The 66,854-nt window shown below is 37.6% G+C and overlaps 1 protein-coding gene across 1 annotated transcript; it reads left to right on the top strand.

Annotated features, from left to right (window-relative positions):
* Nucleotides 14,030–45,189, top strand: C14H8orf88 (chromosome 14 C8orf88 homolog). Its single transcript, XM_005689250.3, has 6 exons — nucleotides 14,030–14,156; nucleotides 21,572–21,670; nucleotides 24,505–24,578; nucleotides 30,283–30,355; nucleotides 34,465–34,571; nucleotides 44,415–45,189. The coding sequence occupies exons 2-6, from the start codon at nucleotides 21,592–21,594 to the stop codon at nucleotides 44,436–44,438; spliced, it is 357 nt and encodes a 118-aa protein (XP_005689307.1). The 5' UTR covers nucleotides 14,030–14,156; nucleotides 21,572–21,591; the 3' UTR covers nucleotides 44,439–45,189.

The following is a 66,854-nucleotide window of genomic DNA, read 5'->3' as shown; positions in this document are numbered from 1 at the left end:
GACTCTCAAGAGTCTTCTCCAACACCACAGTTCAAAAGCATCAATTCTTCAGCGCTCAGCCTTCTTCACAGTCCAACTCTCACATCCATACATGACCACTGGAAAAACCATAGCCTTGACTAGACGGACCTTTGTTGACAAAGTAATGTCTCTGCTTTTTAATATATATGACAAGCCTACAGCAATATCATAGTCAACAGTGAAAAGCCGAAAGCCTTTCCTCAAAGATCAGGAAAAGGACAAGGTGTCCACTCTTGCCACTTTCATTCAACATAGAATTGGGAGTCCTAGCTATGGCAATCGGGGCTTCTGCCACCAGGTGGCGCTAGTGGTAAAGAATCCGCCTGCCAATGCAGGACGTGCAAGAGAGGTGGATATGATCCCAGGGCAGGAAGATCACCTGGAGTAGGGAATGGCAACCTGCTCCAGTATTCTTGCCTGGAACATCCCATGGACAGAAGACCCTGGCAGGCTACAGTCCATGGAGTTGCAGTGAGTCGGACTGAGTGCGCACACACACACCCACGCACACACAGCTACAGCAATCAGATAAGGAAAAGCAATAAAAGGAATCCAAACTGGCAAGGAAGAAGTAAAACTGTCACTGTTTACCAATTATATGATACTATATACATAAATACAGAAAATGTTAAAGACACCACCGAAAAACTACTAAAACTAATAAATGAATTCAGCACCTTGTAGGACAGAAGATTAATATATAGAAATCTGTTGACTTGTATACACTATCAGAAAGAAAACCCCATTTTTGTAATGGATAATTTGTAAATGATCCATTTGCAATTGTATCAAAAAGAATAAAATACCCAGGATTAAATCTAATCAATCTTTTACAAGAGGTGAAAGACTTATTAAACTATGACATTAATGAAAGAAATTGAAGACCACACAAACAAATGAAAAGATATGCCATCCTCATGTATTGGAAGAATTAATGCTGCTAAAATAAGATTCATTGTAATCCCTATCAAAGCACCAATGGCATTTTTCACAGAACTAAGACAAATAATTCTAAAATTTTACAGAAACACAAAAGACCTTGAATAGCCAAAATAATTGTGATAAAAATGAACAAAACTGGATATATTATGCTCCCTAATTTCAAACTATACTACAAAGCTGCTGTAATCAAGACAGTATGATGCTGGCAAGAAAACAAACATTAATGGAATCAAGAATCAAGAGCCGGAAATAAATCCACACATATGTGGTCAGTTAATCTGGAAGGAAGGCAAGAACATATGATGGGTAAAGACAACGTCTTCAATAAATGGTGAACAGTTAGATGCAAGAGAATCAAACTGGACTACTTTCTCATATCACATACAAAAATAAACTCGAGTTAAAGACTTAAATGTAAGACCTGAAACCATAAAACTCCTAGAAGAAACATAGGCAGTATGTTCTTTGAGTTGAGTCTTACCAATATTTTTATGGGTATGTCTCATCAGGCAAGGGAAACAAAGTCAAAAATGAACATGCGACCACATCAAGCTCAAGCTTTTTCTCAGCAAAGGAAACTATCAACAAAATGAAAGGCAACCTATTGAATGGGAGATCTTTGCAAACAGTACATCTGATACTAGGTTAATATCCAAAATATACAAAAAAAAAAAAAACCCTCATACTACTCAACATAAAAAAAAAATTTAAAAATGGGCTGAAGACCTGAATAGACATTTTTCAAAGAATACATATAGATGGTCCACAGACACATGAGGAGATGCTCAGTATCACTTATATCAGGGAAATGCAAACCAGAGCTGCAAAAAATCAACTTACAGAATATTTATTATAAAAAAGATAACAAATAACAAGTATTGGTGAGGATGTGAATCAGAGGGAGTTACTGATCACTGTTGGTGTGAATGCAAATAGGTACAGATACATGGAACATAGTATTTAGGTTCCTCAAAAAACTAAAAATAGAACTACCATGGGATGCTGCAATTTCACTTCTGCGTGTTTTTGTGAAGGAAAGGAAAGCATTAGGCATATGTACCCCTATTTTCAGTGTAGCATTATTTATGATAGCCAGGACATGGGTGGAGCCTAACTGTCTATTAAAGGATGAATGGATAAAGACGATGTGGCATGCATAGTAAATGGAATGCTACTCAGTTGTGAAAGAAGAATGAAATCTTGCCATTTGTGACAACATGCATAGACCTAAAGAGTATTACGCTAAGTGAAATAAGTCAGAAAAAACACAAATACCATGTGATTTCACTTATATGTGAAGTCTAAAAAAACAAAGCAAACAAAACAGAAACAGATTCATTAATACAGAAAGCAAATAGGTAGGGTCTGAAGGAGATAAGTGAAATAGATGAGAGAGATTAAGAGGTACATACAGACTTTCAATTACAAAATAAATAAGTCACAGGGATGCAATGTATAACATAGGGAATATAATAAAACATGATCAATAACAATATAGGGCATATAGTAAATAATATTTAATAACAGTACAGTGATAGGTGGTAACTAGATATTTTATGGTGATCATTTTGTGGTGTATTAAAATATCAAATCATTATGTTGCATCCCTGAAATATATTGTAAGTCATTATAATACTTCAGTTTTTAAAAATTAATAGAAAGGATTAATAGCTTGTATGATTAAAAGAAAAAATCGTAAGCAAATACAAAAGACAAACTGGAGAAGATCTTTTAAAAATAGTATAAAGAATTAATCTTTTTGATATGAGAAGGAACTAAAGGCATGATTCACTTCAGTTCAGTCACTCAGTCATGTCCAGCTCTCTGTGACCCCATGAACGGCAGCATACCAGGCCTTGTTGTCCATCACCAAAGATGCTCATTGGAGCATTATTGAGTCGGTGATGCCATCCAACCATCTCATCCTCTGTCATCTCCTTCTCCTCCCACCTTCAATCCTTCCCAGCATCAGGTCTTTACAAATGAGTCAGCTCTTTGCATCAGGTGGCCAAAGTATTGAAGTTTCAGCCTCAACATCAGTCCTCCCCGTGAATACCCAGGACTGATCTCCTTTAGGATGGACTGGTTGGATCTCCTTGCAGTCCAAGGGACTCTCAAGAGTCTTCTCCAATACCACGGTTCAAAAGCATCAGTTCTTCGGTGCTCAGCTTTCTTTATAATCCAACTCTCACATCCATACATGACCACTGGAAAAACTATAGCCTTGACTAGATGGACCTTTTTGGCAAAGTAATGTCTCTACATTTTAATATGCTAAAGCCATTCAAAAAAGAAGAAATACAGTAGTTAATAAACATCATCTTTTAAAAATTTGCTAACAAAGACTATAAAAAACTATATGAAAAAAATTTAACCTACCACAACAAAAGTGAAATAGAGCAGAAGTATTGGAGTATTCCTGCAGTTTTGAAGATATGGGAAAATACACACATTCTTGCACCTGGTAATTTGTCTCTTAAGAATTTATCCTAAAGGTATTATGAATAAAATACTAAATATGTATGTACAACATTGTTGTTTATCACATTTTTATTTAAAATGGGGGTTAAAAGAAGAAAATGTCTAAAAATTCAATCATGTGGACTAAGTGAAATAAATTAGGGTTTCCTAGGTGGCTCAGTGGTAAAGAATCTGCCTGCCAATGCAGGAGATCCTAGTTCAGTCTCTGGGGCAGGAAGATTCCCTGGAGGAGGAAATGACAACCCATTGCAGTATTCTTGGTTGGGAAATCCCATGGACAGCGGAGGCTAGTGAGCTACAGTCCATGGGATTGCAAAGAGATGGACATGACTTAGTAACTGAGCATGCACAGGTGAAATAATTTATGGTATATCTATACTGTAAAACAACAGGCAGTAATTAAAATTTTCATCTCTTTAATTGGAATGGTTTACAAATATTGTGAGACAAAATCAGGTTAGAATATGTAGCGTATAATTCATTTCTTAAAAATAATTTTACATATTATGTGTTGAAGAAACTAAAGATAATTAAACACTAAATGTAAGAATTCATTTTCTGTGCATGATGAAAGATAACTGATTTTTACTTTATTTCTGTACTAGATTAATAGTTGAAAAGTCCTAAGTTTCCTATTGGTAAACAGATAAGAATGCTAAGTCATCAATATTTGTTACATTGTCATTTAGATTCTTTAAGAGTTAAAATAAATTTATTAAAATCCAAGTCAATGAATTTAATTCCTAAAACCGTATGTCGAAACCAATACAGTATTGTAAAGTAAAGTAAAAATAAAAAAATTAAAAATTAAAAAAATAAATAAAATTAGGATATTATATATTCAAGCTTAGTCTTATATGAATTATCATATATTTTAAATTAACTACACCCAAATTCATGACACCTTATACTAGTGTTATTTAAAATAGAACATGTCTTCCAGTGACTAGTACAGAAGTGGAACACAAAGTGCTAGGAAAATATTATTGGAAAGAATATAATATAGCCACTAGTCAGAAAAGGATTTATTTGTCCCCTGTGCACCAATGTAGCAAAAAAAAAAAGGGGGGGGGGCCTTAGTTCTTACTAAAGAGAGAAAAGATGGAACCATGATCAAGTGTTTTTGAGCAAGTCATTTGTGAGTATACATATGTCAATTTGGAAGAAAAGACAGAATTCTAGTGATACATGCCAAGCACGGTGCTAGCTTCACAACATGTGCTGTTTAATATTCACAGGAATCCTAAGAAGCAAGTATTCTTGTTTCTCCTTTGCCAGGGGAAATTGACGTGCCATTCCCAAAGATCTGAAAAAGATTTTGTGTAGAACAGGCAACTGCAGACAACAAGCACTCCCTGTTAATTCTGATGCTGGTTTTTCCTGGATCATACTCTGTACTACGCCATGCTGAAAATGCACACAACACATATTCAGGCACTTTCCCTGACATTCACGTTTTCATAAATAGAAAAAACCTTGATTGGATGTGAGTAGCAACTCATACACAACTCATTTCTTTTGCTTAGCTTTGATTTTTGAGCTAGCTATACTTGTGTTTCTGTTCTATCATGAAACTATAGCCATTTCCATGTTCATGGTTTGGAAAAATGACTATAAAATCTAAATTTGCATTTGTTCAGTGTGGTTTAAGTGTACATGCACATATTTATATAGTAAGCACTGAAGAAGAAAACCCTGTTTATTGAGCTGTCTTACATATATTGGTTTAATCTCCATGTTATAGTTATCATGATTCCAAGAAGTCAAGAGAGGTTAAGTAATTAAAGGTCACTCAGCTTATATGTGGGCATCCCCAGTGGTTTGTGGTGAAGAGTCTCCTCTCAATGCAGGAGACACAAGTTCCATCCCTGGGTCTGGAAGACCCCCTGGAGGAGGAAATGGCAATGCACTCCAGTATTCTTGCCTGAAAAATCCCATGGACAGAGGTGCCTGGCAGGCTACAGTCCAAATGGTCACAAAAAGTCAGAAATGGCTAAGAGACTGGGCACAACACACACAACTTACACGTGATGGAGCAAGGTGAAATCAAACAGTCTGTCTGCCTCCAAAATTCATCTGCTTTCCACTACAACATGAGATTTCATTGTGCATTGCTATGTAGAGAATAACTTCTCAATTTTGTGTCCCCTGCTGTTCCTGTGTGTAACTCATCCCTGGAAAGAAAAGAAAATACTTGTCCTACATATTTACTTCACAAACAATAGAATACTATAGCTTAAAAATATTTTTTACTTTATTATATCAAACTTTATTAATTTTACTTCATTTTATCTTAACAGTACGTGTTGCTATTGTTCAGTCGCTAGTTTGTATCTGACCTTTTGAGACCTGATGAACTGCAGCATGCCAGGCTTCACTGTCCTTCACTATTGCCCAGAGTTTGCTCAAATTCATGTCCATTGAGTAGGTGATACTATCTAACCATCTCATCCTCCATCACCTCCTTCTCATTTTGCCTTCAATCTTTTCCAGCGTTAGGGTCTTTTCCAATGAGTTGACTTCACATCAGGTGGCTAACATGTTGGAGCTTCAACTTCAACATCTGTCCTTCCAATGAAATAGTCAGGGTTGATTGCCTTTAGGACTGACTTGTTTGATTTCCTTGCAGTTCAAGGGACTCTCAAGATTCTTCTCTAGCACCATAATTCGAAAGCACTCAGTCTTCTTTATGGTCCAACTCTCAGGTCTGTTCATAACTACTGAAAAAACATAGTTTTGACTACATGGACCTATGTTGGTGAAGTGATATACGCTGTCTTGGTTTGTCAGAGCTTTCCTTCCAAAGAGCAGCATCTTTAAATTTCATGGTTGCAGTCACCGTCTGCAGGGATTTTGGAGCCCAAGAAAATAAAGTCTGTCACTGCTTCCATTGTTTCCCCATCTATTTGCCAAGGTGTGATGGGACCAGATGCCATGATCTTAGTTTTTTAAATGTTGAGTTTTAAGCCAGCTTTTTAACTCTCCTCTTTCACCCTCATCAAGAGATTCTTTAGCTCCTCTTCACTTTCTGCCATTAGGGTGTATCATCTGCATATCTGAGACTGTTAATATTTCTCCTGGTAATCTTAATTCCAGCTTGTGATTCATCCAGGCTGGCATTTCACATGGTGTACTATGCATGTAAGTTAAATAAGCAAGATGACAACATACAGTGTTGTTGTATTCTTTCTTGGTGTTGAACCAGTCAATTGTTCCATATCCAATTCTAACTGTTGCTTCTTGACCAGCATACAGGTCTCTTAGGAGACAGGTAAAGTGGTCTGGTACTTCCATTTCCTTAAGAATTTTCCACAGTTGTTTTGGTCCACACAAAGGCTTTAGCATAGTCAATGAAGCAGAAGTAATTGTTTTTCTGGAATTTGCTTTCTCCATGATCCAATTTTCTGCAGTTTGCTTTCTTCATGATCCAATAATGTTGGCAATTTGATCTCTGATTCCTCTGCCTCTTCAACACCCAGCTTGCACACCTGAAGTTCTTGGTTCATGTACTGCTGAAGTCTAAGTTGAAGGATTTTAAGCATAATCTTGCTAGCATGTGAAATAAGTGCAGTTATATGGTAGTTTGAACTTTCTTCAGCTTGTCCTTCTTTGGGATTGGAATGAAAACACCTTTTCCAGTCCTGTAGCCACTGCTGAGTTTTCCATATTTGCTGACATATTGAGTGCAGCACTTTAACAGCATCATCTTTTAAGATTTGACATAGCTCAGCTGAAATTCCATCAACCTCCCCTAGTTTTTTTCATAGTAATTCTTCCTAAAGCCCATTTGACTTCACAGTCCAGGATGTCTGGCTCTAGGTGAGTTATCACACCATCGTGATAATCCTGGTCATTAAGACCTTTTTTGTATAGTACTTCAGTATGTTCTTGCCACCTTTTCTTGATCTCGTCTACTTCTGTTAGGTCCTTACCATTTCTATCCCATATCATGCCCATCCTTGTAGGAAATGTTCCCTTAATAGCTCCAATTTTCTTGAGATCTCTAGTCTTTACTATTTGATTGTTTTCCTCTATTTCTTTCCATTTTTCATTTAAGAAAATCTTATCTCTCCTTGCTGTTCTCTAGAGCCCTGCATTCAATTTCATACCTACTTCTCTTTCTCCATTGCCTTTCTTTCTCAGCTTTCCTCAGCTATTTGTAAAGCCTCCTCAGACAACCACTTTACCTTCTCGCACTTCTTTTTCTTAGGGATGGTTTTAGTCACTGCCTCCTGTAAAATGTTACAAACCTCTGTCCACAGTTCTTCAGGTACTCTGTTTATCAGATCTAATTCTTTGAATGTATTCATCACCTCCAGTGTATAATCATAAGAAATTTGATTTGGATTGTACCTAAATGGCCTAGTGGTTTTTCCTACTTTCTTCAATTTAAACCTGAATATTGCAATAAGCAGTTGGTGATCTGAGCTGCAGTCAGCTCCAAGTCTTGTTTTTGCTGACTATATGGAGCTTCTCCATCTTTGGTTGCAAAGAGCCTAATCAGTCTGTTTTCGGAACTGACCATCTGGTGATGTCCATGTGTAGTTTTCTCCTGGGTTGTTGGAGAAAGGTGTTTGTTATGACCAGTGTATTCTTTTAACAAAACTCTGTTAGCCTTTGCCCTGCTTCATTTTGTACTCCAAAGCCAAACTTGTGAGCTACTCCAGGTTTCTCATGACTTCCTACTTTTGCATTCCCATCTCCTATGATGAAAAAGACATCTTTTTTTAGTGTTAGTTCTAGAAGGTGTGGTAGGTCTTCATAGAACTAGTCAACTTCACCTTCTTCAACCTTAGAGGTTGGGGCATAGATTTGGAATACTGTGATATTGAATAGTTTGCCTTGGAAACAAAGATCATTCTGTCATTTTTGAGGTTGCAGCCAAGAATTGCATTTTTTTGAACTCTTGTTGACTATGAGCCTACCCCATTTCTTCTAAGGAATTCTTGCCCACAGTAGTAGACGTAGTGGTCATCTGAATTAAATTCACCCATTCCCATCCAGTTTAGTTCACTGATTCCTAAGATGTTGATATTCAGTCTTGCCATCTCCTGCTTGACCATGTCCAATTTACCTTAGTTCATGAACCTAACATTCCAGGTTGTTATGCAATATTGTTCTTTATAGCATAATCCTACTAATTTTTCTGTGATTTTGTTAATTATAAAAAATAAAATAAATACATATACTAAAAACCAATATTACAGGAATATCACATATTAAATATATGGAAATTGACATACAATGAGTTTTTATAGTTGTTTTATTCTTTAAAAAATATTTATTTGGCTCTGTTAAGTCTTAGTTGCAGCACTTGGGATATTTAGTTGCATGCAGTCTGCTAACTTAGTTGTGGTATACAAATACTTAGTTGTGGCATGTGGGAATCCAGTTCCCTGACCAGGAATCGAACCCAGGCCCCTTGCATTGGGAAATTGGGATGTTAGCCACTGGACCACCAGGGAAGTCCCTGCAATGATTTTTTATTAAAATAACTTCTCTTTCTTGTAATGGCAGTTCATTTAAATGATTGTTAAATAGTGCCAAATGCTAAAAAGAAAAGTTAATTTTTATATTTATTTTACATGCTGTTTCAAATTTAAATAAATACTAAGATTCTTTATGTTTGATAAATGTATCTACATTTGACCTTAAGTTGGAATACCATGTGAAAAACAGAAAAAAAAAAAAAAAGGCTATTAAGTTTTCAGGTAAGGCTAAAGATCTGAGTACAGTTTGTAATTTAACAAGTAGGAGTCTTTGATCTATCACAGAGACAGTCTTCAGTTTTTTAAGTGTAACTAAATCTCATTGTAGGCGTCTGCCTGCAATGCGGGAGACCTGGGTTTGGTCCCTGGGTCGGGAAGATCCTCTGGAGAAGGAAACGGCAACCCACTCTGGTATTCTCGCCTGGAAAATCCCATGGATGGAGGAGCCTGGTGGGCTACAGTCTGTAGGGTCGCAAAGAGTCGGACACGACTAGTGACTTCACTTTAAATCTCATTTAAGGTAGTTTACAAAATAGGAAGTGATCACAGATTTTACTCTGTCTTTTTAAATGTCTTATGCTTATGTGTAATGTCTAGATATAGAACTACTATAAATTCCGAGTATTCAAATAATTTCTGAAAAACCTTGCTACAGTGTCTGATATTCTGCACCAAATATACCATTGGCTTCAAGTATTTGGTATTTAAATAATCTTGAAGAAAATGCATTATATTTTTATTAGCAATTAAGCCTTTATCAAGAGTAAGCTCAGGAGATTTGTAGAGAATTCCTCAGGCTATGCAATGGCTAATTGTTTTCTGGCCTCTTCTACACATCTATATGATTCCTTTCTTTAAAAGTTTCTCTCTGCCTACTGTCTGCAATCCACAGGTCTTCTTTTACTCCCACATAATGCAGACTTCAGTACCAATGTGAATGGCTTCTCTAGTACTCTGGTCTAGACTTGGTTCTTTGATTCCCTCAAGTTCAATGACCTTTATCTCCATTACATGTCTGCTATTTACCACTGTAGCTGCACCATGGGTGCCCATAATTAGAACTACTCCATCTCCAAACTAATACCCAGATAGGCTCTGTCTGATCATGTGTGTCCTCTGTCCTTACAAAACTTTCTCTTTGTACTGCCATTCCTAAATATCACCTTTAACACTTCCAATTTCTTGATTATTCCAGTCTGTCATCTCTATTTATCAGTGAATCCCATAACCACAAAGATAAATGCCACTACATATTTTTAATCTTTACCTTCAATTACTCTCCAACATTGCTTACCTGTCTTCAGTTCTCTCTGCAAATTTCCCACATTTACCATTTGAAAACTTTAGTCCTAAGGCCCCTTACCACACTTTGCACAGCAGACCCCCTTCCTCTTACAATGGTTGTTCATCTAATCTTCCCTTTGTTCCTTCCCTCCACCTACCCTCTAGATTCATCCCATTCCTCCTCAGGGGACTCACAATATTTTTTCATTATTTCTGAGATCTGTCTGGCTGCCTAAATCATTTTCATTTAGGATCATTTTCATTTAGCATCACCATTTTCATTTTTCTTTCTCACACCCTCTACAATCCATTAGCTCTCCCTGTTCTCTAAAGTGTGTGCACTTTCCTTCATGGCTTCTCCCCTATCTTAATTGTGGCTCTCATCAACATGGCATGTAAAATTCTATTTGCACTGGTCACTCTGGCTCTGTTTTTGCCTTGTCTGCTGCCTGTACCTCTCCTCACTCCATTTTCCACATTAGTCACTTAGGTGATCATTTTCCATATACACATAAGATCTTATCATACCCTACCTAAAGGCCTTCAGCATCTCTCCACATCCTTAGAGATAAAAGGCTCTTCCCTTCCTCTGCCTAATATTGAACCACTTCCCTAGCATTGTCTTGTATTTTGTGTTTCTGCAGTACTGAATTACTGATATTTTTTGGTATTTCAATTCTCTATGCTTCTGGACATGTCCTGCCTGCAAGGAATATCCCTAACTTGGTAAACTCCTTTTTACCCCAGAAAATCCTGCTAAGGCATTACCTCCCCTGTAAACCCTTCCATGATACTTTCCTTCCACCCACAAGCAGAATTCTTTCGTCATACTACTTGTATTCCATGTAAATACTTCTGCTACATATACTACCTATATTTTACTTATTGATTTATATTCTTAGACTATTGTTCTCTTCTTACTGCTAAACTTTGTTTCTCTCTCACCTCAGGACATTAATACCTACACTTCCTTTTCCCTAAATACCTTTTTCCTGTCCTACATCAGCATCCATTTCTAGCTTAGATGATTCCTTTTCAAAGAGGCATTCCATCTTCAGTGTACCATTCTAGTCAAGTTTTTTTTGCTTGCCTTTACACAGTCTCCTTTGGAGGTTACTGGCCTTTTGAGTTCCCTTTCTACTTCCTTCTGGAATGGATATGTTTCTTAATCAGCATCCTTTCTTAATGTTCTAATTTATCTATAACATGTATGTGTATGTTATTTACATATGGGTATATATTTTCTGTGTGTGTACATAAAAAAGCTCAACTTATCCTTTTATAATCTCGTGTTTACAAGTTCCAATCTGAATTCATCATTTCCCTCCCCAAAACTGTTCTACCTCTTGAGTTCCCTATCTTATGTCATGTTGTTATCTTATTCACTTGTTCACCCAACTCGGAAACCCCTATAGGTTCTCTTCTTCACTCAATCCTTCTGTCCAATCTGTCACAAAACTGTTGATTTCACTTCAACAGTTCTATCCCTCAGATCTATCCCTTATACTTCATTACTTATCTCAGACATCATTCTTTCTTTTGGAGTTGAGAAATGGAGTATTTCCTGCCATAACAGTAAACAAAGATTGAGCCATGAGGGAAGTCCAACGAAGTCACAGTCATCAGCAATTCTGGCCTTCCACGTGTAAATTCCTGACCCCTAATGGTACACAAGAAGACTAATACCTGTGATCTGGCAGCCATCAGGTATAGCCACTCCCTACGGTGAGCTCAGAGGAAATCAGGATGTGAAACACACAGGATACTGGCTCCAGATAGCTGAGATGCATATGAAAGGAATGATTTCAGTGATCCCAGACTCTTGCATCTTACCATACATAGAAAAGCACTAAATTCCTTAACTTGGGATATCTGATTTTCTTTAATTCACAAAAATACTTCTGATATTCAGACCACCTGCTCTTCGTTGCAAAGTACTATATAACGACTCCTCCCTGACCCCAGCTTTGCAGAGCAGTTCTCTCAGGGCAACTTGAGATGCTGTCTCCTGGGCTTAAGTCCTAAAAAGTCCCACCAAATAAAACCTCTCAACTTTTAGATTGTGAATAGTTTTGAAGCTGACAGAGTTATTGCAAATACTCCCGAGGAAGACCTCTGTTGTCTAATATGTCAACCACAAGTTGGCACTTGTCACGGGTGCTTGCCATTTACTTCTACAAGGATTAAGTCATGTGCCATTGCAGCTGCTGACCTTCAACACCTTCTGAAGAAATTCAGGGTGGAAAGCAGAAATGAGGCACTCTATGCTCCAGAAACACGACTGAGCAACTGAACTGAACTGAACTGAACTGATGCTCCAGAAAACTGGCAGGACAGATCTTTAGACAGATATTCTCAGGAGCTGACCTTATGAGCCCAATATATTTCCCCACATTTAGAAAAGCACTAAAATCCTTCATGGTGACGATTGTTTCTCGTGACTAGCAGAAGTTTCATGAGACCAGCAGGAACTTTCTGTAAAAAAATATATGCTTGATTGCATGCACTCCCCCTTTACCAATATCACATATAGACTATCTTTTCTCCTTCCCTCTTTAGATCAGTTTCTCAGAGCTATCTGAGGTGCTGACTCTTGGACTGTAGTTCTCATATTGCCCCAAATAAAACTTCACTCGCAACTCTCGTGTTTTGCATTTTTTTCTCAGCAAATATTGCTATACCTTACACTCCCTCCTCCCAAATCTTCCCTTAATTGTGCTGTGAGAATGACCTTTCCCGAGTATTCAAAAAGGAAAGCTATGAAAGATTCAAAGAGAAAACTTGTTTTCTTTCCCCACTGCTGTTTACCCCAACTCCAACTACTGCTTACTAGGCAAGGTTTCTCTTCCCTTTGAACCATCTCTTCTCGCCTTCCTCCCCCAGCCAGCCGCAACAATCCAAGCATAAGCTGCTTAGAAAACAGCTGACATTCCAAGCCTAAGAGTCAATTCAGGCATTCTTTGCACTATGCTCCCAACTTTAATCTATTCCAACACGTGGCACACATGGCCCATGGCCCGCCAGATTGTGAGCTGGGTAATGACAGGAATTTTCCTATTCACCCGTGTTCTGCCTCCACGTCCCCTAGTAGAGTGAAAGGACCACAAAGGGGACTCTCAAAAACAACGGTGAAAAATATGAGTGAAGAGAATAAAGGTGACGATTAAAAACAGAGGATTCGGATTCAGATTACGTCGCTTCAACCAGTTTTGTTCCTTTCAAGATGGCGGTCTGTGTGTGCTGTGCACGCCTGTCTAAAGTTAACTGTGTCCCTTACTCCCTGACCGCCCTAATCTCAGCACTGCTTAGACTCAGGGCAGGGGCAGCGCGGGCAGCGCCCACGGGGCCTACGGGCCGCTCTGACGCGGAAGGGGCGCAGTCGTCAGCGCGCCCGAGGCCTGGCTCACAGAGGCGGCCTGGCTCACAGAAGCGGCCTGGAGCCCCCGCCTGGCCCCCCGAGCCGGCAGCTTGCCTCGCCCCTTCCCCGTCTCAGGCAGGTCGGACCGCGGGCTGGGGTCCTGAAGGCTGTTCATGCGGGCACGCCCCGTCCAGGGAGAGCCCGTCAGCACCTCAGCGAGGCCTCCCGCAGCCTCCTCGTCGCCAGGCGCAACCTCCAAACGGGGCGGCGTCGGCTCCTCGCGCCCCGTACGTCCAGGAAAACGCGCGCCGCCAGTTTAACGGTTCGGTTCCCGCCCGACTGCGGCAGCGCGGTAGGTCGGGCGCCCGAGGCTCCGCCCCGCGCGCGCCACGCGCCCGCCCAGCGCCCGCCCCGCGCCTCGGGGGGCCGCCGTCTGCCCCACCCCCGCGGCTGCCAATCGCGGCCTCGAGCTAGCCGCCGGAGCCGTTCCCGGACGGGCACCCCCGGCGCTCGGCGGTCGTGTCTGGACTGAGCGCCGCGACGCGGCTGCCGGCCCCGAAATCCTCCAGGATCTTCAGGCGGTAGGTTGCCGGGGAGGACGGGCTGCGAGGCGAGCAGAAATCAGGACCCCGGAGAATGAGGCGGCGAGTGGGCGCCGTCTCCGGGGACGGACATGGGGCAAGTTGGGGTGACGAGGAGAGGACTGGCTGGGGTCTGGGACGAGTCGGGCAAGGCCTCCACAGGGTCCCCAAGTTGGGACTCTTAGGGCGCAAAGTGGGCGGGCAGGTCGGCAGGAAAGGCGCGGGGGCTGGGGCGGGGGAAACCGGGCGAGAGGCAAGTGGCCCGGGGAGTTACACTCTGAAGGAATGTTGATAAAACAAACAAAATGCCCCCAGAAGTAAGTGTGTATGGACACCTGCCCCACGACCTGGTGGTAGGTAAGTGGGATGGTTTGAAGACTGTTTCCCGTGTCCTGGCATCGTCCGTGCTAAACGTGACCAACTTTTGTTTTCTGAAATTACTTTAGTTGTTTTTATTAATAATAAAGAGCAAACGAATAATTAATTACACGAAATTATATTCTGTAAGAAAAGAAAACCCAGTAAGAATAAAGAAACCAAAGACATATGTGGTCACTTCACAGAAGAAAATCAAACGGCTAATGAACCGTTTTTGAAGATGTTCTGTGCAACTTGTATGTAAGGATACGCGTTTTTACGAAAGTTGACACAACGTTTTGTTAGTTTCAGATGTACAACATAATATTTTATCAAAAATGTATAGTTGCTGATATTTTCGCAAAACTGTAAAAATAAAACTATGAAAAAGGACAGTTACCTCAGTTATGACAACTACCAACACGCATTACCTGGACAATTTATCCCACCTAAATGTTAAATTGTATTTGTGTTAAAAGATACTTTATAGGAAAAAAAAATTTTTTTTTTGTCGGAAAGCATGAAACAGAAAACAGAACACTCTTGGCTTATAACTTTTTGATATTTCAGTTTAAATATTTGATATTTAATTTTTCCTAAATAATGACAACCTAGTTTGTGGAATATAAAATGTCTTTCAAGTCACAATTAGTTTATCCTCTAGTCCTCTGTATTTTCCTCTATCAGTTTATGCTGCTTAATTACATCAGGATTTGGCTTTAAGAAATCGTAACTTTGTAAAAGAGGTATTTTGAAGTTGAAAACTGAGGTTAAATCTTATCTGATACAATCCTATATGGGAAATATACATGAGATAAACGAAAGCATGTTCTTTTCACTTCTCTCAGCATATTTCTATAATTGTATATGCTCTTATTTCATACTTGTAGCAGAACCATCAGCAGTTTCTAAAGAAATCTAGCCTTTAAGTTGTTTATTTTAAGTATAATACTGTTTCTAAGTATAGTACATAGTAAGTATAGTATCTAATGGATTAGAATGGCAGTGTACCATGTCTGCAGAATGAGGAAAGCATATTAATTCCATAATATATTTAGTAGTCTAAGAAAAATTGAAAATTGAGGAAATGAAAATTATTAGCACACATCAACTTATTCAGAAGGTTTTCTACATGTAAATGTTCCTTCTCATAATTTTTTTCCATATAAGTACTATCCATCCACATGGAGTAGTGGACAGTCAGGTGTGTTTTACTTGCCAAACACACAAATTTAGAGACGATGGCATGAACTTTACAGTCAGAACCTCATTTCTACCAGTTACTAACTGTGTGAACTTGTGCATTTCTCTTATTTTTCTTAGCTTCAGGTTTCTCATCTGTAAAGTAACTAATAATGAGTTTCTGCAACAGTTAATGTATGGCTCAAAATTAAATGAGGTAGTATATGTAAAGCATTTAATATGTAGTAAGATCTCATAGAAATGAAGTTTTAATTAAAAAAAGAAAAGCATATATTGGGTAATGAAATTGTGCCCCATCTGATTAGTATATATGCTTATTATGGTACTATATTCTAGAAAATTTTAGGTTAATTTATAATTTCAGAGTTGGTGGGCCCTTAGGATTCATATTTAGTTCAACATATTTTTTTAAAAAGAAATAATCTAAGATATAGTTAGTATTCTAGATGTAGAATAGCAGTGATACAGATTTCCTGACTTGCAAACCAGTGTTCTATTCATATCACTTGGCCTTAATCAGTGTGATACACCATTTTAACAAATTGAAAGATAAAAACCATATGATTATCTCAATAGATGCAGAAAAAGCCTTTGACAAAACTCAGCTCCCATTTATGATTAAAATTCTTTTAAAAATGGGCATAGAAGGAACCTACCTCAACATATCACTTGGCCTTTTAAGATGGCTTGTTAAATATGTGTGAACTTGAAAAAAAACTTTAATAACCATTTCTCAGCATGTGTTAGTTAATATGAATTTTTGAGATTGGATCAAAATGTTCTTTAAGAAATATTTATACCACGAAACTATATATTTACATTTCAAAGACAGCTATATGACAGACCCACAACGCTACCCAGTAGTGTAGGTAAGATTATGTTTTTTTACAGCTATTCTTTGTAACATTTGATATCATAAATGCCTATACTAGGTAGGACCAGTAGCTTCAAAGGAAACTTTTGGAATTCTACAATAGAGTGTGCTAAAGACTGAAGTTATTTTACAAACTGATTTTTTAGTTCAGCTGTCTTTATTTTTAACACAATTAAAATTCAGAGAATTAAGAATTTTTAAGAGAATTAATTAATTCTTAAGAATTAAATTAAAAGAATTAAGCTTTGGTTTGTGGAGCCCTGTCCTTCTTTATGATGCTTAATCAGTTTTACAATAATAATTGCTTATTTATTATATAAGGTAAGTACTTACCTTTCCATTAATAACACTGTTTAAGATATGATGCTGTTACATAGTATGCATCCCAAACTTATTTCCTATAATATCACAGTCTCTATGCAGGCATAGTTTATTTAAAAAAATCATATTGAATAGAATATTATATGAGATGTGAATTTATATATCTGGAGCCTTTGCTATAGTTCCCTACTACAAATTGAAAGAGTGCATGCTTGCTAAATTGCTTCAGTGGTGTCCAACTCTTTGCGATGCTATGGACTGTAGTCCGCCAGGCCTCTCAATTTATAGTAGTTTTCCTACTACAGATTGAAAGGGGAAAGGGTAGGTGGGTACAGAAATATCTTTGGTGAGTTTTTTTTTGTTGTTTATTTATTGTATTGCAAACTCATATAATAGTTCTGTAACTCCTAAACTCTTGAAAATCCCTAGTTTGAATACTGTGGATTTGCTTTGCTCAGCAACTGGAATACACTTTACAACCTACCAACTCAATTTCAGCTGAGCAATGAAAAAAAAGTGTGTGCCAAAGTAGTCTATTGTATTCTTTTCATGGGGAATAGGATGGAAAGTTACTACTACTAGTATTGACATTAGGCTCCTAATTTAAATGGTTAGGATGCATATTAAATAATGAAATATTAGATTGCTTTTAGGTCGATGTTAAAATATCTCTTTCACATAGAAAATATTCAATCAATAAAGTGATTTTTTTCTTCATATACTTTTTTTGTTTCCTATTATATCAAAGTTGTAATGTCAACAAATACATACAGCATTAGTTTTGTTTAGAAGGTTGTTAATCACCATGCTGAAATACAAATCTAGATGGGTGCTAACTTGGGTTGTTGTTGTTCAGTTGCTCAGTCATGTCTGACTGTTTGCAACCCCATGGGCTGCAGCACGCCAGGCTTCCCTGTCCTCTGTCTCCCAGAGTCTGCTTGAACTCATGTCCATTGAGTTAATGATGCCATCGAACCATCTCATCTACTGTCGTCCCTTTCTCCTGCCTTCAGTCTTTCCCAGTATCAGGGTCTTTTCCAATGAATCGGCTCTTTGTGTCAGATTTGCTTGTCTCCAAACTTCAAGAAAAAGGAACTATTTTGTGCTTAGTTATTATTGCTAACTTTTAGAGGTTGTTTATAAATTTATGACATTAACACTTGAATTATGTCCAAAGGAATTAGATGAAAGCATTTCTTTCATGTGTAAAGTGATTAACCCCATTTTATACTTAGGGAAACAGTCACTTAGACCAACTTCTGCTCAAGATCATATGGTTCCAATCAGTTTCTGGAAAATTAAGTGAAAATCTGGTGGAGTTTTACTTTTGACTTCATCTTGATAGGCATCAAAATTTGGAAAACTTTTGATCCATTCAAACATCAGAAAATTTTCATTAAATAGGAGGCATTTAAATTTATAGATGTATTTAGTAAAACTGTGTTGTAGCTACTAAGATACACAAAGTCAGTTTTTTTTTTACTTCAATTGTCTAATCAATTAGGCTTGTAATAGATTTTTTGTATGATATATTTTAGAAAAATTTATAGTCAAATTACAATATGGGCCACTGGAGAAAGAAAGAAAATCATTATTATTGTTACTATTCTTGTTATTTTACTACCAACCATTTGTTAGGAGCTAGAGAACTTGATGTGAGCTTCATCTGAGCTTCCCTGGTAGCTCAGCTGGTAAAGAATCTGACTACAATGTGTGATGCCCCAGTTGGATTCCTGGGTCAGGAAGTTCGCCTGGAGAAGGTATAGGCTACCTACTCCAGTATTTTGGGGCTTCCCTCATGGTTCAGATGGTAAAGAAACCACCTGCAATGTGAGAGACCTGGGTTCAATCCCTGGGTTGGGAACATCCCCTGGAGGAGGGCATGGCAACCCACTCTAGCATTCTTGCCTGGAGAATCCCATGGACAGTGGAGCCTGGTGGCTACAGTCCATGGAGTTGCAAAGAGTCAGACAGGACTGAGCGAGTAAGCCCACACAGAGAACTTCACATGAACTATTTTATTTAATGTTAGTATTGAAAGAAGAAGAGCAGCCGAAAGAGTGAGGGAACACCAGAAAACCTGAGTTTATAGACAAATGGTGAAACATAATAACATTTATGAATTCAACAATTTATTGAACATGTAGTGTATATTAGACACTGTGGCAGCTCTTAGAGAGATGCTGTGTATTAGTTGCTGTGCTAGCTCTTAGAGAGAGTGATGGAGCTATGATTTTATAGTCAGCTAATGTAATAAGTACCACACGGGAAGAGGGTACAAGGGTGCTTTGTGAACACATAAGAAGGGTACTTAATGAAACCTGGACAGTTCTGCCTGTGTCAGGGGTGGAAAGAGAGGAAGGAGGTAGCTTGACTGAAGGGTGTTCACTCTGTATGTATGGGGATGAGCATATATGCCACTTTCTAGACTCATGTCCTGGGGCAAGTTACCTAATTTCTCTAAGCATTATCTGAAAAATGAGGTTTAAAAAATTATAAAACTAACATTTACTGAACTCTTACGATGTAGCGGGCACTGTGCTAATGATTTATACAGATTTTCTTGTGTAGTCCTCAAACCTAGGAGGTAGGGGTTATTGTTTTCCATAATTATATAACTAGGTGGTAGAGCTATGATAAGAACCCAGGTAGGCTGACCCAAGACCTGAGCTCTATTAATAGTGCCTGATTTATAAAGTTGTTCTGAATATTAAATAATGTGGCATAGTTAATTGTTTACTGTGCATGAAACGTGGATGTTGGCTCATGTTTCTATTATTAATAATTCAGCAGGTCATGAGGAACTAAAGTTTTTGAAGCAGATATGTGTGTAAAGGGATCATAATTTAGAGAGAGAAGAAGCTGTATTCTCCCATTTGTTCAGCGAATGCTTGATTTGCACCTATTTTAGATCCAGTCCAAGTACTGAGTTAGTTGCAAGGGACACAGGAGGAATGAAAATACTGTTCCTCACTTTGAGAAGAATCTGTCCCTCGCTTTTGCTAGTATGGAAGACAAATCAGCCATCATAGTTTAGTATATAGTATAGTACAGTGTTCTCTAAGTGCCATGATGTGGCCATATTAATTTTGTCCCAGGTACAGAGGTACATAGGGAAAGGCAGTATTTAATTAAATCTGACTAGGTGTTCAGGGAGATACAGTAGGAACTACTGGGGGACTAAAAGAGTAGTAGTAGGAGTAAAGAAAATAGATCTGAGTGATATTTTGGTAGTAGAATGGAATTAGAGATTGATTATGGTAAGGGGCTCTAATTTAGATAAATTTAAGGAATACAACAGGAGGGACGTCTTTGGAGTCAAAGTAATGAATTTAATTTTGGATATGTTGAATTTAAGGTACTACTATAAGATATAAATGGGAATATCTTTTGGCAATTAGAAAGATAGTTAATGTAATAATAATATACTTCAGGAGGTGATCACACCTCCTGAATTATTAATGATAGAAACGGAAGCCAACATCCCTGTGTCACGCACAGGAAACCATTTACCCATGTCACGTTATTTGAACGAGAGGGAGACGCAGATGGGTAAATAGCGGCATACTTATTATGTAGTTAGGTAGTTGCAGTCATGAAAATAGATGAAAATAACTAGGAGAATCAAAGCCAAATTTGGACTAATCCCTAAATTTAACTGGAGAAAAATAGCCATCATCCAAGGAAGTTAAGAGAGACAGTCAAGAAATAGGAAATAAAACCTATAGAAAAGAGGGAAGTTAAGAGAGGGAAATGTTTTAAAGAGGGAATATTCAATTGTGACAGATGCTGAAATGGGTCTCTGGTTGTTGCAGGTTATTTTAAATTCTTGTTTTGTGTTTGTGTTTTCCACTTTATAAAATAGTTATCTTCAAATGAATGTCATGATTTTTTTATTGTAAGTTCTGTTTTTTTTGTCCTTTTTTCTTTAATTTTTTTATTGAAGGATAATTGCATTACAGAATTGTGTTGTTTTCTGTCAAACGTCAACATAAATCAAACATAGGTACACATATATCCTCTCCCTTTTGAACCTCCCTCCCATCTCCCTCCCCACCCCACCCCTCTAGGTTGATCCAGAGCCCCTGTTTGAGTTTCCTGAACTTTACAGCAAATTCCCATTGGCTGTCTATTTTTACATACGGTAATGTAAGTTTCCCTGTTACTCTCTCCATACATCTCACCCTCTCCTCCCCTCTCCCCATGTCCATGAATCTATTCTCTATGTCTGTTTCTCCACTGCTGCCCTGTAAATAAATTCTTCAATACAATTTTTCTAGATTCCATATATATATATATGTTAGAATATGATATTTATCTTTCTTTTTCTGACTCACTTCACTCTGTAAAATAGGTTCTAGGTTCATCCACCTCATCAGAACTGACTCAAATGCATTCCTTTTTATGGCTGAGTAATATTCCATTGTGTATATGTACCACAACTTCTTTATCCATTTATCTGTCGACGGACATCTAGGTTGCTTCCATGTTCTAGCTATTGTAAATAGTGCTGCAGTGAACAGTGGGATACATGTGCCTTTTTCAATTTTGGTTTCCTCAGGGTACATGCCTAGGAGTGGGATTGCTGGGTCATATGGTGGTAATGTCATTGTTTTGTTTGTGTATGTGTTAAAGCAATTTGTATTTTTCCCTCCTAAAGTATGGAACCTCAAGATCTTTATGATAATGGAAACCAAAAAGTTGATTGGTAAACCACTTCAACCAGCAAGACCTGTTCGTCATCTGAGTTCTCCCCCTGGTGAGTCTGGTATCCACATTTAAAAAATTAATTGGCTAATAGCTAATTAGTGTTTGAAAGACCAAATAATAAATAAATAATATATGTATAAAATACATAAATAGTTTATGGTGGATATTTAAAGATAAGGAAAACCAGTGATCTCTGAAGAATTTAGAAGTATAACCAATGAGAAGGGATTTTTTTTTATTGATGTATATAATTGATTTATAATACTGTGTTGGTTTTAGGTATACAGCAATGATTCAGATTCAGTTTTATATATATATATATATATATATGTATGGGCTTCCCTGATAGCTCAGTTGGTAAAGAATCTGCCTGCAATGCAGGAGACCTGGGTTCGATTCCTGGGTCAGAAAGATCCCCTGGAGAAGGGAAAGACTACCCACTTCAGTATTCTGACCTGGAGAATTCCGTGGACTGTATAGTCCATGGGGTCGCAAAGAGTCAGACATGACTGAGTGACTTTCACACACATATATATGTATATACACCTATACATATATGTATTTTCAGATTATTTTCCATTATAGGTTATTATAAGATATTGAACATAATTGTGCTATATAGCAAATCCTTATTGCTTTTCTGTTTTATGTATAATAGTTTGTTAATCCCATACTCCTAATTTATCCCTTTGCTCCTCCCTTTCCACTTTGATAACCATAAGATTGTTTTCTGTGTCTGTGAGTCTATTTCTGTTTTGCCTGTAGATTTATTTGTATTATTTTTTAGATTCCACATAAAAATGGTATATAATATTTGTCTTTATCTGACTGACTTCACTAAGCATACTATTCTCTAGGTCCATTCATACTGCTGTAAATGGCAATGTTTCATGCTTTTTATGGCTGAGTATTATTCTGTGTATATATACCACATCTTCTTAGGCCAGTCATTTGTTAATGGGCACTTGGGTTATTTCCGTGTCTTGGCTATTATAAATAGTGCTGCTGTGAACATTGGGATGCATGTATCTTTTCAAAGTAAAGAGTTTTTGTCTTTTCTGGATACATAATCAGGAGAGGGATTACTGGATCATAAGATGGCTCTAGTTTTTTAAGGAACCTCCATACTGTTTTGCATTGGAGAAAGAAATGGCGACCCACTCCAGTATTCTTGCCTAGAGAATCCTGTGGATGGAGGAGCCTGGTGGGCTGTTGTGCATAGGGTCACACAGAGTCGGACATGACTGAAGCGAGTTAGCAGCACCAGGAGCATACTGTTTTGCATAGTGGCTGCATCCATTTACATTTCCACCAACAGTGATTGGAATTGCTCTCACCAGCAATTATAATTTATAGATTTTTTTCATGATGGCCATTCTGACCTGTGAAGTGGTACCTCATTATGGTTTTGACTTGCATTAAGAAATGGATTCTTAATGGTCTATTAGTCCATAGTCTACCAGACCAGCAAAGATGGGAAGAATAGTTTTTTGCTTAAGAACAACTCATGGATTTTTTTTTTTTTTTGGTCTCATTTTCATGGTTAACAACTGCTTATGCTCAGAATGATACTCTCAGTGCAAATCAAGTCCTATGATTTTGATCACTGCCAAGCAGTCATGCTGGAGAGATCATTAGCCTTTTAAAAATATACCTAATTGAAAAAATTAGTCCAAAGCAACACTTACAGATTAGGGCTGTACTTTAGCTGAACAGAAAGTCTTAATTTTTCAGGAAATCTAAAATTAAATTTTCTAAAATTAAAATATTTTCTCTTGCCCATAATACCAAACTTTTGGACAAATTCATGAAATTCCAAATTAGAATAATAACTTTTTATTCTTTTTCATTACTAGTTATGTATACTTATTTTTACATATATGTGTATAAAAATTACTCTGCTTAGTGTTCAACTGAGTAACTGGCTGCTTAGAAAAGGGAAAACATAGCACTTGTATTGATTACAAAGATGAAGCGGAAAAGATAGAAATAACACAGTTCCTCAGTCCACTTGCTCTTCCATCTTTGGCTCCTACAGAGAAGATTGTCTACACTTTGTTCATGTTTCCTCTGCAGATAGCTGTGACTTAGGACAGACAAAATGAAATAAAGAGATCTTCTGGACCATAGTTTAGCGATGCTGATGTGATTCAGCATTCTTCTGGTACACTGAAGAAGCAGTTGTAAAGGGCCAAGTCTCATTTTGTCCTAAAGCAAAGGAAATAAAACCATTGTCAGCTACTTGTTTGTGTGACTAGCCTTTATACAGTATCCCTCCCTCCCTCATTTGTACAGATTCCATTTTTCACAGATTCTTTCCCTTGAAGGCTGTTTTAGCGGTAGGTAGAAGTGGGCTGGTAGCCCTGATCTCTCATTTCGTTATGTCCTCTTAAGATGTGGACGGGAGTAGGGGTTTATTGAGCAGAAAAGTTAGGTAAATCAGAAATTAATTTTAGCATTAAAGCATACTTCTGTACTCTCTGGGCAACTCACATCCCCAAAGAAATCTACTTTTTCTTCAAGACCCAGACTGAATTATTTCCTTTTGTTAAGCCTTAGTTGATATGCCCAATGCCCAATCTTCTCTCCCCTGGTATCTTCTCTGTACCTGTCACATAACTTATTGTTATTATAATCATTATTTATGAGCTTGTTTTAAAAAATAGGCTATGAAGTCTTTTATCTCTGAACTTTTTTCATGTTTATAAACCCATCTCCTAACATAGTAGCTGACATTCCATTGTGTTGAGTAAATGAACTCTCAGAAAACATTTCAGAACAGTGCCTAGCATATCTTAGATACTTAAGGTTTTTTAGGTGGTATTATACCATTTATTGAAGTAATAAGTATTTAAAACAGTTTTTTTTCCTCTCTCCTAACAGGAGCAGTATTCCCTTTCAACTTTCAGAATGAATATCCATGCAACACCCAGTACTTACAAAGTGGAGTTAGCAGAGTAAGTCTTAGAAGTTATAAAAAAATGAAGCATTGCAGACTGGAAAGTAAAGTTTGTTAGATAGCTCGTGTGTGTCAGGTACTATATTAAATGCATCATATACTTTAATAAGTTATGATATATTTCAGGCATACACTTAAGAGAATAAAATACTCATTATGCCCATTGCTCACCATTTTCAAATCTCAATATTTTGTTTTATTCTAGAAAATTAAAATAAATCTTACATATATAGTTAAAAACACTTGTATATCCCTGAACCTTCCCATTTGCTTCCTGTACTTCCCCAGGATAAGTATCCTCAATTTGTCATTGTTTCCATGAATGTATTAGTACTTTTACTATAACAAATAGACTTGTTTGTATGTAAAGCTACCACATTTCTTGTTCCATTTTTTTGTTGACAGATATGACCCTTGTTTATATTCTATAATAGAAATATTTTATAATAAATGCTATTATATAATAAACATCCATCTGTATGTTATGTTTTATACATGTTTGAAAGGTCTTCTGGAATATAAACCTGGAGTAGATTTGCTATATACTGTCAGATTACCCTCCAGAATGATTTGTACAAGCAATGCACTAAGCACTCTGATTTTTCTACAACCTTACCTTGTTACTGTCAAAGTTTTACTTTTTTCATGTTTAATTTGTAAGAAATGTGTCTCTCTTGGTTTTAATTTTTAATTCTCTATTACTTTGAAATGCAGCATCTTTTTTTTTTAATGTTTAATTTGGCCATTTGGATTTTCTCTTTTGTGATTTATCACTGCATATTGTTTGCCCATTTTTCTTGGTCTGTGAAAGAATTGTTTATTTTTGTGTGTTTCTTTTTTCAAATTTTAAAATCTGTATGTAGTCATGGTATCAATTTTTTTTATGATTTCCCTTTTTGTGTCATTGTTTATGAAGTCTTCCCTGCCCTAAGCTAAAAGACATTTTTCCTACATATTCTAAAAAATTTAAAGTTTTGCTTTAATATTTAGGTATATAATCTACCTGAAATTAATTTTTATGTGATATAAATAAAATCAATTTTTTTCATATAGTCAGTTGTAAAGTCCAATTCATTGAATATTCATTCCATATAGATTTATGCCATCTTTACTGTATAAATCTTTATATAAATAGGGATTGTTTCTGGACTTTGCTTTTCCATTGATCTGTTTGTGTAGCTCTGTGTCAGTACCTTGATATCTTAATTATTCTTGCTTTATATAAATTTTTAAGCCATTGTAATGTTTTGTTTAATCTATCCCAGCAGTGAAAATTTACCTACTTAATACAGTAAGAATATTGTATAGTAACTTTCTTTGGAACCCTTGACCTTTTGAAAGCTTTATAAGTAAAAAGGAGTATGTTAATATTGCAAGACCTTATATGGAATAAATTAGATTTACTTCTAAGCTTAAAATTTTGTCTGCTGCTTCAAGTGTAATGCAAAAGCTACCAGAACCTATGTCAGAGATATCACATGATTTTTAATGAAGGACACTTTTTACCAACTCTTTGTATTTTTTAAACCAACTTTGTTAAGGCATAATTTACATATGGTAAAATGAATCCATTGGTTCAATGGGTTTTGACAAATGATCAATATATACCTCATGTATCCAACCCCACAATGAAACTGTAGAACATTTTCAGCTTCCCCAGAAGTGCTCTTTTATTCCTTTTCAGTCATTTACTATTTCCACTTCCATTAATCCTAGTGCTCCCTCCTGCTCCAGGCATTTGCTCGTCTGCTTTCTTTAGCTATAAATTAGTTTTGGCTGCTCTAAAATTTCATATAGATGAGATCACACAATATAATTCTTTGGTGTTAGGTGGTTTTTTTTTTTTTTTTTTTTTTGGCTCAGCATAATGTTTTTGAGATTCTTCCATGTTGTAGGTATTGGTAGTAATTTTCTTTTAAATTTGTAATAGTATTCTGCTGTATGAATATATAGGGTAGTTTATTTATTATGATAAATAATATGAATAATGCTCTGTGGATAGTTGTGTTCAAGCCTTTGTGTATACATACACAGAATAACCAGGAGTGGAATTGATGAATCATGTTAAATTGGTTTAGAAACTGCTAAAATGTTTTCCAGAGTGGTTGTACCACCAGTAGTGTATGAGTGTCCCAGTTATTTCACATTCTTGTTGACACTTAGTATAGTCAGTCTTAATTTTTAGCCATTTTAGTGTGTGAGTAGTTGTATCTCATTGTACTTTATATTTGCATTCCCCTAATGATTAATGAGATTGAGCATTTTATCATTAGTTTATTTACCATCTGTCTTTTTCTTTTCTTTTTTTCTTTCTGGTGAATTATCTGATCAAATCTTTTGCATGTTTTTACTGTTTGGGTGTATACCTTTCTTTCACTGAATCATGAGAGTTTATTGACATCAGTATATCATACATGTGAGTTTATTGCTAAACTTCATTATGTTCTACTGATTTATAATGTGTTTACTCCAGCTTTATTGATACATAATTGACATATAACATTGTGTAAGTTTAGGGTATAGAATGTGATGATTTGATTGATACCTGCTTATGTTGCAAAATGTTTACCACAATGAGTTTAGTTAACATAGTCTTCATTTTACATTATCACTGTTTTGTTGTTGTTTTTGTTGTAGTGAGAACATTAAGATTTATTCTTTTAGCAGCTTTCAAGTATTCAATGAAGTATTGTCAACTATAGCCATCTTGCTTTACACTAGATTACCTAGATTACGTATCTTTAAGTCCACATCAAACTTTACAGACTTGTAGCCAAGTCAGATAATGAAAATTCACTAACTTTATAGTTTTTCAGATTTATCTCCCTCATTCTGGGTCCTCAGCATTTCCACAGAAATTTTAAGTGAACCTGTAAATTTCTACCAAAAAGGCTTATTGGAATTCTGGTTGTTTGAAAGTTAGTTTGAAAAGAATTACCATCTTAATATTGTCTTCTGATCCATAAGCAAGACATTTCTCTCTGTGCTTTGTATTTTTCAGTATAGGGATCTTGAACTCTTGTCAAACTTATAAGAATTTTTTATTTTTTTATACTATTGTAAATAAGTGGTACTTTTTTTTTTATAAATTTCAAATTCCACATTTTGGATGCTAGAATACAGAAATACTATTGATTTTTGTACATTGACCTTGTTAAACTCACTTCTTAGGTCTCATAACCTTTTTGTAGCATATTCCCTCCCATTTTTCTCTACTGTCAGAATTTTACTTTAGCTTGTACTATAAATGCACAGTACATTGTTACTAACTTTTTCTTTTGTATACTATCTTTTAAAATAATTTTTTAAAATATAAGAATGAATTTTATTTTAACCTTCATTTATTCCTTTTCCAGCACTCTGAATTTCTTTATGTAAATCCATGTTTATGTCTGGCATTACCTTCCTTCTGCCTGAACAACTTCTTTTAGTCTGTTTTTTTTGTTGTTGTTGTTATTACCTCACAAAAATTACTTGAAAACATTGACTTAACAACTCATTATTATCTTTCATGGATCTGTGGCCTTAGTGGGTTTCGATGGCCATTTCTCAATAATGTGATTGCAGTCAGATAGCGTCTAGGCCTGGAGTGCTTTAAAGTCTTGATGGGATTGGATGGCCCGATGGCTCACTCACGTGGCTGGTAGTTGATACTGGATCTTGGTTTAGAGTTTAGCTGCCCCCGTAGACTGGAGGTAGCCCCTACAAATGGCCTCTCCAAAGGGCTTGGGCTCTTTACAGCACAATGTCTAGGCTTCAAGACTAAGGCCTGGAGACCAGCCTGTCATTTTTAGATTATCGTTTTTAGCCTGTCATTTTTAGATTGGTCTTGAGCAGTCACGGATCTTGCTCAGATTCAATGGAGAGATGAGAAAATGTCAAGAATTTGTGGCCATTTTTGATCTGTTCAAGAGTAATATGAATTTCCTTTCATCTGTATTCACCAATTCAAGGCCTTTGCCCATTCTTTTTTTATAGACTCCATTGTTTTCTGGGAGCTCTTTCATACTACAGAAATTAGCTCTTTAAGAGTATTTTTCCTGTTTAGATTTTGTATTTTGATTTTATTTGTAAATCTTCCTCTTTAAATTTTCACCCTGAAATGGATGTTGATATGAATTTGTCTCTTCCTGTTCTCCTTCCTTTATCTCAGTGGTGTGCATTTGTGTAAGATGAATGAGAGGGGCTGGAAACATTTTTGCTAGAAAAGTGGAGGCTCAGTAGAATACCTGGGCATGCAGATGAGGTATTTTACTGCAAATTGCAAAATGCCTTGCCTTGGGGGAAAAAGCCTGGTGTTTATTTTGCTTTACTCAAGCCTATTCAACTTTTTTCATCCCCTAAGCTAGCCGTTTAGCACAATGCTTTCCAGCTCAAGGCTGCTTTTCTTCCATAAACATACATTTTTTCAGTCATCATCCAGTTCTAACTCCTATTAACCCTATAAGTATTGTTTATGCATCATTTCCTATGTAAAGCCTTTCCTTAAATTTCTAAGTCAGATTTAATACCCCTTCCTCCCATTACACTTTCTGCATATCTTTATTTAAAGAACTTCTCAAGTTTTATTGCAATTTAGTATTTTATTTTTCTGCCTACCTTTTAGTTTGTGAGTCCTCCAAAAATGAATCCTGGGATGCCATGTTCATCTTTGTATTCCCAGTACAAAGCACAGTGTCAGTCATGTAATAAGCACTCTGTTTTTGACAAATGAGTGGGTTTTCAAAGTCTACTGCTACCCACTTGGAGCCTTTACAAGAATTAGAAGAGGAACAGAAAATTATACAAAAATGCAGATTTTGTTAAGATACTTCGCTGCCATCTGGAAGGAAATCTGCCATCTCCATGCTGTGAGTGGTGCCCCTTTAGATGCACATCCTTAATAACTATGTGCAGTAGCCATCAGTTTCAGAAGCTATCTCAACTACCTCTTACCTGTATACTTTGGGATTTGTTACTAAACACTTTTTGCCTTGATTTCCCTTTCCTGTAGTATGGTGATCATAATGCTTGCCTTATTTCCTTGTAAGACTATGACAATTAAATGAGATAAGACACTTTAGAAAATTTAGTAGGTGTATTTTCTTAAATACTATGAAGGATTTGAAATTATCTCCATTTTCAGTGATTAATATGTGTAGGCAAGATAGAGTAAATTTACTGTTTTTCAACGTTATTCAGATATGTTGACAAATACAAATTGAATACACTTAAAGGTATCCAACCTGATTATTTAATATACATTGTGATATGATTACCACAATCACGTTAACTAACACACACAATTTGTATAGAAACACAAAAGACCCAAATAGCCAAAGCAATCTTGAGAAAGAAAAATGGAGTTGGAGGAATTAAGCACCCTGACTTCAGACTATACTACAAAGCTGTAGTCATCAAAACAGTATTGTGCTGTCACAGAAACAGAATACAAATCAGTGGGCCAGGGTAGAAAGCCCAGAGATAAGCCCAGGCACCTGTAGTCACCGAATCTGTGACAGAGGAGGCAAGACTATGCAGTGGAGAAGAGACAGCCTTCAATAAATGGTGCTGGGAAAGCTGGACAGCTGCACGTAAAAGAATGAAATTATAATACTCCTAACAACATGTGCAAAAATAAACTCAAAATGGATTAAAAACAAAGTGTTATATAAAATTTTAAAACCTTAGATAAAAAGTGTATTTTTTTCTTCTATCAATAGTGTAAGACGAATGGAATGCAAGCCTTTTCTCAAGGTCTTAATGAACAACAACATCATTCTCCAGTTAAAAAAGGTAAATTTTTACCATAACTACCAACTTTCATAAGAGATTCTTAGCATTCATATAAAGTTAATATTTGCTTACCTGAAAACCTTACGTACATTAGAAATTTTATTATATTCTTTTGGTTGATTTCTTTATATTACAAATTATAGGTTTGACTGCTCTAAACAGACTATCATTACAGTGACAAACAAGATAGAAGTTTATTTCTATATCTTCTGTAATATGTAAAATTTTAAGCTGGTATATTAATTCTGTTCTGTGAAGTTGCTACTAGCTCCAGTATTAAACTGTCCTTGGTTTTACCATCTTTAATACGTGGCTTCCATCTTAATGCCAAAGATGAATGCCTCTGCTCCAGCCATCACATTCTATTTCTAGCCATCTGGAAGGAAGTAGGGAGGAAGAAGGTTCTTAAAACTATGACTCAGAAGTTACGTATATAACTTCTACTTAATGTCTCCTTGACTGGAACTTAGTCATGCTGTGCAAAGCAGACTGGAAAATGTGATCTTTAGCTCTGCAACCAGCTAGCTATCACTGAAGCGGAAAGGAAGAACTGCTCTTGGGAAAAACCGATAGTCTCTCCCACCCCAGCAACTTTTTAATAAAATAAAGGTTGTTTATTAATGTCATTTCCAAATTTTCCAATCTATATATGTAATTTACATGTAATTAAACCCTGTTAACATTTTCTTCTAGTACTTAGCTCCATATGCTAAATAAAATATTTATATTGTCTCTATATTTTTCATTTCTATATTATATTTTGACAACCTCTTTTGGAAAATGAGACTTTATATCTTCCACATCAGTCCCCTCATTTCTTCAGCCCTTCTATCTACCCCCTCTCCACCATATAGTTACTTGTGTTTCAGTTAGAGTATCATCACTCTTTATATTATGTATAGCTGTGTAATTGCAGTAGCTTAGCTGAAAAGTGGAGAAGGCAATGGCAGCCCACTCCAGTACTCTTGCCTGGAAAATCCCATGGACAGAGGAGTCTGGTAGACTGCAGTCCATGGGGTCGCTAGGAGTCGGACATGACTGAGCGACTTCACTTTCACTTTTCACTTTCATGCATTGGAGAAGGAAATGACAACCCACTCCAGTATTCTTGCCTAGAGGATCCCAGGGACAGGGGAGCCTGGTGGACTGCCGTCTATGGGGTCGCACAGAGTCGGACACAACTGAAGCGACTTAGCAGCGGTAGCAGCAACTGAAAAGTGCATACCTGTTTCATAAAATCCATCCTTTTTTCTGGAGCTCATGTTCACCTTGTTTTTCTATGTAACTATTGTTAATTTTTCCCATCAATTGCTCCAGTAACTCTGCCACACTTACCTATATTTTCCTTATGGTAAAATGTATGAATTGGTATTTTTTCCCCTGGAGATGACTTTTCTTTCAAACTACTCCATTATCCGGTTCCAGTATGGATTAATTCCTCTTCAGTACTACTATAAAGCTGTTGTCTTGGGATGAATTTTACTGTTTTTGTCTGGAGACATCCTCTTTGCATTTCTTAGGTATCTTTTTTCTTGAAGTAAAACTCATCATTTAAGCTATTATAAATGTACAGTATCGTGCAACCATCAGTTCAGTTCAGTTGCTCAGTCATGTCTGACTCTCTGCGACTGTATGGACTGCAGCACGCCAGGCTTCCCTGTCCATCAACTCCTGGAGTTAACTCAAACTCACATCCATCAAGTTGGTGATGCCATCCAACCATCTCATCCTCTGTTGTCCCTTTCTCCTCCCATCTTCAGTCTTTCCCAGCATCAGGGTCTTTTCAAATGAATCAGTTCTTTGCATCAGATGGCCAAAGTACTGGAGTTTCAGCTTCAGCATTGGTCCTTCCAGTGAATGTTCAGGACTGATTTCCTTTAGGATGGATGGGTTGGATCCCCTTGAAGTCCAAGGGACTCTCAAGAGTCTTCACCAATATCACAGTTCAAGAGCATCAGTTCTTCAGCATTCAGCTTTCTTTATGGTCCAGCTCATCACATCCATACATGACTACTGGAAAAACCATAGCCTTGATTAGATGGACTTTTTATTGGCAAAATAATGTCTCTGCTTTTTAATGTGCTGTCTAGGTTGGTCATAGCTTTTCTTCCAAGTAGCAAGAGTCTTTTAATTTCATGGCTGCAGTCACCATCTGCAGTGATTTTTGGAGCCCCCCAAAATAAAGTCTGGCACTGTTTTCATTGTTTCCCCATCTATTTGCCATGAAGTGATGGGACTGGATGCCATGATCTTAGTTTTTTGAAAATTGAGTTTTAAGCCAAGTTTTTTTAAGGACAGACTTTTTGGCACAGTGGGGGAAGGAGAGGGTGGAATGATATGAGAGAGTAGCATTAAAACATATACATTACCATATGTAAAATAGATAGCCAGTGGGAACGTGCTGTACGATGCAGGGAACCCAGCGCCCATGGTCAGTGACAGCCTACAGGTGTGGGATGGTAATGGAGGTGGGGAGGAGGTTTAAGAGGGAGGGGACATATGTATACTTATGGCTGATTTGTGTTGATATATGGCAGAAACCATCACAATATTGTAACATAATTATCCTCCAGTTTAAAACCACAAAATTTTTAAAAATAAAAGGAAAACAACTGAATAGCCAAATAGATACATGAAGCAAAGTCTTGAAGGGACCAAAGTGCAAGAGTTTCTTTCCCACAGATTTGATAATATCATTCTTCTGGTATATGGATGTGTTCACCCACCTGGAAACTTTGCAGAGCCTGCACTTTTTTTCTTAAACAGGTTTGTTTTTAAATTTTTATGTATTTATTTTTCACTGTGCTGGGTCTTCACTGTTGCATGGGCTTTTCTCTGTTTGCAGCAAGCATGGGCTACTCTCGAGTTGCAGTGCGTGGGCTTCTAGTTGCGGGGCCTCTCTTGTTGCTGAGCACGGGCGCTGTGGTGCACGGGCTTCAGCAGTTGTGGCTCCCGGTCTCTAGAGCACAGACTCAATAGCTGTGCACGGGCCTAGTTGCTCTGCGGGCTGTGGGATCTTCCTGGATTAGGATCAGACCCACATCTGCTGCATTGATGGGTGGATTCTTTAATACTGAGCCACCAGGGAAGCCCCCAAACCTTGTAATTTGGGGATTTTTTTTGGAAGCTTCATCACATAGGCACAATTTATCTTTAACTCAGTCTCCAACCCCTGTCCCCTTCAGAGGATGTAGGAGTGTGGCTGAAAGGTCCATGCTTCTCATCATTGCTTTGTCTTCCAGCTGACCAACCACTACCCAGGATCCCACCAAGAATCATCTCATTAGAACAGAAGACCAAATCACCCAGAAAATTTTAAGGAATTTAGGAGCTCTGTGTTAGGAACCCAGAGTCAAGTAACAAATATTAGAACGAAAGATGCTCCTAGTTTTGTTATCACTTAGGAAATTACAAAGAAAAGAATCTCTGTACCAGGAACCAGAGTAGTATATATTTTTCCTATTATTTCACGATATGGAAATCTCGGTTGCCAATCCTTTTCTGTTAGCATTTTAAAAATTATAGCTCCAGTATTTCTGGCCCAGCAAATGTCTAATATAGACCAAGATTGTGGTAGTCTCTGATGAGAAATCTGCAGATATTTGAATCATTCTTCCCCTTAAAGTTAGGGATCCTATCTTGTAGCTTTGTCACCATTATCTCAAATAGTCCTTGATTCACAGTAGGTATACAATAGATGTTTCTTGAATTCATGTTGATTATATAAATTGTTCATAAGTTAATACAAAAAATAAAGGTAGGCTTATTAGAGTTCCATTTTGGCAGGATATGAATTGCCCAATAGGTATTATACTTGCTATATTTTATAAGATTTCTCTACTACTTGTGAATAACCAGATTAAAGAAGCCATGCACTTCCAATTTTCTGAAATTTTTCCATGGTTAATTGGCTGTTTGCATGTAAAAGGAAAATTGGAGGCAGTAGATGTTTGTCAGAGTTTTTTCCCCTCCCTTCTCTTTTATGTAAAAACTACTTACTATTTTACAAAATAATGGACTGATAACTGACATCCAGTAAGAAATGAGTCAAAGGTGTTCTGAGAGACTCTGTGCTTTATAACATTATGTTTGATGTTCCATATCTACAGAGAGAATCAAATACAGCAGAGATTTCCTGTTGAAGCTCTCAAGTGTTTCCATCTGCAGAAAAAAACCAGACTTTCTGCCTGATCACCCCATTGTACTTCAAAAACCAGTAAGTAATTTTCTAATTTTGTATCATTTTAATTCTAAATATATACTAGAGATTTTCATATTATTTTAATTCTAAAATATTTGCCTTTTGAACATTTTTAATCTTTCTAATTGTGAAATGTAATTCAGAAAAGTACATAAATCTAAATATATGACCAATTATGTAACTAATTACCACTCTTGTCAAGAAATAGGATGGCATTACATTTTAGGAAATACTTTTCTGTTGAAAGGTCATGGAAGGAGATCCTATGTTATCTTCTAAAAGTCTTATTGTTTTGTTTTTCAACTAACTTTTATAATTACTTTTACTATAGGTTGTGACATGCACAGGAGATTTTACTATATATTATGAGATACAGGTGAAGTTCTATTTTTCACTGCATGGATATCCAGTCATCCTAGCAATATCTAGCAAGAGGATAGACCTGCCATCTATTTTTATATTTATGTGTGCTCTGTTTATGGGCTGTCTGTCCTGTTCAGTTACTTGTTTTATACAATAGGACAACATGTTCTGCAACATGACTTTGTTGTTTCTTTGCCTTTATTTTTTTGAAACATTTTATTGCCTATATGTCCATTAACAATGCTGCAGTAGTTTTAAGTGGATAGTAAAAGGACTCAGCCATAACATATACGTGTATCCATTCTCCCACAAACTCCCCTCCCATCCAGGCCTCCACATAACACTGAGAAGAGTTCTCTGTGCTGTACAGTAGGACCTTGTTGGTTATCCATCTTAAATACAGCAATGTGTACATGTCGATCCCAACTTCCCTAACTATCCCTTACCCCATCCTTACCCCACTGGCAACCATAAATTTTTCCTTAAGTTTGTGAGTCTGTTTCTGTTTTGTAAAGTTCATTTGTATCATTTCTTTTTGGATTCATGTAAGGAATTTCATATGATATTTCTTCTTCTCTGTCAGAGTTGCTTCACTCAATATGACAGTCTCTAGGCCCATCCATGTCACTGCACGTGACATTATTTCATTATTTGTAATTGCTGAGTAGTAGTCCATTGTATATATGTACCACATCATCTTTATCCATTCCTCTATCAACAGACAGTTAGGTTGTTTCCATGTCTTGGCTGTTGTAAACAGTGCTGCAATGAACGTCGAGGTGCATGTATCCTTTGAGACCATGTGTCTCTCTCGATGTTTGCCTAGGAGTGAGACTGTAGGGTCATATAGTAGCTCTGTTGTTGCTGTTGTTCAGTTCCTCAGTCGTGTCCAACTCTGCAACCCCCTGGACAGCAGCACGCCAGGCTTCCCTGTCCTTCACCATCTTCAAGAGCTTGCTCAAACTCATGTGCATCGAGTTGGTGATGCCATCCAACTGTCTCATCTTCTGTTATCCCCTTCTTCCTTCAATCCTTCCCAGCATCAGGGTCTTTTCTAATGAATCAGCTCTTCGCATCAGGTGACCCAAGTATTGGTGCTTCAACTTCAGCATCAGTCCTTCCAATGAATATTCAGGGTTGACTTCCTTTAGGATTGACTGGCTTAATCTCCTTGCAGTCCAAGGGACTCTCAAGAGTCTTCTCCAACACCACAGTTCAAAAGCATCAATTCTTCAGCACTCAGCCTTCCTTATGGTCCAACTCTTACATCCATACATGCTGCTACTGCTGCTGCTAAGTCTCTTCAGTCATGTCCGACTCTGTGCAACCCCATAGACAGCAGCTCACCAGGCTCCGCCGTCCCTGGGATTCTCCAGGCAAAAATACTGGAGTGAGTTGCCATTTCCTTCTCCAGTGCATGAAAGTGAAAAGTGAAAGTGAAGTCGCTCAGTTCAGTTCAGTTCAGTCAGTCGTGTTCGACTCTGCGACCCCATGAATCGCAGCACGCCAGGCCTCCCTGTCCTTCACCAACTCCCGGAGTTCACTCAGACTCAGGTCCATCGAGTCAGTGATGCCATACAGCCATCTCATCCTCTGTCGTCCCCTTCTGCTCCTGCCTCCAATCCCTCCCAGCATCAGAGTCTTTTCCAATGAGTCAACTCTTCGCATCAGTCGTGTCCAACTCTTAGCAACCCCATGGACTGCAGCCTACCAGGCTCCTGCATCCATGGGATTTTCCAGGCAAGAGTACTGGAGTGGGGTGCCATTGCCTTCTCTGATCCATACATGACTACTGGAAAAACTATAGCTCTGACTTTGTGGACCTTTGTTGGCAAAGTAATGTCTCTGCTTTTTAATATGCTATCTATGTTTGTCATAGCTTTTTCTTCCAAGGAACAAGCGTGTTTTAATTTCATGGCTGCAGTCACTATCTGCAGTGATTTTGGAGCTGAAGAAAATAAAGTCTGTCACTGTTTCCTTTGTTTCCCCATCTATTTGCCATGAAGTGATGAAACCAGATGCTACTTTTAGTCTTTTAAGGAACCTCCGTACTGTTCTCCATTAGGGCTGTACCAATTTATATTCCCATCAACATTTTAGTGTGGATTTTTGATAATAGCCATTCTGACTTGTGTGAAGTTATCTCATTGTATTTTTGATTTGCGTTTCTCTAATTACCAAGTGATGCTGAACATCTCTTCATGTGTGTGTTTGCCATCTGTATGTCTTCTTTGGAGAAATGTCTATTTAGGTCTTCTGCCCATTTTTTGTTGGGTTGTTTGCTTTGATGACATTAAGCCTCATGAGCTATTTGTACATTTTAGAGACCCTTGTTAGTTACATTATTTGCAAATATTTTATCCCAGTTTGGGGTTGTCTTTTCACTTTGTTTATAGTTTTCTTTGCTGTGCAAAAGCTTTTCAGTTTAATTAGGTCCCATTTATTTATATTTGTTTTTATTTCCATTATTGTGGGAGATGGAATGAAAAAGATATTGCTGAGATTTATGTCAGTGAGTATGCTGCCTATATTTTCCTTTGGGAGTTTTATTCTGTCTGGTCTCACATTTAAGTCTTTAATCCATTTTGAGATTTTTTTTGTATATGTGTTAAAGAATGACCTAATTTTATTTTTTGACATGTAGCTGTCCATTTTTTCCAACATCATTTGTTGAAGAGACTGTCTGTTTACCAATGTATAGTCATCCCCTTTGTCATAGATTACTTGATCATAGATGCATGGGTTTATTTCTGGGCTTTCTATCCTATTATATTGATCTATTTTTCTATTTTTGTGCCAGTACCATACTGTTGTGATTACTGTAGTTTTGTAATAGAGTCTGAAGTCAACAACCTGATTCCTCTAGCTCTGTTTTTCTTTCTCAAGATTGCTTTGGCCATCTGGGGTCTTTTATGTCTCTATACAAAATTTGAGATTTTTTGTTCTAATTCTGTGAAAAATGCCATTGGTGATTTAAGAGGGATTGCATTGAATTTGTAGATTGCCTTGGGTAGTATAGTCATTTTGATGGTATTGATATTTCCATTCCATGAACATAGGATATTTTTTCCTTCTGTTTGTGTCTTCAGTTTCTTTCACTGGCATCTTATCGTTTTCAGAATACAGGCCTTTGTCTCTGTAGGTAAGTTTATTCCTAAGTATTTTATGCAGTGATAAATGGGATTGTTTCTTGAATTTCTTGTTCTCATCTTTCATTGTTAGTATACAGAAATGCAGTAGATTTCTGTGTATTAATTTTGTAACCTTCAGGTTTATCACATTCATTGATGAGCTCTAGTAGTTTTTTGGTAGAATCTTTAAGATATTCTACGTATAGTATCATGTCATCTGCAAACAGTGAAAAGTTTAACTTCTTCTTTTCCAGTTTGAATTCCCTTTATTTTTCTTGTCTGATTTCTGTAACTCAGATTTCCAAAACTGTGTTTAATAAAATTGGTGAGAGTGGACATCCTTGTCTTACTTGTGGTTTTAGAGGACATGCTTTTGACTTTTCACCATTGAGTACGATGTTAGTTGAAGGTTTGACATATATGGTGTTTATTATATTGAGGTATATTCAATCTGTGCCCATTTTCTGGAGAGTTTTTGTCATAAATGGGTACTGAATTTTGTCAAAATATTTTTCTGCATCTATTAAGATGATCGTATGGTTTTTATTCTTATATGGTGTATCAAATTGATTGATTTGTGTATACTGAAGAATCCCTGCATTCCTGGGATAAATCCCACTTGGTCATGATGTATGATCCTTTTAATGTGTTGTCAGATTCTGTTTGCTAGGATTTTGTTGAGGATTTTCGCATCTGTGTTCATCAGTGATTTTCTTTTCTTATGGTGTCTGTCTGGTTTTGGTATTATGGTGATGGTGGCCTCATAGAATGAGTTTGTGAGTTTTCTTTCCTTTGCAATTTCTGGAACAGTTTCAGAAGGATAGGTGTTAGCTCTTCTCTAAATTTTTGATAGTATTCACCTGTGAAGCTATCCAGTCCTTGACTTTTGTTTGTTAGAAGTTTTTTTTTTAATGACAGTTTCAATTTCAGTTCTTTGATTGGTCTGTTCATATTTTCTGGTTTTTTTCTGGTTCAGTCTTGAGAAGCTCTACCTTTCTAAGAATTTGTCCATTTCTTCCAGGTTGTCCATTTTACTGGCATGTAGTTGGTTGTAGTAATCTCTTATGATCCTTAGTATTTCTGTGGTGACAGTTGTCACTTCTCATTTTCATTTCCAACTTTATTGATTTGAGTTTTCTCCTTTTTTTTTTCTTGATGACTCTGGATAAAGGTTTATCAAATTTATTTATCTTTTCAGAGAATCAGCATTTAGTTTCATTGTTCTTTCTTATTATTTTCTTTGTCTCTATTTCATTTATTTCTGCTCGGATCATTATGATTTTTTCCTTCTATTAACTTAAGGTTTTGTTTGTTCTTTAATTGTTGTAAGGTTAGGTTGTTTATTTGACATTTTTCTTGTTCTTGAGGTAAAATTGTATTGCTTTAAACTTCTGTATTAGAACTGCCTTTGCAGCATCCCATAGGTTTTGCTTTCATCTTCATTTTTCTTTCGCATTTTTTATTTCTTGTTTTGCTTTATTCAGTGATCCATTGTTTGTTTAGTAACATATGGTTTAGCTTCCTTCTGTTTGTATTTTTTTATAGTTCTTTTTCTTGTGGTTCACTTCTAATCTCATTGTGTTGTGATCTGTGATTGGAAGTCAAGTAGGCTTTAGGAAGCACCACTACGAACAAAGCTAGTGGAGGTGACGGAATTCCAGTTGAGCTATTTCAAATCCTGAAAGATGATGCTGTGAAAGTGCTGCACTCAACATGCCAGCAAATTTGGAAAACTCAGCAGTGGCCACAGGACTGGAAAAGGTCAGTTTTCATGCAATCCCAAAGAAAGGCAATGCCAAAGAATGCTCAAACTACTGCACAATTGCATTCATCTCACACGCTAGTAAACTAATGCTTAAAATTCTCCAACCCAGGCTTCAGCAATACATGAACCATGAACCTCCTGATGTTCAAGCTGGTTTTAGAAAAGGCAGAGGAGCCAGAGATCAAATTGCCAACATCCGCTGGATCATCGAAAAAGCAAGAAAGTTCCAGAAAAACATCTATTTCTGCTTTATTGCCTATGCCAAAACCTTTGACTGTGTGGATCACAATAAACTGTGGAAAATTCCAAAAGAGATGGGAATACCAGACCACCTGACCTGCTCTCTTGAGAAACCTGTATGCAGGTCAGGAAGCAACAGTTAGCATTAGACATGGAACAACAGACTGGTTCCAAATAGGAAAAGGATTACATCAAGGCTGTATATTGTCACCCTGCTTATTTAACTTACATACAGAGGACATCATGAGAAACACTGGGCTGGAGGAAGCACAAGCTGGAATCAAGATTGCCGGGAGAATATCAATAACCTCAGATATGCAGATGACACCACCTTTATGGCAGAAAGTGAAGAGGAACTAAAGAGCCTCTTGATGAAAGTGAAAGAGGAGAGTGAAAAACTTGGCCTAAAGCTCAACATTCAGAAAACGAAGATCATGGCATCCAGTCCCATCACTTGATGGCAAATAGATGGGGAAACAGTGGAAACAGTGTCAGACTTTATTTTGGGGGGCTCCAAAGTCACTGCAGATGGTGACTGCAGCCATGAAATTAAAAGATGCTTACTCCTTGGAAGGAAAGTTATGACCAAACCTAGATAGCATATTAAAAAGCAGAGACATTACTTTGCCAACAAAGGTCCGTCTAGTCAAGGCTATAGTTTTTCAAGTGGTCATGTATGGATGTGAAAGTTGGACTATAAAGAAAGCTGAGCGCCGAAGAATTGATGCTTTTGAACTGTGGTATTGGAGAAGACTTGAGAGTCCCTTGAACTGCCAGGAGATCCAACCAGTCCATCCTAAAGGAGATCAGTTCTGGGTGTTCATTGGAAGGACTGATGCTGAAGCTGAAACTCTAATACTTTGGCCACCTGATGGGAATAGCTGACTCAATTGAAAAGACCTTGATGCTGGGAAAGATTGAGGGCAGGAGGAGAAGGGGATGACAGAGGATGAGATGGTTGCATGACATTGCTGACTCGATGGACATGGATTTGGGTAGACTGCGGGAGTCTGGTGTGCTGCGATTCATAGGGTCGCAAAGAGTTGGACATGACTGAGCGACTGAACTGAACTGTGATTGGATAAATACTTGGTATGATTTTATATTTTTTATGTTTATCAAGGCTCACCTCACATGGCTCAGCATGTGGTCAGCCTGGAAAGTGTTCTGTGTGCACTTCAGCTTCTGCTTCTGTGTATTCTGCTGCTTTAGGATAGGAAGTTTTATAAATATGAATTAAATGTATCTGGTATAATGTATCACTAACCCTGTGTTTATTGATTTTCTGTCTGGACGATCTCTCCATTGATGAAAGTGGGGTGTTAAAGTCCTCCAGTATTATTGTGTTACTGTCAATTTTTTTCCTTTATGGATGTTAGTGTTTACATTATATATTGAGGTGCCCCTGTGTTAGGTGCATATATTTAACAGTTGTTACATCTTCTTAGATTGATCCCTTTATCATTAGGAAGTACCTTTTTTTGTCTATTATAACAGTCTTTGATTTAAAGTCAATTTTATCTGATATGAGAATTGATAATTCCATTTTCTTTTGATTTCCATTTGTGTGGTATACCTTCTATCCCCTCACTTTCCCTATGTTTGTGTTTCTAGATCTGAGGTTGGTCTCTTATAGACAGCATATATACTTGTCTTGTTTTTGTATCCACCCTACCAGGCTTTGTCTCTTGACTGGCACATTTAACCTATTTACATTTATTGGTAATTATCAATATGTGTATTTCTTTTGCCATTTTCTTAATTATTTTGGGTTTGCTTTTGTAGGCCTTTTATCTTCCCCCCTCTTTTGTTCTCTTGTGGTTTGATGACCATCTTTAATGTTGTGTTTGGGTAGCTTTTTCTTTTGTGTCTTTGTGTTTCCAGAAGGTCTTGGAATAGGAAATGACAACCCACTCCAGTATTCTTACCTGGAGAATCCCATGGACAGAGGAGCCTGGCAGGCTACAGCCCATGGGGTTGCAGAGATTGAAACAACTGAGCAGCTGAGCACAAGGAAGTTTTTTTGGTTTGTTTTGTTTTTAATTAATTGAAAGATAATTGCTGTACAGAATTTTGTTTTCTGTGAAACATTAACAAGAATCAGCCATAGGTATACACTGTCCCCTCCCTCCTGAACCTCCTTCCCGTCTCCCTCCCCATCCCACCCTTCTAGATTGTTACAGAGCCCCTGTTTGAGTTCCCTGAGCATACAGCAAATTCCCATTGGCTATCTATTTTACGTATGCTCATGTAAGTTTCCCTGTTGGTGTCTCCATGCATCCCACCCTCTCCCTCCTCCCCTGCCCCCATGCCCTAAGGTCTGTTCTCTATGTCTTTCTCCATTGCTGCCCTAGAAATAAATTCATCAGTGTCATCTTTCTGATTCCATATATATGCGTTAGTATATGATATTTATATTTCTCTTTCTGGCTTACTTGTAGCACAGCTTCTTTATCCATTCATCTGTTGATGGGTATCTTGGTTTCTTTCATGTTCTAGCTATTATGAATAGTGCTGCAGTGAACATTGGTATACATGTGTCTTTTTGCAGTTTTGGTTTCCTCAGGGTGTATGTCTAGTAGTGGGATTGCTGGGTCATGTGGTTTTATTCCTAGTTTTTAAGGAAGTTTTAATATAACAGTACATAAATCAACAAGTTTTTTTTTTTTTTTCAAGTTGGTACTTTCCTGCTTAGAGGAATTGCTGTAACGTTTGTTGCAAAGCTGGTCTGGTGCTTTTGTTTATCATTTTGTTTGTCTTAGCTTTTGTTGGTCTGTAAAGCTTTTGATTTCTCCATCAGCTCTGAATGAGAGCTTTGCTGGGTAGATTATTCTTGGTTGTAGTTTATTCCTTATTATCACTTTAAATATATCATGCCACTCCCTTCTGCTTGCAGAATTTCTGCTGAGAATTTGGCCAATAACCTTATGGGAGTTCCTCTTGTATGTGATATTTCCTTTTTCTCTTGTTTTAATATTTTATGTTTGTCTCTGATTTTTGTCAGTTTGATTACTGTGTGTCTCAATGTGTTCTTTCTCAGGTTTATTCTGTTTGGGACTCTCTGTGCTTCCTTGACTTGATTGACTGTTTCCTTTCCCATGTTATGCAGTTTTTTTACTGTAATCTTTTCAATTATTTTCTCAGGCCTTTCTCTTTCTCTTCTTCTAGAACCCCTATGATTTGAATGTTGGCATGTTAAATATTGTCACAGAGGTCTCTGAGACTGTCCTCATTTATTTCGTCCTTTTTTATTCTGCTTCTCAGCAGTTGTTTTCACCATTCTATCTTTCAACTCACTTATCCATTCTTCTGCCTCAGTTATTCTGCTATTGTTTCCTTCTAGTGTATTTTATATTTCAGTTATTGTATTTATCTCTGTTTGTTCTTTAGTGCTTTTGCTTAGTTGCTCAGTCATGTTTGCCTCTTTGCAACCTCATGGACTGTAGTCTGCCAGGCTCCTCTGTCCATGGGATTCTCCAGGCAAGGATATTGGAGTGGGTTGCCATGTCCTTCTCCAGATCTTCCCGACTGGCATCAAACCAGGTCCCATGCATTGCAGGCAGATCCTTTCCCGGCTGAGCTTTTGTTTAACATTTCTTGCATCTTCTCAAACTTTGCCTCCATTCTTTTCCCCAGATCCCAGGTCATTTTCACTGTCGTGGAATCCTTTTTCTAGAAGGTTGCCTATCTCTACTGCATTTAGGTTTTTTTGGAGAGCTTCTGTCTTGTTCCTTCATCTGTTTATGATCCTCTCCCTTTTTTGTTTAACTGACTGTGGTTATGGTTTTTGTTTTAGAGGCTGCAGGATTGTAGTTCTTTTTGTTTCTGCTCTCTGCCCTCTGGTGAATGAGGCTACCTAGGAAGCTGTGCAAGCTTCCTGATGGGGAGGGACTAGTGGTGGGTAGAACTGGGTCTTGGTATGGTTATCAGGGGCCATGCTCGCTAAAGCTTTCATCTGCTTTTCTGCTGATGGTTGGGGCTGCTGTCCCTCCTTGTTAGCTCTTTGGCCTGAAGCAACCCAGCCTTGGAACCTACAGGGATCACATTATTTTGGACAAATCATATACACTGAAATTGAGTTTACTTTTGTTTTTTGCATTAATAATGTTGTTAAAAAATTAGGTACTACAGAAACAGAACTGGTTTGGAATATAATATGTTTTAAAATGAATTGCATATGTTCTTCTATGAAAAAATTGTTTTTCTTTTTGACAAATTCCAGTTACTTTAATAGTTTCTATAGAAACATGCATTTAGATCTGCAAACAATAAGCCACAGAATTTGTTCAATAAAATAATTATTGAAAGCTACATTCATTCAACCTAATTGGTAAATTAACATTTTCTTCTTTATTACAGGAAAACAACCAAAGCTTTAAGTAGCATTTTAAGAACATATGTATTTGAAGATAAAGAATTATTCATTTTCTATTTTGGACACCTGCAAATGAAGTGGATCTAGTAACAATAACTGTAATGACTGTGCCAATTCAATTTATTTTTAATTTCAATGGTTGGGTATTTGGTTTCTCCTAAAATGAGAAAGAGATTTAAACCTTAAAAATTTTCTAATCAGTTTCAGCTTTGTAGGCAGTTTCCTGCATAAATTGGGAAGTAACACTGAAAAGTAAGAATTTGGTTAGTGAAATGGGAAGACTGTGTATTTATAATTTGAATGCTACTTGCAATTTTTTGTTTTTCATCACTTGTAATAATGGAATGGAAATGTAAGCTGTAAAGATTCACAAATATAAAGTATTTGCTACGATGTATATTTGATACATAATTTCTTGTTGCTTTAAAGTTGCTTTTGTTTTGTTTCCCACTGATTTCATACTAGCACTTGAAAGGATCTTTACAATCTCCATAGAGGCTTAGAATAATTCAGGATGTTCAATGAACAGTTCTCAATGACAGGAGGTAGAATATTATAAGAGGTATTTCTTTTCAAATATATGATTGATCTCTAGGTTTGTGATAATAACAACATTGTCTAAGATTCTTTTATTTCCAAAAGAGGAATAATTGAGGCATTTGCAAATAATTGAGGTGCATTAAATTTCAATTCTGTAATTTCTTATAGCAAGAATATGTACGGATGAAGAATCTGGGGGTTTAAACTTTTAGCTCCTAGAAATTTTATACAATAAATCTACAATTTGTCATTCTGGATATTATTCTTTAAAAAAAAAAATTTCCAGCGCAGTGTCACAGATACTGAAAATTGCTGATATAAAGGTAAGTGTAAACTCTCCCTGGTTTGAATCTCTCAGATCCCTGGGTCCATTGGCAAGGAATCCAAGGACATCATTTGTCAGAAAGTTTATCTTAAACTGAATGCTGAACTCCTAAAACCATGACCTTTTTCTTCACTTGTCTTTGGGCTTGTTACCCAGATTCAAACTTTAGTCCAAAGTTTCCCATCTTGGTCTTTATTATACTACTTTTCATTGTTTTGTTCCCCAGAAAAAGATTGCTCTTTAAATAGGAAAAAAAAGCCTTCACTAGCCATAAATTTATTGGTTTACTTAAAAATGAGTTTAAACCTACGGTCCAATTTTTTTCACTTGTTTTTGCCCTATTATTTCTGTTATATCATAGGTTCTAGTATTTATATGTGCATGATACACACACACTGTCACATACATACATAAAAATACATGTAATTTATAGAAGAGCTAGGGTCAGGTCAACAAAAAATCATTAAAAAGATTTACCATATAATTAACTTGGTTTGCTTTATTATTTATCTATTCTTAAAGGCTGTTGACTCTACTTAAAAAACGTGATAGAACCTATTCCAATTTGGAATCTAAAGTACCCTTTACTTAGCACTGTTACTGAGGGCAGAACCCTTTTGAAGTCATACTACCATTCCACTTGGAAACTGCCTAGTATCCAAAGGATTTGATGTATTTTCTGAATCTACTGAAATGGACTGGCCAGAACAATATATTGATTGGCTATAGTTTGTATTTTTGTAATCATTTATAACCAGCATTTTCAAGAAGATCTGTATATCAAAAGTCCCCAAGGTTTCAAACTCTTTTGATCCTTTCTTACTGCATATAATCAAAATAAGACTGCAGACTGTTTATTATCTCTTTGCTTTTGTACATACATATAGCGTATTTAAATAATCATTGTATATCTCTATTCATATTGTTCTTTGCTTTGTATATAAATTAAAACAGTTGAGCCAGGTGTTGTTTCATAGCGTTTTCACATTTAGAAATGACCAGACACAGACACACACAATATGACTCTGTATGTCAATATTCACTACCTACTTCCAGTAGAAGCTGTGGAAAATTCTTTAATTTTATTTGGCTTGATTGAGGGTATATAAAGGTCTTTATTAGACTTTATATTAGTTTATGTTATATAAACTTTTATATTTAAAAAGTAAAATTTTAGTTCAGCCTTTCTTTTTGTCTGAGTTATCCAACAGTTAAAAAAATAGGAAGAATTCATTTTATATTTGCTTCCCAGAGGACCTGTAGTTTCAAAGGAATTTGGACTAGAGAATAACATGGTAACAAATTTCTATATGCATTGAATTTTCATTAGCAGTATTTATCAGAATAAAGAAATTATATTAAAAATACTTCATTTATGAGCTTGTACAGCAGAGTATATAAGGTACATAGTCTTAGTTGATCTAGTGATGCTGAGATACTAGTCTTTCTAGGGTTGAAACAGTGAAATAGACGTTTTTTGTCCACTACATATTTTATTATTTCCCTGAAGTTTTATACATATTTTATAATTCTTTGTTCACTTAGGTTAAAATTTTGGTTTTAAAATATTTGAAATTGTTGTTGTTTAGTCACTAAGTCATGTCTCACTCTCTGAGACCTCATGAACCTGCATGCTAGTTTCCTCTGTCCACTATCCCCAAGAGTTTGCTCAAAACCATATTCATTGAGTTGGTGTTGCTATCTAACCATCTCATCCTCTGTCGCCCTCTTTTCCTTTTGCCTCCAATCTTTCCCAGCATCAGGGTCTTTTCCAATGAGTCAGCACTTTGTATCAGATGGCCAGAATACTGGAGCTTCAGCAACAATCCTTCCAGTGAATATTCAGGGTTAGTGTCCTTTAGTAGTGACTGGTTTGATCTCCTTGCTGTCCAAGGGACTCTCACGAGTCTTCTCTACCACACTTTGAAGGTATCAATTTTCAGCACTCAGCCTTCTTTATGGACCAACTCTCACATCTGTACACGCTGCTGCTGCTGCTTAGTCATATCAGTCATGTCTGACTCTGTGCAGCCCCATAGACTGCAGCCCACCAGGCTCCTCTGTCCCTGGGATTCTCCAGGCAAGAATACTGGAGTGGGTTGCCATTTCCTTCTCCAGAGCAGGAAATTGAAAGTGAAGTTGCTCAGTCATGTCTGACTCTTTGTGACCCTACGGATTGTAGCCTACCAGGCTCCTCTGTCCATAGGATTTTCCAGGCAAGAGTACTGGAGTGGGGTGCCATTGCCTTCTCCACATCTGTACATGACCCCTGGAAAAAACACAGCTTTTGACTATACAGATCTTTGTTGGCAAAGTGATGTCTCTGCTTTTTAATATGCTGTCTAGGTTTGTCATAGCTTTCCTTCTAAGGAACAAGTGTCTTAATTTTATGGCTGCAGTCACCATCTGCAGTGATTTTGGAGCCTAAGGAAAGAAAGTCTGTCACTGCTTCTACTTTTCCTCCTATTTGCCAAGTGATGGGACCAGATGCCATCATCTTAGTTTTTTGAATGTTGAGTTTTAAGCCAGCTTTTTCACTCTCCACTTTCACCCTCATCAAGAGGCTCACTTTCTGCCTTTAGAAGAGTATCATCTGCATATCTTAGGTTATTGATTATTTCTCCTGGCAGTGTTGATTCCAGCTTGTGATTCATTCAGCCCAGCATTTCACATGATGTGATCTGCATAGAAGTTAAATAAGCAGGGTGACAATATGCAGCTTTGTCCTCCTTTCCCAATTTTGAACCAGTGTGTTGTTCCACGTCTGGTTTTAACTGTTGCTTCTTGTACTGCATACATGTTTCTCAGGAGACAGGTAATGTGGTCTGATTGCTTAAAGAGATGGGAATGTCTTTAAGAATTTTCCATAGTTTGTTGTGATCCACACAGTCAAAGGCTTTCTGCTGGTGGTGGTTTAGTTGTTAAGTCATGTCCGACCCTTGCGACCCAATGGACTATAGCCTGCCAGGCTCCTCTGTTTATGGGATTCTCCAGGCAAGAATACTGGAATGGGTTGCCATTTCCTTCTCCAGGGGAAGCAAAGGCTTTAGTGTAGTCAATGAAGCAGAAGTAGATATTTTTCTGGAACTCCACTGCTTCCTCTGTGATCCAGCAATTGTTGGCAATTTGATCTCTGGTTCCTCTGCCTCTTCGAAACCCAGCTTGTTCATCTGGAAGTTCTAGGTTCACATACTGCTGAGGCCTAGCTTAAGGGATTTGGAGCATAACCTTGCTAGCATGTGAAATAAGTACAGTTGTATGGTACTTTGAGCATTCTTTGGCATTGCTCTTCTTTGGGATTGGAATGAAAATTGACCTTTTCCAGTCCTGTGGCCACTGCTGAGTTTATTACTTAAATGCAAATGTCTATTCTTCATAAGAAAATTTAGACCTCTGGATCATGTGCCCAAAATTTTGAACCACATTTTCTTAAAGTAAAGCTGCCCTCTTTTCTTGATATGTTTAACTTACATGCCTGAAATGATACTAATACATGGTATAATGGTATTGCATTACTAAATGATACCATGTCACAAAACTGTTCACTTGCCAAAAAAGTTTATAACTTGACAGATGGATAAAGAGTCTTATCAATTATAGTGAAAGCTGGTATATGCTCATGTATTAATACTAACTTTTCTAAGCTTAAACAGCAGAAAGATATTTTCTCACAGTTTTAGAGACTAAAAGTCCAAAATAGAGTGCTAGCAGAGTTGGCTTCTCTTGAGACCTTCCTCCTTGCTGTTGGCTACCTTCTTGCTGTGTCCTTGTGGCCTTTTCTCTATGCACCTGCCTCCCTGCTGTCTGTCTCACTGTGTATATAAGAATTTCAGCCATATTGGGTCATATGTAAGCTTTTTAAGTAACATAAAGTGAATAGTTACAGCATCATGAGTTGGGAATGGTGTGAGTATTACTGAAGAATAAATTCCACTCACAGAAAATCAGATAATGAAAAATCACAAAACAGTGATTTAACCTTTATAATTTATGACATCGACAAAAGCTGTCTTATGAAGTAATATTCTAAAAGTTACCACTTTAAATATTTTTTCAATTTTGTTCCTCTCTATATATTTTTTCATATATTTTCATATATATGCATGCTGCTGCTGCTGCTAAGTCACTTCAGTCATGTCCGACTCTGTGTGACCCCATAGACCGCAGCCCACCAGGCTCCCCCATCCCTGGGATTCTCCAGGCAAGAATACTGGAGTGGGTTGCCATTTCCTTCTCCAATGCATGAAAGTGAAAAGTGAAAGGGAAGTTGCTCAGTCGTGTCTGACTCTTAGCGACCCCATGGACTGCAGCCTACCAGGCTCCTCCATCCATGGGGTTTTCCAGGCAAGAGTACTAGAGTGGGGTGCCATCGCCTTCTCCAATATATATGCATACTTTTTCATATATTAGGGTTTTGTGACTAAAGGGTTTTAGTTTACAGTGTAGCAATGTAATAGCAAATACTGAGAGTAATAGTAAACTTTGAAAGTTGAGCTAAAAGACACATTAAAGATAAAATTATAGGAGACATTTAAGAAGGGTAAATATATTTACATGAAAGTAGAGAGTAGGCTGGGGCTTCCCTGGTAGCTCAGCTGTTAAAGAATCCCCCTGCAAGGCAGGAGCCCCGGTTTGATTCCTGGGGTCAAGAGGATTCCCTGGAGAAGGGATAGGCTACCCGCTCCACTATTCTCAGGCTTCCCTGGTGGCTCAGATGGTAAAGAGTCTGCCTGCAATGCGGGAGAACTGGGTTCAGTACCTGGTTGGGAAGATTCCCTGGAGGAGGGTATGGCAACCCACTCTAGTATTCTTGCCTGGAAAACTCCATAGACAGAGAAGATTGCTGGACTACAGTCCATAGGGTTGCGTAGAGTCGGACATGGCAAGCGACTGCAGCCATGAAGTTAAAAGACACTCCTTGGAAGAAAAGTTATGACCAACCTAGATAGCATATTAAAAGCAAAGATATTACTTTGCCAGCTAAAGTCCGTCTAGTCAAGGCTATGGTTTTTCAAGTGGTCGTGTATGGATGTGAGAGTTGGACTGTGAAGTAGGCTGAGCACCGAAGAATTGATACGTTTGAACTGTGGTGTTGGAGAAGACTCTTGAGAGTCTCTTGGACTGCAAGGAGATCCAACCAGTCCATTCTGAAGGAGATCAGCCCTGGGATTTCTTTGGAAGGAATGATGCTAAAGCTGAAACTCCAGCACTTTGTGTTAGGTAAAAGACCAGGACGCCAAAAGAGTGTCTAACAGGCTTTGTAACGGCAAAGCGCTCCCGGGCGGTGTTCCCGGACCTGAACGAGGCAGGTGGAGGAAGTCCGTGCCTGGACCGTGTTGGGGGTGGTTTTTATACGTTCGTTGTGAGGGATGGTCAGGCTAGATGGACGGGGGTTCGGATATGTCGCCAGGCCAGGCATTGAGGACTGACAGGTCCTTCTACGTCGTGGCTGAGGTGGGGCGGCTTTAGCTGGTGAAGTGTGCTGTCATTGGTCCTCGGGATCTGGGAGGCTCCTTCCGTTAGAGATCTCCCCCGCCGGCCAGGGAGAGAAATGGGCGGCCCATCATGGCCCCCGGGGTCGACCTTACACTTTGGCCACCTCATGCAAAGAGTTGACTCGTTGGAAAAGACTCTGATGCTGGGAGGGATTGGGGGCAGGAGAAGAAGGGGACGACAGAGAAATAGATGGCTGGATGGCATCACCGACTCGATGGACGTGAGTTTGAATGAACTCCGGGAGTTGGTGATGGACATGGAGGTCTGGCGTGCTGCGATTCATGGGATCGCAAAGAGTCAAACACGATTGAGCGACTGAACTGAACTGAAGCAGCAGCAGAATAGACTAGTAAGTACAGAGAATTTCCCTGATTCACATTTTAGATGAAAACTTGTTTTTCACTTGGAACCATAAAGAAAATGTTTAAGAAAATATTAATTGTTCAGGATCCAACATAAAGCTGAAAATAGAAAAAAATAGTTTTTTAAATAATGAAAATAATGCAGGGCTAAGTTAGTTCATAGTGCAAGTGATTGTCAGAGTATTTTCTCTCGTCTTTATTCTGTGTAATTACTTACCTCAAGTTACTTTTTCCTGACTTGACTGAATTTTCCTACGCAATTGTTAGTTGTACCGTATCTTTTGGCACTTGGTTGCAGTCTAAGTTTTTGTTATATGAATAGAACTTGTCTTGACTGAGAGGGGCGTCCTTGGTGGCTCAGAACGTAAAGAATCTGCGTGCAGTGTGGGAGACCTGAGTTTGATCCCTGGGTGGGGAAGATCTCCTGGAGAAGGAAATGGCAACCCACTCCAGTATTCTTGCCTGGAGAATTCCAGGGACAGAGCAGCCTGACAGGCTTCAGTCCATGGGATCGCAAAGAGCTGGCCATGACTGAACAACTAACACTTTCGCTTTCACTTTGTCTTAGCAATGAGGTTTTAAAATGCCCTGAGCAAAAAATCATGTTATTGTTTAATTTACCCAGTTCAGAAAAGCTGGGTATAAGCAAGTGGATGTTCTTTAAATAATACTTTTTAGTAACATTGTAAAATGCAAAATATGTTCCCAAGTAAATATAAGTATCCCAAAGACAAACCTATGGCCAAGAAATAAGTTTGGTGGAATGAGATGAGAAACAGACAAATGGAAAGTATTAAAATTTGTCTTCAAAGCTGTTTAAATAATATCCTGACTGTTAATGACTGATCTTACTTTCTTACATATTATTTTTTCTCATAGCTGTAGTACTTTCTCTTTTGCCGAGGGATATTCTGCTCCACTGACCAATTCTCATACTCTTGTCTAGGTGTTTAATGATGGCTTGTCAGCTTAGGCTCCATATTCCCGTATTCCTCATATAAGTTATTTTTAATATTTGTGAGTTCATAGGAATATATTTTGGTTTATATTTTTGTATCTAGGTGCAGACTGGTTTAGTTGCTTTATTAACATTTAGGTACACCACTTAGAAATCTTAATTAAATGCAATCTTATTAGGAATCTTTATTTGTGAATTAAATTAGGTAATATAAGCTCACTCAATCTGTGTTTCTAACTAATAGCTTTTCTTTCAGAGTTTAATTTTAGGTCAAACTGTATGCAGCTAAAACATTTTTAATTGTTTTTATTTTATAACCACATAATAAATATAATGCACAAAGCTAGTTCTTAAAAATATAAGAAGTCATATGGACATTAAGACCATAAGGAGTATTTATAAGCTAATTTCAGCTTTGTGTCCAGAGAGATGTGTCTGCTGTTTGTTCCTGAAAGGAGTCAGCTGTTAATAATGATGAAACTTTCAATTTAGAGTAGGATGCTCCAAAAGATATTAAAAATGTTGTTTGAAATAGGTTTTAAAAATTGTGTTAGAATCAAGGCTACCTTTTTATTCTATCAAATTCTGGTGATCAGTGTAGAAATTAGGTATGTGAATTGAATGCAATACAGGATAGCAGGTAAAAGGCATTAAATTGTATTGAATTTGAGCTCCAAGTACAATAATTCAGTTTTATTTGCACTCAGTTTTTCTTTTAAATTGGGAAATGCTCTAAGAGAGACAGAGTAATATAATGCATGTGTCAGTACACTAATAGTGCATAGCAAGTTAATCTAAGGTAACGAAGTGCAGTTAGGCCATAGAGATCTATCAGATTGCTATAAATGTGCTATTCTCATTACGATATTTGTCTTGCTAACTCATTAGTCTACCTCTCTGTGCTCTTTTTCTACTGTATACTTTTTCAAGTGTTTTCTGTCCTGGAAAGACTCAAGACATCAATAAAAACAAGCTTCTTTCTTTCCTTCTACACTATTGTACTGCTGGTTTCAAGACTGGGAGAGTTGAAGTCCAGGCTCCCAAGGTTGTGGCAGAGAACCAAGAGAAAGATGAGGGATCTCTAAGAAAGAGAGAAGGGGGCACAGTATCTTCCAGAGAAAATGTATCAGTTTGGATGAGAAAGAATGGGGTTTAGAAATAGGAATCAGGAAATTAGCTTAGGACATTCTGCTCACAGAATTCCAGAGTTGGAGCAAAAGCAGTCTGAAGAGAGAGAACTAAACACATGGTGAGTCAGAGAGGGAAGACCAGGACTCCAGCAGACCTGGGGGACCGACGGCCTGGACCTAACACACAGACAGTTGTGTGTTAGGTGTGTGTTATAGACACTTACCTATATGCTTACCTGACTCACAAGCACAGTCACATGCTTGTGCAGCCATCACAGGTGTCTTTTCATTGTGTGCCAGGTTGACGGAAATGAGTGCAAAATATTGGATTGGCCAAAAATTTTGTTCAGATTTTTGTGTAACTTCTTATGGAAAAACTATGAACTTTTTAGCCATCTCAATATCTTTTTTTATATACAGAAGGCAGGAGGGCCAGTTAATTCTTACAGACTGCATCCTCAGTACCTTTTAACCTTTGTTCCCTTTTAGTAAAACATAGAAGTCACATGCATGGGTGTGTGGTCAGTCGCTAAGTCATGTCCAATTCTTTGGGACCCCATGGACTGTGGCCACCAGGCTTCTCTGTACATGGGATTTTTCAGGGAAGAATGCTGGAGTTGGTTGCCATGTCCTCCTCCAGGGAATCTTCTGGACCCCAGGATCGAACGTGTGTGACTTACCTCCCCTGCCTTGGCAGGCGGGTTCTTTACCTGCTGAGACACATGGGAAGCCCAAAAGTCACATATTACCTGTCAAAGCTATTTGAAATTTCAAAATAAAAATAGTAACTAAAAAACAAAAAAAGATTGGGAGAATTGAAAATGGATATGATGTCAGACACAAAAATTCTGTGTCAGAACTTACTGGGAAATTCATGACTGAATACCAGTGTATTTATGATGCTGTCAAAGTCCTTCCTTATTTATTCATTTAGAAAATAATTTGTTCCCTTGTGTCCCACACTGTACTAATTCTGTGCTAGGGCAGGAGATGTGAAAATAAGATGTGGCTCTTGTTTTCCTGCATTTTTATGCACAAAAGCTGTAGCAGTCATATTTACAGAAGTTACTTAAATTAGTTCTTTTCATCTCATTTATAACAGACTCTTCAAGCTTGATATAATGTTAAGCTAAAACCTTTTTGGGTAACTTTAAGGCAGTCGCTGAGGTCTTCCTTAACAGCCTTTGTTACGAACTCACAACTTTCCTAAAGCTATGGTGCATCCTAATTTAAACTGTATGAGTCAAATTGTTGATCATGAGAAATTTCAATCATATTCTTGGCTTTCTTATTTGAGGGTTAAATCTGAGATATATGGAAAGATATTCTAAAAGTCTACCATCTCTAGGCCAGATAAACATGTCCTTTCAGTTCAGTTCTGTCGCTCAGTCATGTCCAACTCTTTGCAACCCCAGGGACTGCAGTCCAGGCTTCCCTGTCCATCACCAACTCCCAGAGCTTGCTCAAACTCATGTCCATTGAGTCGGTGATGCCATCCAACCATCTCATCCTCTGTCATCCCCTTCCTCTGCCTTCAACCTTTCCCAGCATCAGGGTCTTTTCCAGTGAATCAGCTCTTCGCATCAGGTGGCCAAAGTATTGGAGTTTCAGCTTCAGCATCAGTCCTTCCAATGAATACTCAGGAGTGATTTCTTTTAGGATGGACTGATTGGCTCTCCTTGCAGGCCAAGGGACTCTCAAGAGTCTTCTCCAATACCACAGTTCAAAAGCATCAATTCTTCGGCGCTCAGCTTTCTTTATAGTCCAACTCTCACAACATGTCCTTTAGATCTAGAGTAAATGCATAACTAAAGCTCAGGCTGAGACTGTCAGGGTCAGCCAACTTGAAAGCATTCACACCTGATCTCCCCCACCAACTCACCTTGCCTCAGTTTGAGAATTGAGTTTTTCACCTTCATATTACCCAATCCATCAAAATCCACCCTAATTTAAAAATTGCTACCATTTTATTAAAACTCCTCTTGTCAAGTCCAACTTTCAGTCCCATACTCTTCAGTCATGCTCTGCTATATAGGCCCCCTGAGAAGCACTGTACATTCCATGTTATTCCTCTTTTGGTTTCCTTGATACTCTACTGGGTTTGCCTTGGGGCTCAGTTGTATGACTCTCTTATCTGACTGGTGGCCCTCAGTCTCCTAAATGAAAGGAGGCTTTCAGCCTCTCCCAGCCCTTTAAGAAAAGGCAGTTCTCCAGGCTTCTGTTAGGTATTTTCTTCTTACCTACACACTTTGTCACCAATCCCAGGCTTCAGCCACCATCCTGCTATAATTAACTCTTAAAAATTTTTATCTGTAGGGGAGCTGTATAGGTTATCTTCTTGATTCAGATGCCTAGACAATTGTCCTACCTACCTAACCTAATTTCTCTCCTCCCTATGACATTCACCTTTTCCCCTCCTGTCACATGTACTACTGATTAGAGCATTCACTATTCCTCTCAAAAATCTTTAATGACTCCCTACTACTGTCAGTCCAGTTCAGTTCAGTCACTCAGTCATGTCCGACTCTTTGCGACCCCATGAATCGCAGCACGCCAGGCCTCCCTGTCCGTCACCAACCCCCGGAGTTCACTCAAACTCACATCCATCGAGTTGGTGATGCCATCCAGCCATCTCATCCTCTGTCGTCCCCTTCTCCTCTTGCCCCCAATCCCTCCCAGCATCAGAGTCTTTTCCAATGAGTCAGTGCTTCGCATGAGGTGGACAAAGTATTGCAGTTTCAGCTGTAGCATCATTGCTTCCAAAGAACATCCAGGATTGATCTCCTTTAGAATGGACTGGTTGGATCTCCTTGCAGTCCATGGGACTCTCAAGAGTCTTTTCCAACACCACAGTTCAAAAGCATCAATTCTTTGGCGCTCAGCTTTCTTCACAGTCCAACTCTCACGTCCATATATGACTACTGGAAAAACCATAACCTGGACTAGATGGACCTTTGTTAGCAAAGTAACAGCTCTGCTTTTCAATACACTATCTAGGTTGGTCATAACTTTCCTTCCAAGGAGTAAGCGTCTTTTAATTTCATGGCTGCAGTCACCATCTGCAGTGATTTTGGAGCCCAGAAAAATAAAGTCTGACACTGTGTCCACTGTTTCCCCATCTACTTGCCATGAAGTGATGGGGCCAGATGCCATGATCTTCGTTTTCTGAATGTTGAGCTTTAAGCCAACTTTTTCACTCTCCTCTTTCACTTTCATCAAGAGGCTTTTTAGTTCAGAGTACGTCAAGGCTGTATATTGTCACCCTGCTTATTTAACTTATATGCAGAGTACCTCATGAGAAATGCTGGGCTGGAAGAAGCACAAGCTGGAATCAAGATTGCCGGGAGAAATATCAATAACCCTACTACTGTAAGAAGTTCAAATTCTGTGTTACGACATATTCAATTCCCATTTTCTCCTCCCCTCTCTCTGCATGTGTACCACATATAAACCTTATGCTTTAGTTGTATCTTTGCACCAGTTAATGTAGCACACTTAACATTTCTTGGAATTGTTGTTCATGTCTACGAGTCACCTCTAAGTACCCTTCTCCATCTTTATTTGCCCAAATCTCATATTTTGAAGTCCAGCTCATGGACCACAAAACGTAACACGAGAGAGCCTGACATGCCGTCTTGGCTGGTTGGTTCTCCCCCAACAATATTAAGTACTAAATTATTTCCCTGTTTTCTTGTGCAGTTACTCTGAGATGTCAACTATGAAACAGGCTGGTCACACATTAGTTCCGGGAAAAGAAAAAAGTTTTACACTAACTTGAAGTAAAATCTGACTAAAGCGATATTAATTTTCTTATATGCTTTGTGCTTGTTAAAGTCCCTTCAGTCATGTATGACTCTTTGTGACCCCATGGACTGTAGCCCCACCAGGCTCCTCTGTCCATGGGATTCTCCAGGCAAGGATAATGGAGGGGGTTTCCATGCCCTCTTCCAGGGAATCTTCCCAACCCAGGGATCGAACCCACATCTCATGTCTCCTGCATTGGGAGGCAGGTTTCTTTACCATTAGTGAAACCTGGGAAGCCCTTTATTATATGGGAGAAGATATAAAAATAATTTTAAGTATCATTGCTATGGAATGCATATTTTATTATAAGCACAACTAACAGCAGTTTTAAAAAATGGATCTGATTACCATTTTAGGATCTGCATATAAAAACCTGAGAAAGAGTTTTTGAATCATTTTCCTAGCATATTTTTGTGATGAATACTAGCATTTCCAGTATTGTAGTATAAATTAAGCTATATTGCTGCTGCTGCTGCTGCTGCTAAGTCGCTTCAGTTAGCACAATTTAATTACTTGTGTCTCTCCTCTAACTGGTTGCATCCTTGAAGGCTGAGAGTCATTTCTATATGTCCAGATGCAGAAGAGTCTGAACCCATTAATGAAGAATAAATGAAAGCCCATAGAACTTCCACAGTCAAGGTTAAGAGTACTTTGTCATGCAATTAGTACTTCAAAAGGCATGGGAAATTATGTCACATCTTGAATATAACAGCTCAAGTGATTAACAAGTTATAATAAGAGTAGTTTACTCAAATTACAGTTATTTACCCTCTGTTCCTTTGCTTCTGTGTGAAATTCACTATTTTTGTTTTGTATCTTTCTTTTTTTCCTGTCTTTTATTTATCATTCCTCCTCCACACTGCTGTTCCTATTATGGAAGTAAATTATTTTTAAATGTTTGTTGAATAAAGTTGAGGCTTCCTGGACTAAATGTTAACAACATGTTATATTAACAACTTTTTCTCAGAAGAAAAATCTGGATTGCTTTGACTCTTAAGGGCTTTATTAATTTGACAGTGTTAATTAAAACATACTTAACATGAAATATAGAAAGCAAAGTTTTTAAGAGAAGATAGTTTATAAATTGATTTTACCACCATCTTTTCTCTCTCCGTTTTCCAACTTAAATAGGAAAAGTTTTGTGAGGCAACAATTGGCTTCATAATTGACTTCAAATTCTAACATCATTTTTGATTAAACATAAGGTATAATCTCCTGGAAATTCAATAATTCAAGAGTCTAATAATCATTTTTGGTATCTATGTTTAGATTAAATACTGAAAAATAGTGTTGATAAAGGTATAAGTTACCTTAAATAAATGGAACTGTGAGGATTATCTAAAATACAAATACCATTTGACCCAAGAGTTATTTGTGGCCACATATAAATATAAAAATGAATTTTATCTATCATGAAACATTTAATTATCTACATATAGACAAATTTTTATGCAGTAAAAACTATATTATACTGCCAGATTTATACAGTTCTGTGCACCAATTTATAATGTTAAGAATTAGAGATATGTATGTTAGAGTTTCAGAAGTCTTCTAAACTTTATTTCAGCTATAGTAACTATCAATATAACACTTGTTCCTTTTTCTTTCTAATGAAATGTAAGGATTGTTGAAGCATAAGCCCTAAAATTGTCTTGAACATGGATGTCTGCACTAAATCAAGTAGGTAGCATACACATTAGACTTCTAATGAACTAAAAACATGGAAGTGATCAAATGAGCAAAGTGACTTCACACTTAATGATCAGTATCTATAAAAGAGATTTTTAAATGTTACATTCATTCAAGAAATGCAATTGAACGCCTAATGTACACTGGGCCAAGTGATAAGCACTCGGAATCCAACAGTGCGCAAGCTAGACACCGTTTCCTGTGCTCCTGTAGTTTACAAATGCAGATTTTATGAAGTGAGTGTATGAGTGAGTGTCCATGGGAGTAAGGACACATACTACCTGCCCTGAGGGGTTAGCAATTTTTTTTAAAGTATAAGATTTAATTTTCTTAAAATCATTAGTTAATCAAATAGTAACACTTCTAGAGCTAATGTTTGGTAAGCAGTCTATGCTTTGGGGGAGGTGAAGAGAATATTCCGCAAAATACCTTCCCCAATGGTTTTAGTCAAGAGCACAAATACCATTCAACAGTAAAAAATCAACTGAAGGCCTGCTAAATTTAAGAGAATAAGAAGACAGAGTCATGTCTTAGCTCTTGAGGAGCTTCCAGTCTAGGAAAAAGATGGCTGTTAAAGAATAACAAAATGTGATAAATGTCTCAAGAGTTGGAGCTAAGGGAAATATAATCAAGAAGTAAAGCCAGTCAGCCATTGGCTGAAGGTTTCCAAGAGATTTTTAGGTACGTCAGTAGCTATGACTGGTATCTTTGGGGTTCTACGAGTGTCTCAGTTTTACTCTTTGTCTCATATACAGTGTGTTCCTTCATGTGACTTTGGTATTGAAATGCTCCCCAACACACACACCCCTAAATGCTGAGTGGCCTAAAAGCCTTGGTGACAGATAAGATCAGTTCTAAAGTTCTAAACATAAAGACTCTTTTACCTTTGTTGCTATTTTTCTCAAAATTGTCTTTTCTTCCTTCTTATTGAAGTAGAAAATCCGAAAGCAAAAATTTAGGTACAGGCCTAGGAAAGAGGAGTCAAATAGGCCTCTTTTGTAGAACTCTATGACTCAGCCTTGCCCACTAGGGCTCTGGTCAGACTTTATTTTTTGGGGCTCCAAAATCACTGCAGATGGTGACTGCAGCCATGAAATTAAAAGACGCTTACTCCTTGGAAGGAAAGTTATGACCAACCTAGATAGCATATTCAAAAGCAGAGATATTACTTTGCCGACTAAGGTCCATCTAGTCAAGGCTAGTCATGTATGGATGTGAGAGTTGGACTGTGAAGAAGGCTGAGCACCGAAGAATTGATGCTTTTGAACTGTGGTGTTGGAGAAGACTCTTGAGAATCCCTTGGACTGCAAGGAGATCCAACCAGTCCATTCTGAAGGAGATCAGCCCTGGGATTTCTTTGGAAGGAATGATGCTAAAGCTGAAACTCTGGTACTTTGGCCATCTCATGCGAAGAGCTGATTCATTGGAAAAGACTCTGATGCTGGGAGGGATTGGGGGCAGGAGGAGAAGGGGACAACAGAGGATGAGATGGCTGGATGGCATCACTGACTCAATGGGCGTGAGTCTGAATGAGCTCCAGGAGTTGGTGATGGACAGGGAGGCCTGGCGTGCTATGATTCATGGGGTCGCAAAGAGTCGGACACGACTGAATGACTGAACTGAACTGAACTGATTGTAAAGAATGCATGTGTGTGCTTAGACTTTTCCACTAGTCCCCGAGGAATAAGAAGATGGATGACTTTTCGGGGACTTGAGGGTCCCTCCAAAGCCTCTTTTTATCAAAGATCTAACAGAAAACAACAGTATGCTGCTTCCTTCAAGAAATATATCCACATAACTTGAGATAATTTTGTTGCTCCACATTTATCCCCTTTTTTCCACTTTAGGGAGGAGAATAATATCACAGAATATTGATTAAGCCGCTTTTTTCAAGAGTCAATGTTTTCCAAGGAACTACAATTCACAGTTTTCTCTTTTGCAGGCAGGGCAAGGGGTATGGAGGCACTCTGGGGCTGTCCTCTCCCCCTCCCCCATCTCCCTAGGTTTGGAGCACAAGAAGTTAACTTCGGCAATACATAGGAGAACTAACAGGGGTCTCTTGTTTAGCATTCTTTCCATTTCCACTAGTGCTCACTGGCATATTAGGATTCCTTTTGCAGCATTAAAAGTGAGAGTAATCCTTGGAGCCTGCTTTCACCTGAGGTTATTTAGGCCAAACAAGCTAAAGAAATAGAGACCTTTCATGTGCTCAGCCCAGTTGATTGTACTAGAGCTCTGTACTCTGCTTCTAGGCCAAATTCCCAGCTAATATTATTTTTTAAAAAACTATTTGGTTATTTTTGCCCTTGAAATCTGCTTTATAAGAAGATACCTCTCAGAAGTATGAGGGAAGGAGTTAATTGGTTGAACTAAGTTCAGAAGTACCGCTGAACTTGATTAGTATCTACAAAAGATACTGCCTATAGCACCCCAATCACATTCAAATTTCTAAACAGTGTAAGCACGAATAATTGATTTAAAAGTGAAAATGTGGGAATTCCCTGGTGGTCCAGTGGCTAAGACTCTGTGCTCCCAACGCAGGAGGCCTAGGCTTGACCTCTCACCGGGAAACTAGATCCCGCATGCTACAATGGAGAGTTCTCACTGCCGCAACTAAAGTTCCTATGTACCACAACCAAGATGTGGTGCAGCTAAAAATTAATTAAAATGCTCTTTTTGTTTGCAGTATTTTACTGATACTGGTCCCAGTAAAGGCCTCTCAAAGGCAGAGTTATACAGAGCAGTAAAATTTTTACAAAATCTTGATAATGAACTTAAGACTCCCCATACCGAACAGATGAGAGCCATGCCACTACCCACAACTGTTCATGAGGTTCTCTGCTTCGCTAGGCTTAGAAGTAGAGAACTATTACCCATTAAGTTAGATGCAAATGATCTGAATACTGGTAATAAAATGTATATGGCTGAATCATACTGCAGCCATATGATTAATATTGTACAATGAATAAAACCACCAATTGCTATAATATAACATGCCAGGGTTTCCCAAAACAAATGCTAGTGATTGTCCATGGCACATATGTTTAGAAATAGTTATCTGTTTCCCACAAGAGCATCCTGTAAATTCTGTCTTTTGTATACTGAGTGAGGATTCAACCTGTATGGTTTTGTTTGCAGCTCCTAGCAATCCTATGAGGTGAGTAGGAAGCCATGGCTATTCCTTTAGTAAAGTTGCCATACTCAGCTTGCTGCTCTTCTCATTTATCATTTCTAGTCTGAAACTCTAATAGTTTGGCCACCTGATACAAAGAACTGACTCGTTGGAAAAGACCATGTTGTTGGGAAGGTTTGAAGGCAGGAGGAGAAGGGGACGAGAGAGGATGAGATGATTGGATGGCATCACTGACTCGATGGACATGAGTTTGAGTCAACTCCAGAAGGCGATGGACAGGGAGGCCTGGTGTGCTGCAGTCCACGGGGTCGCAGAGTGGGACATGACTGAGTGACTGAACTGAACGAACTGAGTCTGGAAATGCATATTAAATTTTATAGTAATTTGAAAGTGAAGCAAAAATATTAGTTTTAGAAAATAGACCACACAAACTAAAGCTGAAACCTGTGGATTCTGAGGTTTTGATAAGGATTAGGGAATGAAGTAAGGAGGTGTTGTATTTATTCAAAAAGGGCATGGATTTTAGATAGCTGATAACAGTTCTACTTTTTCCTAGATCTCATCCACTGGCATGGCCTTCTAAACTATGCATCCCCTTGCTGAATTTCTCTCTTATCTTCTAACTGGTATTTTCATTTGCTTGCTGAACAACTCTCTGGGTGGGTGGGATGCCAGCTTGATTTAGATTATCTTAAAGTATGAATGGGGCTGGTCTGACAGGTTGAGGTTCTTTGGCAACATCTGGAGATAAGTAAGCTAAAGAAGGAAATTTATATAGGCAGCAAAGCATAGGGCCTACATCAAATCTGATACACTAAAACTAGTTTATTCTTTATAATAAATTTCCTCTATTTGTGACAAGTATTATGAATTGTTTTTAATTCTGTTTTTTTCAACTATCCTCAAAAGTTGTAAATCATGACGCTAAAAACAGAAAACTTCAAATAAGCACAATTTACCATCTGATTGATCCACAATGGCCAGTAGCCCTCCCATCGATGAAATATCTATATAGACATTACCAAAACATGACATGAGGTTATCTGGTATGATACTAAAATGTAAATAGTTAAAAAATAATTGCAAAGCAGGTGCAAAAGCAAACTTGGTAACTGATAGTTTACAACCAAAATAGTGATCATCTCCTAATTTTTAGGTAACTGGTGTTTCAAAACTTAATTAGCAAAAAAACTGAATGTGGAAACAAGAACTCCTGTTTAATTAAGACAAAAAAATCATATAGACCTTTCTATGAGGTTTTAGCAATCCTTAAAAATCTTATGATCATAACTCCTACTGGCTTCAATAGACAACACCTATGTGTAAACTCAGCTGGGAGGTACATCTTCCAAGGTTTCTTTCAAGAAAATATGTATTTGCACAATAAAGTTTTTCTTTAGTATTTGTCTATGCTTGCCCTTATTTTCCTTTAACTATGCATCACAATAGCAATCACTGTTTCACCCATTGAAACATTTTTTTCAATTTCTCTCAGAATATGAGAGTTTTTATTTTTTATTTTTACAAGTATAAAATTTATTTCATTTGACAGAATTTCAATGTGATCAATCAAAATATTTTAAAATTTCACGTATAACTTAAAGCAAATGTTTTTGTCTTTCTAATAGTTACCTTCCCAAATCTTGGTGGATAATCATTAATGTCTCTGGCCAGTGGTGATTTCACTGAATCAGGTGAAGGGCTAACCACTGCAAAGGACTGATAGAAAACAGTCTTTTAGGAGCTTTAGACTAGCTTGAACGTTTCAATTAAAACTAAAAACAAGATTGTAAGACTTTGTTTCAATATTAATTTCAAATAGATAAAAAAGACCTGTTTTGATCATCTTAGTTTTCTGTCTTTTAGGAGCAAATATCTGATAGTAATGCACTTTGTATGGGTTTTTCTCCCATCCTTTTTTTTTTTTTTTCATTTTTATTTTTATTTATTTTTTTAATTTTTAAAATATAAATTTATTTATTTTAATCAGAGGCTAATTACTTTACAATATTGTATTGGTTTTGCAATACATCAACATGAATCTGCCATGAGTGTACACATTTTCCCATCCTGAACCCCCCTCCCACCTCCTTCCCCATCCCATCCCTCTGGGTCATCCCAGTGCACCAGCCCCAAGCATCCTGTATCATGCATCGAACCTGGACTGGTGATTGGTTTCATATATGATATTATACATGTTTCAATGCCATTCTTCCAAATCATCCCACCCTCTCCCTCTCCCACAGAGTCAAAAAGACTGTCCTATACATCTGTATCTCTTTTGCTGTCTCGTATACAGGGTTATCATTACCATCTTTCTATATTCCATATATATGCGTTAGTATACTGTATTGGTGTTTTTCTTTCTGGCTTACTTCACTCTGTATAATAGGATCCAGTTTCATCCACCTCATTAGAACTGATTCAAATGTATTCTTTATAATGGCTGAGTGATACTCCATTGTGTATACATACCACAGCTTTCTTTTGCATTCTTCCATCTGCTGATGGACATCTAGGTTGCTTCCATGACCTGCCTATTGTAAACAGTGTTGCGATGAACATTGGGGTACATGTATCTCAATTCTGATTTCCTCATTGTGTATGCCCAATAGTGGGATTGCTGGGTCATATGGCAGTTCTATTTCCAGTTTTTTAAAGAATCTCCACACTGGTCTCCACAGTGGCTGTACTAGTTTGCATTCCCATCAACAGTATAAGAGGGTTCCCTTTTCTCCACACCCTCTCCAAGCATTTATTGCTTCTAGACTTTTGGATTGCAGCCATTCTGAGTGGCGTGAAATGGTACCTCATTGTGGTTTTGATTTGCATTTCTCTGATAATGAGTGATGTTGAGCATCTTCTCACGTGTTTGTTAGCCATCTGTATGTCTTTTTTGGAGAAATATCTATTTAGTTCTTTGCCCCATTTTTGATTGGGTCATTTATTTTCCTGGAATTGAGCTTCAGGAGTTACTTGTATATTTTTGAGATTCTTTGTCAGTTGCTTCATTTGCTATTATTTTCTCCCATTCTGAAGGCTGTCTTTTCACCTTGCTTATAGTTTCCTTTGTTGTGCAGAAGCTTTTAAGTTTAATTAGGTCCCATTTGTTTATTTTTGCTTTTATTTCTAGTGTTCTGGGAGGTGGGTCATAGAGGATCCTGCTGTGATGTATGTCGGAGAGTGTTTTGCCTATGTTCTCCTCTAGGAGTTCTATAGTTTCTGGTCTTATGTTTAGACCTTTAACCCATTTTGAGTTTATTTTTGTGCATGGTGTTAGAAAGTGTTCTAGTTTCATTCTTTTACAAGTGGTTGACCAGTTTTCCCAGCAACACTTCTTAAAGAGATTGTCTTTAATCCATTGTGTATTCTTGCCTCCTTTGTCAAAGATAAGGTGTCCATAGGTGCATGGATTTATCTCTGGGCTTTCTATTTTGTTCCATTGATCTATATTTCTGTCTTTGTGCCAGTACCATACTGTCTTGATGACTGTGGCTTTGTAGCAGAGCCTGAAGTCAGGCAGGTTGATTCCTCCAGTTCCATTCTTCTTTCTCAAGATTGCTTTGGCTATTCGAGGTTTTTTTGTATTTCCATACAAATTGTGAAATTTTTTGTTCTACTTCTGTGAAAAATACCATTGGTAGCTTGATAAGGATTGCATTGAATCTATAAATTGCTTTGGGTAGTGTACTCATTTTCACTATATTGATTCTTCCGATCCATGAACATGGTATATTTCTTCATCTATTAGTGTCCTCTCTGATTTCTTTCACCAGTGTTTTATAGTTTCCTATATATAGGTCTTTAGTTTCTTTAGGTAGATATATTCCTAAGTATTTTATTCTTTTCGTTGCAATGGTGAATGGAATTGTTTCCTTAATTTCTCTTTCTATTTTCTCACTATTAGTGTATAGGAATGCAAGGGATTTCTGTGTGTTGAATTATATCCTGCAACTTTACTATATTCATTGATTAGGTCTAGTAATTTTCTGGTGGCATCTTTAGGGTTTTCTATGTAGAGGATCATGTCATCTGCAAACAGTGAGAGTTTTACTTCTTCTTTTCCAATTTGGATTCCTTTTATTTCTTTTTCTGCTCGGATTGCTGTGGCCAAAACTTCCAAAACTATCTTGAATAGTAATGGTGAAAGTGGGCACCCTTGTCTTGTTCCTGACTTAAGGGGAAATGCTTTCAGTTTTTCACCATTGAGGATAATGTTTGCTGTGGGTTTGTCGTATATAGCTTTTATTATGTTGAGGTATGTTCCTTCTATACCTGCTTTCTGGAGAGTTTTTATCATAAATGGATGTTGAATTTTGTCAAAGGCTTTCTCTGCATCTAGTGGGATAATCATATGGCTTTTATTTTTCCATTTGTTAATGTGGTGTATTACATTGATTGAATTGCAGATATTAAAGGATCCTTGTATCCCTGGGATAAAGCCCACTTGGTCATGGTGTATGATCTTTTTAATGTGTTGTTGGATTCTGATTGCTAGAATTTTGTTGAGGATTTTTGCATCTATGTTCATCAGTGATATTGGCCTGTAGTTTTCTTTTTTTGTGGCATCTTTGTCAGGTTTTGGTATTAGGGTGATGGTGCCCTCATAGAATGAGTTTGGAAGTTAACCTTCCTCTGCGATTTTCTGGAAGAGTTTGAGTAGGATAGGTGTTAGCTCTTCTTGAAATTTTTGGTAGAATTCGGCTGTGAAGCCGTGTGGACCTGGGCTTTTGTTTGCTGGAAGATTTCTGATTACCGTTTCAATTTCCGTGCTTGTGATGGGTCTGTTAAGATTTTCTATTTCTTCCTGGTTCAGTTTTGGAAAGTTGTACTTTTCTAAGAATTTGTCCATTTCTTCCACGTTGTCCATTTTATTGGCATATAACTGCTGATAGTAGTCTCTTATGATCCTTTGTATTTCTGTGTTGTCTGTTGTGATCTCTCCATTTTCATTTCTAATTTTATTGATTTGATTTTTCTCCTTTTG

The sequence above is a fragment of the Capra hircus genome, chromosome 14 (genome assembly GCF_001704415.2).
Source record: "Capra hircus breed San Clemente chromosome 14, ASM170441v1, whole genome shotgun sequence".
In the NCBI taxonomy this organism is placed as follows: domain Eukaryota; kingdom Metazoa; phylum Chordata; class Mammalia; order Artiodactyla; family Bovidae; genus Capra; species Capra hircus.
Note: the sequence above shows the minus strand (reverse complement) of the source record. Positions and strands in the feature narration are given on the sequence as shown.

What these genes read in the sequence shown, in the direction of transcription:
- C14H8orf88 (XM_005689250.3), top strand. Translation starts at nt 21,592, where the DNA reads ATGATAATGGAAACCAAAAAGTTGATTGGTAAACCACTTCAACCAGCA. An exon ending in TCATCTGAGTTCTCCCCCTG is followed by an intron (nt 21,671 to 24,504) that starts GTGAGTCTGGTA and finishes CTCTCCTAACAG; the next exon opens with GAGCAGTATTCCCTTTCAAC. An exon ending in CCATTGTACTTCAAAAACCA is followed by an intron (nt 34,572 to 44,414) that starts GTAAGTAATTTT and finishes TCTTTATTACAG; the next exon opens with GAAAACAACCAAAGCTTTAA.